This window comes from Somniosus microcephalus, chromosome 33, assembly GCF_052327205.1.
Source record: "Somniosus microcephalus isolate GS21.2 chromosome 33, FLI_Smic_1.0, whole genome shotgun sequence".
NCBI classification, from domain to species: Eukaryota; Metazoa; Chordata; class Chondrichthyes; order Squaliformes; family Somniosidae; genus Somniosus; species Somniosus microcephalus.
This window is the reverse complement of record NC_141019.1, coordinates 31,965,697-32,030,540: the sequence shown is the minus strand read 5'-3', so window position 1 is coordinate 32,030,540 and position 64,844 is coordinate 31,965,697. Positions and strand designations below refer to the sequence as shown.

The 64,844-nt window shown below is 51.0% G+C and overlaps 2 protein-coding genes across 3 annotated transcripts in view; both read right to left on the bottom strand.

Moving 5' to 3' along the window:
* Positions 1–15,951: 15,951 nt before the first annotated feature.
* Positions 15,952–48,945, bottom strand: cyp27b1 (cytochrome P450, family 27, subfamily B, polypeptide 1). The gene is made up of 9 exons (XM_085972947.1): positions 48,718–48,945; positions 43,581–43,771; positions 37,823–38,019; positions 31,983–32,183; positions 27,074–27,237; positions 26,495–26,661; positions 25,224–25,305; positions 18,266–18,463; positions 15,952–17,186 (listed from the first exon to the last, which is right to left on the bottom strand). Exons 1-9 carry the CDS (start codon positions 48,925–48,927, stop codon positions 17,073–17,075), a joined length of 1,524 nt encoding a protein of 507 aa, XP_085829073.1. The 5' UTR covers positions 48,928–48,945; the 3' UTR covers positions 15,952–17,072.
* A 12,003-nt stretch (positions 48,946–60,948) lies between these two features.
* mettl1 (methyltransferase 1, tRNA methylguanosine) overlaps positions 60,949–64,844 on the bottom strand; it is an 11,912-nt gene continuing 8,016 nt past the window's right edge. For both annotated transcript variants that reach the window (XM_085972941.1, XM_085972940.1), the window contains exons 5-6: positions 64,366–64,467; positions 60,949–63,418 (exon numbers count right to left, since the gene is read on the bottom strand). In XM_085972941.1, coding sequence (XP_085829067.1) covers positions 63,272–63,418; positions 64,366–64,467 — 249 coding nt within the window. In that variant the 3' untranslated portion in view covers positions 60,949–63,271. The remainder of the gene's footprint in view (positions 63,419–64,365; positions 64,468–64,844) is intronic.

Sequence of the window (64,844 nt, the reverse complement as noted above, 5' to 3'; positions counted from 1 at the left end):
ACACTGATATACCCCACACCCCTCACTGTAACACTGATATACCCCACACCCCTCACTGTAACATCCTGATATACCCCACACCCCTCACTGTAACACTCTGATATACCCCACACCCCTCACTGTAACACTGATATACCCCACACCCCTCACTGTAACACTGATATACCCCACACCCCTCACTGTAACATCCTGATATACCCCACACCCCTCACTGTAACACTCTGATATACCCCACACCCCTCACTGTAACATCCTGATATACGCCACACCCCTCACTGTAACACTCTGATATACCCCACAACCCTCACTGTAACACTCTGATATACCCCACACCCCTCACTGACACTGTTATACCCCACACCCCTCACTGTAACACTCTGATATACCCCACACCCCTCACTGTAACATCCTGATATACCCCACACCCCTCACTGTAACACTGATATACCCCACACCCCTCACTGCAACACTCTGATATACCCCACACCCCTCACTGTAACATCCTGATATACCCCACACCCCTCACTGCAACACTCTGATATACCCCACACCCCTCAGTGTAACACTGATATACCCCACACCCCTCACTGTAACTCTGATATACCCCACACCCCTCACTGTAACACTCTGATATACCCCACACCCCTCACTGTAACACTGATATACCCCACACCCCTCACTGTAACACTCTGATATACCCCACACCCTGCTCTGTAACACTCTGATATACCCCACACCCCTCACTGCAACACTCTGATATACCCCACACATCCCTCACTGTAACACTCTGATATACCCCACACCCCTCACTGTAACACTGATATACCCCACACCCCTCACTGTAACATCCTGATATACCCCACACCCCTCACTGTAACACTCTGATATACCCCACACCCCTCACTGTAACACTGATATACCCCACACCCCTCACTGTAACACTGATATACCCCACACCCCTCACTGTAACACTGATATACCCCACACCCCTCACTGTAACACTGATATACCCCACACCCCTCACTGTAACATCCTGATATACCCCACACCCCTCACTGTAACACTCTGATATACCCCACACCCCTCACTGTAACACTCTGATATACCCCACACCCCTTACTGTAACACTCTGATATACCCCACACCCCTCACTGTAACACACTCTGATATACCCCACACCATAACACTCTGATATACCACACACCCCTCACTGTAACACTGATATACCTCAAACCCCTCACTGTAACCCTCTGATATACCCCACACCCCTCACTGTAACACTCTGATATACCCCACACCCCTCACTGACACTGTTATACCCCACACCCCTCACTGTAACACTCTGATATACCCCACACCCCTCACTGTAACATCCTGATATACCCCACACCCCTCACTGTAACACTGATATACCCCACACCCCTCACTGCAACACTCTGATATACCCCACACCCCTCACTGTAACATCCTGATATACCCCACACCCCTCACTGCAACACTCTGATATACCCCACACCCCTCACTGTAACACTGATATACCCCACACCCCTCACTGTAACTCTGATATACCCCACACCCCTCACTGTAACACCCTGATATACCCCACACCCCTCACTGTAACACTGATATACCCCACACCCTTCACTGTAACACTCTGAAATACCCCACACCTCTCACTGTAACACTCTGATATACCCCACACCCCTCACTGTAACATCCTGATATACCCCACACCCCTCACTGTAACACTGATATACCCCACACCCCTCACTGTAACACTCTGATATAGCCCACACCCCTTACTGTAACACTCTGATATACCCCACACCCCTCACTGTAACACACTCTGATATACCCCACACCATTACACTCTGATATACCACACACCCCTCACTGTAACACTGATATACCTCACACCCCTCACTGTAACCCTCTGATATACCTCACACCCCTCACTGTAACCCTCTGATATACCCCACACCCCTCACTGTAACACTCTGATATACCCCACACCCCTCACTGTAACCCTCTGATATACCCCACACCCCTCACTGTAACACTCTGATATACCCACACCCCTCACTGTAACACTGATATACCCCACACCCCAACACTCTGATATACCCCACACCCTGCACTGTAACACTCTGATATACCTCACACCCCTCATTGTAACACTCTGATATACCCCACATTCCTCACTGTAACACTCTGATATACCCCACACCCCTCACTGTAACACTCTGATATACCCCACACTCCTCACTGTAACACTGCTATACCCCACACCCCTCACTGTAACACTCTGATATACCCCACACCCTCACTGTAACACTGATATACCCCACACCCCTCACTGTAACACTGATATACCCCACACCCCTCACTGTAACACTCTGATATACCCCACACCCCTCACTGTAACACTCCGATATACCCCACACCCCTCACTGTAACACTCTGATATACCCCACACCCCTCACTGTAACACTCTGATATACCCCACACCCCTCACTGTAACACTCTGATATACCCCACACCCCTCACTGTAACCCTCTGATATACCCCACACCCCTCACTGTAACACTCTGATATACCCCACACCCCTCACTGTAACATCCTGATATACCCCACACCCCTCACTGTAACACTCTGATATACCCCACACCCCTCACTGTAACACTCTGATATACCCCACACCCCTCACTGTAACATCCTGATATACGCCACACCCCTCACTGTAACACTCTGATATACCCCACAACCCTCACTGTAACACTCTGATATACCCCACACCCCTCACTGACACTGTTATACCCCACACCCCTCACTGTAACACTCTGATATACCCCACACCCCTCACTGTAACATCCTGATATACCCCACACCCCTCACTGTAATACTGATATACCCCACACCCCACACTGCAACACTCTGATATACCCCACACCCCTCACTGTAACATCCTGATATACCCCACACCCCTCACTGCAACACTCTAATATACCCCACACCCCTCACTGTAACACTGATATACCCCACACCCCTCACTGTAACTCTGATATACCCCACACCCCTCACTGTAACACTCTGATATACCCCACACCCCTCACTGTAACACTGATATACCCCACACCCCTCACTGTAACACTCTGATATACCCCACACCCCTCACTGTAACACTGATATACCCCACACCCCTCACTGTAACACTCTGATATACCCCACACCCTGCACTGTAACACTCTGATATACCCCACACCCCTCACTGCAACACTCTGATATACCCCACACCCCTCACTGTAACACTGATATCCCCCACACCCCTCACTGTCACACTCTGATATACCCCACACCCCTCACTGTAACATCCTGATATACCCCACACCCCTCACTGTAACACTCTGATATACCCCACACACCTCACTGTAACACTGATATACCCCACACCCCTCACTGTAACACTGATATACCCCACACCCCTCACTGTAACACTCTGATATACCCCACACCCCTCACTGTAACACTCTGATATACCCCACACCCCTCACTGTAACACTCTGATATACCCCACACCCCTCACTGTAACACTCTGATATACCCCACACCCCTCACTGTAACACTGATATACCCCACACCCCTCACTGTAACACTCTGATATACCCCACACCATAACACTCTGATATACCACACACCCCTCACTGTAACACTGATATACCTCACACCCCTCACTGTAACCCTCTGATATACCCCACACCCCTCACTGCAACACTCTGATATACCCCACACCCCTCACTGTAACACTCTGATATACCCCACACCCCTCACTGCAACACTCTGATATACCCCACACCCCTCACTGTAACATCCTGATATACCCCACACCCCTCACTGTAACATCCTGATATACCCCACACCCCTCACTGTAACATCCTGATGTACCCCACACCCCTCACTGCAACACTCTGATATACCCCACACCCCTCACTGTAACACTCTGATATACCCCACACCCCTCACTGTAACACTCTGATATACCCCACACCCCTCACTGTAACACTCTGATATACCCCACACCCCTCACTGTAACACTCTGATATACCCACACCCTGCACTGTAACACTGATATACCCCACACCCCTCACTGTAACACTCTGATATACCCCGCACCCTCACTGTAACACTGATATACCCCACACCCCTCACTGTAACACTGATATACCCCACACCCCTCACTGTAACACTCTGATATACCCCACACCCCTCACTGTAACACTCCAATATACCCCACACCCCTCACTGTAACACTCTGATATACCCCACACCCCTCACTGTAAGACCCTGATATACCCCACACCCCTCACTGTAACACTGATACACCCCACACCCCTCACTGTAAGACCCTGATATACCCCACACCCCTCACTGTAACACTGATATACCCCACACCCCTCACTGTAACACTGATATACCCCACACCCCTCACTGTAACACTCTGATATACCCCGCACCCTCACTGTAACACTGATATACCCCACACCCCTCACTGTAACACTGATATACCCCACACCCCTCACTGTAACACTCTGATATACCCCACACCCCTCACTGTAACACTCCGATATACCCCACACCCCTCACTGTAACACTCTGATATACCCCACACCCCTCACTGTAAGACCCTGATATACCCCACACCCCTCACTGTAACACTGATACACCCCACACCCCTCACTGTAAGACCCTGATATCCCCCTCAGTGTAACACTCTGATATACCCACATTTTTGTGGTTGAGTCACTGGCGTGGGATTGAACCCACAACTCTCTGACTCAAAGGCAAGAGTGCGACCCACAGATCACAGCTGACAGATGGGGAAAGGCTCGAGCAGACTCCGCGGGGCACTGTTAATCACTGCAGATCACTCCTTCCTTTCTTGCAGGTAGCATTTGGGGATGAAGGGGCCAGTCACATGTCACTGTCAGAAACGAAACATTTGATTTTAAAATTCTCATTCTTGTTTTCAAATCCCTGCAACCCTCCGAGATCTCTGCGCTCCTCCAATTCTGGCCTCTTGAGCATCCCCCCAACTTCCTTCACTCCACCATTGGCGGCCGTGCCTTCAGCTGCCAAGGCCCTGAGCTCTGGAATTCCCTCCCTAAACCTCTCTGCCTCTCTCTCCTCCTTTAAGACGCTCCTTAAAACCGACTTCTTTGACCAAGCTTTTGGTCACCTGCCCTAATATCCCCTCATGTGGCTCGGTGTCAAATTCTGTTCGATAACGCTGCTGTAAAGCACCTTGGGACGTTTTACTGCATTGAAGGCGCTATATAAATGCAAGTTGTTGTTGTTGGTTATATCGAAGGTCTTTATAGACAACACTTGGTCCGTGTGATCTCCTGGACTGGTTTCGATCGCCTGAGGGAGTCGGAGAGGAATTTTCCCGAGTATTTTTTCCCTTATTGGCCCTGTTTTTTTTGGGCCTCTCCCAGGAGATTACACGCTGGGGTGGTGGTGGGTGGGTGGGCGGGCGGGGGGTGGTGGACCAGCTGGTCTCTTCCTGCCCGTCAGTTTTGTATGTTTGTATAATTCCAGCTGTGGCACTGCATTAGCTGCAGAGGAGGTGATTGGCTCAAAAAGCAGCTGTGGGCTGCAGGAGGTTTCGGTGCAGTTCAAACCCTTGGCCACTGGGAGGCTGAGTCGATCCTGCTGACACACAACATAATGCAGTCATGGAGTGATTAATCTGTTCACCAGCGCACTACCAAGTAAATGAAACCCCCAGACTGCTCAGTTAATTATTATAAATATGCTTTGCTTTCTTTTTGTCAATTCCATACGCATTAAGATGAAGGAAATCATTGCTGGGGAATGGAACGCTTTCTACTCAGTGCGAGCCTCACGTGCTCCCAGGCCAGGTACAGTACGGACCAAATACAGGTTAAAGCTCTGGATCCCAGTTCTGACGAAGGGTCATCGACCTGAAACGTTAACTCCGTTTCTCTCTCCACGGATGCTGCCCTGGCCTGCTGAGTTTTCCCAGCGTTTTCTGTTGTGACTACAGGTTAAAGCTCCCTCTACTGGGCCTCGACCACACACTTTCATCGCAATCTCAATAAAGCCTGGCTGTGACGTTTGCGGTTCTCACCCTGACCTTCCTTATGGCACCTCAGAATGAGACCGGCAGTTTAATGCCAAATTAGGGGCAGTTTGGCACCCGGCACCCAATCGCTCCAGGGCGACCGTTGAGACTGCCCGAAGCTTGTTTCATGTACGATCAGAGAGAGCGGACTTTGATCCTGTCGATGTGGGTGGGATTCAAGCCCGGATCCCAGAGCCGAAAGACCTCTGTGCTAATCTCCTGTATGACCCCATTACACCCCTTTTATCCCCCTGCTTTTGCTCGGGGTTTGACTGCAATGTTTTAAAAGTTTGTTTTGTTTTATAAACCATTAACAGTTCCCTTATATTTAATCTTGGGATGTGGGTGACATTCGCTGCGCCACATGTTGTTGCCCACCTCCATTCGCCCCCAGAATGTGGCGGGTCTTCTTGTTCAACAGCAACAGTTCTTGTAGCAATTGACTTGACAACTGAGTGGCTTGCTAGGCTGCTTCAGAGGGCATTAAGAGTCAGCCACATAGTGTGATAGGCTCAATCAGCTCCGATGGACGGGTCACATCGTCCGCATGCCCGATACGAGACTCCCAAAACAAGCGCTCTACTCGGAGCTCCGGCGCGGCAAGAGAGCCCCAGGTGGGCTGAGGAAACGCTTCAAGGACACCCTCAAAGCCTCCTTGGAAAAGTGTAACATCCCCATCGACACCTGGGAATCCCTGGCCCAAGACCGCACAAAGTGGAGGAGAAGCATCCGGGAAGGCGCCGAACACCTCGAGTCTCTTCGCCAGGAGCAAGCGGAAGCCAAGCGGAAGGAGCGCACGTCAACCCAAGCACCCCACCCACCCGCCCCTTCAACCACCGTCTGCCCCACCTGTGACAGAGACTGTAGGTCCCGCATTGGACTCATCAGTCACCTGAGAACTCATCTTTAGTGCGGAAGCAAGTCATCCTCGGTTCCGAGGCACTGCCTAAGAGAGAAGAGAGAGTGGGACTGGAGTCTGGTGTCGGCCCAGAACAGGCAGGGGTGGCAGGTTCCCTTCCCTCAAGGACATTAGTGAACCAGTTGTTTTTTTTTACCACAATCCGGCAGCTTCCACGGTCATTCTTCTGTTGCCAGCCCACAAATGACCTGATTGCTTGAATTCAATTCCCACAATTTGCCGTAGTGAGACTTGAGCTCACAGCCTGTGGCACTAGTCCAGTATCAGAACCCCGAGGAAAGTATAACAAGAATTCAGGCAGCTCTCCAATGGTTTAGTGGGTAGATGCACCTTGTGGTGCGGTACTGAGGCACATGGAGCAGGAAGATCCCAGGTTCGATTTCCCCGGCTTGTGCTGAGTTAGCTGGGAAGCAGTTGGGTTGCTACAATTTGACTCAGCACCCTTGAGCCAGGGAGGGGTGGGGGAAATCAGCCAGGGTTCCTGCTCCTGAGTGCTTTCCAGTGATCTCTGCTGTCAAACAGGCATGTGGGCGTAGTTTTTTTTAAATTCATTGTCGGGACGTGGGCACAGCCGACATTTGTTGCCCATCCCCTAGTTGCCCCTTAAGAAGGAGGTGGTGGTCGTGCTTCTTGAACCGCTGCAGTCCGTGCGGTCAAGAGTTCCAGGATTTTGACCCAGCGACGATGAAGGAACGGCCGATATATGTCCAAGTCAGGATGGTGTGTGTGACTTGGAGGGGAACTTGGAGGTGGTGGTGTTCCTGTGCGCCTGCTGCCCTTGTCCTTCTAGGTGGTGGAGGTCACGGGTGAGTGTGTGTGTGGACATCACATTAGGGCTTGGCTGTGATGGCCCTGTGGTTAAATAGCCAGCCAACACTCACCGTCGGGGTTCGCACATGAAGCATGGCTGCGTGAGTGAGGTACAGGAGGATAGAATGCAACTGTAGGCCAGCACAAGGCAATGTCTTCAGAACATAAGAACATATGAGCATAAGAAATAGGAGCAGGAGTCGGCCATTTGGCCCCTCAAGCCTGCTCCGCCATTCAATAAGATCATGGGCTGATCATCGACCTCAATTCCACTTTCCCGCCCGATCTCCATATCCCTCGATTCCCCTAGAGTCCAAAAATCTATCGATCTCAGCCTTGAATATACTCAACGACTGAGCCTCCACAGCCCTCTGGGGCAGAGAATTCCAAAGATTCACAACCCTCTGAGTGAAGAAATTCCTCCTCATCTCAGTCCTAAATGGCCGACCCCTTATCCTGAGACTGTGACCCCTGGTTCTAGACTCCCCAGCCAGGGGGAAACAGCCTCTCAGCATCTACCCTGTCAATCCCCCTCAGAATCTTATATGTTTCAATGAGATCGCCGCTCATTCTTCTAAACTCCAGAGAGTAGAGGCCCATTCTACACAATCTCTCCTCATAGGACAGCTCTCTCATCGCAGGAATCAATCTAGTGAACCTTCATTGCACCGCCTCCAAGGCAAGTATATCCTTCCTTCGATAAGGAGACCAGAACTGTGCACAGTACTCCAGGTGTGGTCTCACCAAGGCCCTGTACAATTGGAGCAAGACTTCCTCACTCTTATACTCCAACCCCCTTGCAATAAAGGCCAACATGGGAGGGAATTGGGAAAAAAGGCAGTGACCACATCCAGGGCAAATGCACAGATTTTTTGGTGCGACCATCATCCTTTTCTGCCCCTGCTGATTTTCCTGGTATTTCTGATGCTGTCGTACAGCAACATGCAAACGGGGGAAAGAAGATGTTTGTTTGGTTGAGAGGAAACCTTTGACTCCGCTGTACTCCAGCACAGCCGGCTGGCCCCACACCTCACTCTGGGCCCGGGCTCCGTGGCTTGGCTCAGGCTTTGGTTGTGTTTACCCGCCAAAGAGAACAGGCAAAACCAACAAAGAAAAGCTCAGTCCACGTGGCAAATGGAAAACAAACAGCAAGAACTGGCACGGGTCTTCTGGCTACCTGCTCCTGCACAGAACACAGCACATTGCTGCAGGGATACATCATCTCTATCAACATTACACTCCGTTACATCTGCATGTAAACACGAGCCTTACAAATGCTCTAACCTACATGCACTTTGTCCAGTCTAGACCTGGCCCTGACTCAATATTGTGGCTCAATAGACCCATAAAAGTTCTGTAAGCAATAAAACGTGCATGTTATGAGTTGGAGGTAATACCATCTGCAGGCAGCAGTCTAGTTTACCTCTGTACTTCTGTTGAGGGAAGGCTCCGCAGTTTTTGCTCTGCCACTGGCAAACAACACATCCATTAGTCACCACTGATTGCCGCACTAATTCCATTTGTTTTCCCCTCCTCTCGAATCTTCTCCCTTTCTGCACTGAAGACAGTGATCACTTTTCATAGAATCGCTAATTGCTAGAGTAGATGTCCTGTGGCTCAGTGGGTAGCACGTTTGCCTCTGAGTCAGAAGGTTGTGGGTTCAAGTCTCACGAGGCTGGAGCACAAAATCCAGGCTGACATTGCCTGTGCCGTACTGAGGGAGCACCGCATTGTCGGAGGGGCAGTACTGAGGGAGCGCCGCACTGTCGGAGGGGCAGTACTGAGGGAGCGCCGCACTGTCGGAAGGGCAGTACTGAGGGAGGGCCGCACTGTCGGAGGGGCAGTACTGAGGGAGCGCCGCACTGTCGGAGGGGCAGTACTGAGGGAGCGCCGCACTGTCGGAAGGGCAGTACTGAGGGAGGGCCGCACTGTCGGAGGGGCAGTACTGAGGGAGCGCCGCACTGTCGGAAGGGCAGTACTGAGGGAGGGCCGCACTGTCGGAGGGGCAGTACTGAGGGAGCGCCGCACTGTCGGAGGGGCAGTACTGAGGGAGTGCCGCACTGTTGGAGGGGCAGTACTGAGGGAGTGCCGCACTGTCGGAGGGGCAGTACTGAGGGAGTGCTGCACTGTTGGAGGGTCAGTACTGAGGGAGTGCCGCACTGTCGGAGGGGCAGTACTGAGGGAGCGCCGCACTGTCGGAGGGGCAGTACTGAGGGAGTGCCGCACTGAGGGAGCGCCGCACTTTCGGAGGGGCAGTACTGAGGGAGCGCTGCACTGTCGGAGGGGCAGTACTGAGGGAGCGCCGCACTGTCGGTGGGGCAGTACTGAGGGAGCGCCGCACTGTCGGAGGGGCAGTACTGAGGGAGCGCCGCAGTGTCGGAGGGGCAGTACTAAGGGAGCACCGCACTGTCGGAGGGGCCGTACTGAGGGAGCGCCGCACTGTCGGAGGGGCAGTAGTGAGGGACTGCTGCACTGTCGGAGGAGCAGTACTAAGGGAGCACCGCACTGTCGGAGGGGCAGTACTGAGGGAGCACCGCACTGTCGGAGGGGCGGTACTGAGGGAGCGCCGCACTGTCGGAGGGGCAGTACTGAGGGAGCGCCGCACTGTCGGAGGGGCAGTACTGAGGGAGTGCCGCACTGTCGGAGGGGCAGTACTGAGGGAGCACCGCACTGTTGGAGGGGCAGTACTGAGGGAGCGCCGCACTGTCGGAGGGGCAGTACTGAGGGAGCGCCGCAGTGTCGTGAATGAAATGAAGGGAGCAGAACTTGTAACATTCTGTAGAATTTACAGCACAGAAACAGGCCCTTCGGCCCAACTGCTCCGTGCTGGTGTTGATGCTCCACACCAGCCTCCTCCCTCCTTACTTCATCTCACCCTATCAGCATATCCTTCTATTCCTTTCTCCCTCATGTACTTACCTAGCCACATGGTAGTGTGTTCCACAGTCTGGCCACTGGCTGAGTAAAGAAGTTTCCCTGAATTCTCTATTCGATTAGGATTTCCATTTGTTACCATATAGATCATGTTCGATGGGATTAATGCTTCTGGAAGAAAACAACTCCCGATACTGGACTTTCTTTATTACTGTAATGTTAGTGTTCATTTTAGAATCAGAGTGTGTAAGGTGAAAACCTGTAAAACCGTCCAGCCCAGGGAGACGCTATTTCTCTGGATCTGTTACCAATCCAAAGGTTAATGTGATAAATAAGGCAACTTGTTCCACTTAAAATGTTCAGGGTTCTTGCAGTATGTAAACTGATGAGTGATGCATAAGTCCACCTCCCTCGTCCAATAGCTCCCATAGAAATGAATAACCAAGATTATAGTCTCGAAATCACTGTTTTGCTTAATGCTTTCATGTGAAACTTTGCTCTGTTTGATGTTTTAAGAGAGCCACTAATCCCTTCAAAATAAAAGTTAGCGCAAAGAGATAGAAAACGGCCAAGGTCAATAGTTCACTTTCAGAAGTGACGGGCAAAAGTGCTGAGGTAAGCTGTTAGCCAGCAGCAATAGCAGTCTTGCTGATGTCGCGTGCGCAGGGTAATCTTCCCAAAACTAGCTAAGGAGCCACCAAAACAAGTTACCTTTTTTATTTCTCTTTACGGACTGAACGCAAGAAACCTTTTGCCCGTTTAAGACACTCAGCAGGCAAGTTATTGCCGGTCTCTGCTGAGGTGATGGTAAAGGGTGCTACAATCGGCCTCCGCATGCCCGCTAATTGCTGTTCAGTGTGTGTGTGGGGATGTGAAGTAAGGAGAGGATCTGTCCCGCTCCCCAGTGATGAATAGCCTGCCAACACTCACTGTGGCATCGTTTGGATGGCAGCTTCAGCCTGTGAAAGAAAGAAAGACTCGCATTTCTCCAGTGCCTTTCACAACTTCAGGACATCCCAAAGCACTTTACAGCCAATGAAATACTTTGTGAAGTGCAGTCACTGTTATAATGTAGGAAACGTGGCAGCCAATTTGCGCACAGCAAGCTCCCACAATCAGCAATGTGATAATCACCAGACAATCTGTTTTTAGTGATGTTGATTGAGGGATAAATATTGGCCGAAACACTGGGGAGAACTCCCCCCTGCTCATCTTCAAAATAGTGGCCGTGGGATCTTTTACGTCCACCTGAGAGAGCAGACGGGGCCTTGGTTTAATGTCTCATCCGAAACACGGCACCTCTGACAGTGCGGCGCTCCCTCAGCACTGCCCCTACGACAGTGTGGCGCTCCCTCAGCACTGCCCCTCCAACAGTGCGGCGCTCCCTCAGTACTGCCCCTCCGACAGTGCGGCGCTCCCTCAGTACTGCCCCTCCGACAGTGCGGCGCTCCCTCAGCACTGCCCCTCCGACAGTGCGGCGCTCCCTCAGCACTGCCCCTCCGACAGTGCGGCGCTCCCTCAGCACTGCCCCTCCGACAGTGCGGCGCTCCCTCAGCACTGCCCCTCCGACAGTGCGGCGCTCCCTCAGCACTGCCCCTCCGACAGTGCGGCGCTCCCTCAGCACTGCCCCTCCGACAGTGCGGCGCTCCCTCAGTACTGCCCCTCCGACAGTGCGGCGCTCCCTCAGTACTGCCCCTCCGACAGTGCGGCGCTCCCTCAGTACTGCCTCTCCGACAGTGCGGCGCTCCCTCAGTACTGCCTTTCCGACAGTGCAGCGCTCCCTCAGCAACGCACTGGGAGTGTCGGCCTGGATTATGTGTTCAAGCCCTAGAGTTGGATTTGAACCCACAAACCTCTGACTCAGAGGCAAGTGTGTTACCCACTGAGCCACAGCTGACAAGTGTATCAATCCCAAATTAGAGATCCACATACCCTCGTCTGTCCGCAAGATCAGGTGTACGTCTGTCTGAAGGAAAATGTATAAAGAGCACAGGCTTGAGTAATCCATATTCCAGGGAGTGTGCAGGCAGTGTGTCAGTATTTACAGGGAGTGTGTCAGTATTTACAGGGGGTCCCCGGGAGTGTGTCAGTATTTACAGGGGGTCCCCGGGAGTGTGTCAGTATTTACAGGGGGTCCCCGAGAGTGTGTCAGTATTTACAGGGGGTCCCCGAGAGTGCGTCAGTATTTACAGGGGGTCCCCGGGAGTGTGTCAGTATTTACAGGGAGTCCCCGGGAGTGTGTCAGTATTTACAGGGGGTCCCCGGGAGTGTGTCAGTATTTACAGGGGGTCCCCGGGAGTGTGTCAGTATTTACAGGTGGTCCCCGGGAGTGTGTCAGTATTTACAGGGGGTCCCCGGGAGTGTGTCAGTATTTACAGGGGAATCCCCGGGAGTGTGTCAGTATTTACAGGGGGTCCCCGGGAGTGTGTCAGTATTTACAGGGGGTCCCCGGGAGTGTGTCAGTATTTACAGGGGGTCCCCGAGAGTGTGTCAGTATTTACAGGGGGTCCCCAGGAGTGCGTCAGTACTGACAGGGGGTCCCCGGGAGTGCGTCAGTATTTACAGGGGGTCCCCGGGAGTGAGTCAATATTTACAGGGGGTCCCCGGGAGTGTGTCAGTATTTACAGAGGAATCCCCGGGAGTGTGTCAGTATTTACAGGGGGTCCCCGGGAGTGTGTCAGTATTTACAGGGGGTCCCCGGGAGTGTGTTAGTAATTACAGGGGGGTCCCCAGGAGTGTGTCAGTATTTACAAGGGGTCCCCGGGAGTGTGTCAGTATTTACAGGGGTCCCTGGGAGTGTGTCAGTATTTACAGGGGGTCCCCGGGAGTGTGTCAGTATTTACAGGGGGTCCCCGGGAGTGTGTCAGTAATTACAGGGTGGTTCCCGGGAGTGTGTCAGTATTTACAGGGGTCCCCGGGAGTGTGTCAGTATTTACAGGGGTCCCTGGGAGTGTGTCAGTATTTACAGGGGGTCCCCGGGAGTGTGTCAGTATTTACAGGGGGGCCCCAGGAATGTGTCAGTATTTACAGGGGGTCCCCGGGAGTGTGTCAGTATTTACAGGGGGTCCCCGGGAGTGTGTCAGTATTTACAAGGGGTCCCTGGGAGTGTGTCAGTATTTACAGGGGTCCCTGGGAGTGTGTCAGTATTTACAGGGGGTCCCCAGGAATGTGTCAGTATTTACAGGGGGTGTCCCCGGGAGTGTGTCAGTATTTACAGGGGGTCCCCGGGAGTGTGTCAGTATTTACAGGGGGTCCCCGGGAGTGTGTCAGTATTTACAGGGGGGCCCCAGGAATGTGTCAGTATTTACAGGGGGTCCCCGGGAGTGTGTCAGTATTTACAAGGGGTCCCTGGGAGTGTGTCAGTATTTACAGGAGGTCCCCAGGGAGAAGTACTGAGGGTGGTGGCTATGAATGTATATATTGTGGAGGGATTGTGGGGTGGTGAGTAGAGACTGATGTTAACCTGTCTCCCAGTCAGGGCTGCAGCAGATAATGGAAGGGGATACATTTGGTGTATAACTGGATAATCGCACTCCAAACAGACAGAGATTGAAATCAAAATTCAAATCCATTTTTATTCACATTGTCAATGCAATATGCATGTACCAAAAAAACATAATTTCAAAATAATATACATAATGACACTGAAAGTAAAAAAAGCACACACCATACATCACAGGATGTACTGATACTAGTATCTTAGATACAAAATGAGTTGCTCAGAGGAGAAATCCCCAAAATTCACTTTCAGAAAATAAATTAAGATTTTAAAGAAAGATGATGCACAAATTTGAATGAAATCGGGCACTGATCAGGACACCTATACCGTCATAAAATGGGCAATGGCAGCATATTTTGGGGTTTGTCTGTTGGGTTAAGTTTTAGCCATTGGTTGACTGCTGTAACAAATCACTTCTGGAACTTAAACAAAAAACTATTTGTACCAACAGATTCAGTGGTGTTATTCACCTTCCTGTTTTCAAATGAAGTTTCTGGCAAAGCACTGTAGTACCATTATTCAAGAAGGGTAGCAGGGATAAACCAGGGAATTACAGGCCAGTGAGCCTAACATCTGTGGTAGGGAAATTATTGGAAAAAATTCTGAGGGACAAAATTAGTCTCCACTTGGAGAGGCAAGGATTAATCGGGGATAGTCAGCATGGCTTTGTCAAGGGTAAATCATGTCTGACAAATCTGATTGAATTTTTCGAGGGGGTGACTAGGGGGGTGGATGAGGGAAATGCTGTGGATGTGGTTTACATGGACTTCAGTAAAGCTTTTGACAAAGTCCCGCATAGGAGACTGGTCAAGAAGGTAAGAGCCCATGGGATCCAGGGTGCCTTGGCGCGTTGGATCATAAACTGGCTGAGTGGCAGGAGGCAGAGGGTGATGGTCGAAGGTTGCTTTTGTGACTGGAAGCCTGTGTCCAGTGGGGTACCTCAGGGATCGGTGCTGGGTCCCTTGTTGTTTGTGATCTACATAAATGATTTGGATGAGAATGTAAAAGGTATGATCAGTAAGTTCGCAGATGACACGAAAATTGGTGGGGTGGTAAATTGTGAGGAGGAAAGCCTCAGGCTACAGGATGATATAAACGGGTTGGTCAGATGGGCGGAAAAGTGGCAAATGGAATTTAACCCTGAAAAGTGCGAGGTGATGCATTTTGGATGGACAAATAAGGCAAGGGAATACACAATGAGTGGTAGGACCCTAGGAAGTACAGAGGGTCAGAGGGACCTTGGTGTACATGTACATAGATCCCTGAAGGCAGCGGAACAGGTAGATAAGGTGGTTAAAAAGGCATATGGGATACTTGCCTTCATTAGCCGAGGCATAGAATATAAGAGCAGGGAGGTTATGATGGAGCTGTACAAAACGCTGGTGAGGCCACAGCTGGAGTACTGTGTGCAGTTCTGGTCGCCTCACTATAGGAAGGATGTGATTGCTTTGGAGAGGGTGCAGAGAAGATTCACCAGGATGTTACCTGGGATGGAGCGCCTCAGCTATGAAGAGAGGCTGGACAGGCTGGGGTTGTTTTCCTTGGAGCAAAGAAGGCTGAGGGGGGACCTGATTGAGGTGTACAAAATGATGAGGGGCATAGATAGGGTAGACAAAGAGGAACTTTTCCCCTTAGTAGGGGGGTCAATAACAAGGGGGCATAGATTCAGGGTAAGGGGCAGGAGATTTAGAGGGGATTTGAGGAGGAACTTTTTCACCCAGAGGGTGGTTGGAATGTGGAACTCAATGCCTGAAAGGGTGGTAGAGGCAGGAACCCTCACAACATTCAAGAAGCATTTGGATGAGCACTTGAAATGCCATTGCATACAAGGCTATGGACCAAATGCTGGAAAATGGGATTAGACTGGACAGGGATGGATGGGCGGCGCAGACACGATGGGCCGAAGGGCCTCTTTCTGTGCTGTAAAACTCTATGACTCTATGACTATGACTGTACCAGGAATTGCCCTTTCAAGGTCACCACCTCAGCCATTAGTAAATCCCTGAATTCAAGTTCTTCTGGTTACCAGGAACAGGGTGGGGGGTGTTTAAAATTAAATTGCTTTTGTTATCTTAATTAACTCATTTGCAACAAATTGTATAATACGCTCAACTGCAAGTTAAACTACCTGTACAACCACACTAAAGGCGAGGCCCGCAAGGCCGAGCCAGAGGGGCTTATTAAGAATCAGCTGAGTGTATCTCGTTGACAATGCATCATGGGAAATCTATGCCCTCAGCACCGTAATCCAATACTAAAACTAGACTTCTCTCAAGGTAAACTAGAATCTTTTTCACCTGGCCTGCCCTTCGCATTTCAGATAATAAATATTGTCCCTGTCTCTTTGCTGTATGTGAGATCTTTCACTGCACAAAATAGCTTCCTGGTTTCCAGACAAAATGGTCACTGCACTTCAAATTAATTGATTGTGAAACACTGTGAGATTTTTCTGAGAGGTGATCAGGCGCTGTGTAAATGCAACTCTTGCTCTTTTCTCCATTTACCATTAGCTTATAGGCCTAGTGGACCTCAAAAACGCCTAGCTGCTGGGCTGCACCAGTCATATTCATAGGTTTAGCATTGAGACTTGAACGAGCAGCCATGGCTTCTACAGTACTGGAAGAACACTGGTCTGTCAGTGGCCCAATCAAAGTTCCCCCATAGCTCTTCGAGAATAACAAAAGTTCTGGATAAAATACATATTCTGATCTGGCAAGTTCTGATCTGAGGTTTAACTACTAAAGCAGTCCTGTGGTGCTTCAGAGGTTAGGGATCAAAGGGCTTGCATTCTTTCATCATGTTGCAAAAAGTGTTCACAGTAGACATAGTCATCTGTCAATAAACTGAAGATTAAGCTCCTGCTCCGGCACCAGGAGAGTTCTCGTCATTGGTTTTACGATGCTGTCCTTGAACTCTGGTCTCACCTCAAAGTGGGTCAGAATCTGAAAAAAAAGGCACACGTAAACTGCACCACCACAGTAAACTTTTCTACATACACACTCCACCAGAGGACATCACATTCATCAGAATGATACCCTTAAAGGGTTAAATTAGGAGGACCAGGTGCATGAATTTTGTCTCGTTTTCCCTTGAGTTTAGAAGGTTGATGGGGGATCTGATCAAATGTTTAAAATGTTAAAAGGATTTGATAGGGTAGATACAGAGAAACGGTTTCCTCTGGTGGGGGGAGTCCAGAACAAGGGGGCAGAACCTTAAAATTAGAGCCAGGCCGTTCAGGGGTGTGTCAGGAAGCACTTCTTCACACAAAGGGTGGTGGAAATCTGGAACTCTCTCCCCCCAAAAGCTGTGGATGCTGGGGGTCAATTGTAGCTGTCAAGACGGAGATGGATAGATTTTTATTAGGTAAGGGGATCGAGGGATAAGGAACAAAGGCGGGAAAATGGAGTTGAGGTAGGTGCAGATCAGCCGTGATCTGACTGAATGGCAGACCAGGCTCGAGGGCCTGAATGACCTCCTCCTGTTCCTAGTTATTGATAAAACCACCATCTGGAAATGGTTAACAAGTCAGCAGCCAATACAGATCTTGTACTTGCTCTACTGAGTCAGCTAGTGCTACAACTATTCCATTTATTTGTTTATAAAATTATGAGGGGCCTAGATCGAGTGGATAGGAAGGACCTATTTCCCTTAGCAGAGAGGTCAATAACCAGGGGGCATAGATTTAAAGTAATTGGTAGAAGGATTAGAGGGGAGTTGAGGAGAACTTTCGTGGTGGGGGTCTGGAACTCACTGCCTGAAAGGGTGGTAGAGAGGCAGAGACTGTCATGACATTTAAAAAGTACTTGGATATGCACTTGAAGTGCCGTAACCTGCAGGGCTACCCCCCAAGAGCTGGAAAGTGGGATTAGGCTGGGATAGTTCTTTATCGATGGGCCGAATGGCCTCCTTCTGTGCCGTAAATTCCTATGATTCTAGGACTTGCATCTACTAAGTACCGTGGCCATGAAACAGTAACCCCATTTCCTATTGTGCCTAGCAGAGCCCAAATTCCCCAACTTACTCTAGCCAGGGCCAGGTGGACCTCTAACTCTGCGATTCTTCTTCCAATGCAGCTCCGCTTCCCAAATCCAAATGGGATGGACGCGTAGGGATGAAAACTCTCATCCTTGTGAAGCCATCGCATCGGCTGAAAGCAGTCAGGGTTGGGGAAGATCTCCTCATCTCGTGAGGTTGCATAGTGACACAGAGTAATCAGGGTCTGGATAGAAGAATGAAGACCATTCAGAATCATCAAAGCACCATCGGAACAATGGTCAGCTATCAAAACACAAGGCTACCAGGAGGGTGCAGCAGTATTCCCCGTGCACTCTACCTCAAGCACACACAGCCAGGTAGGTCACACCTTCCAGATTAATATAAAAATCAAATCTCTATTTGTTGGATGCCCATGGAAGCTTTTTATTAAATGACCTGCATGCCTCAGGGTGCAGATTATGACTGATTTTGCTGCTCAATGTAAGAATCACTTGTGTGATCTTTTTTCATTCATTATTTTATATATTATTTCACATACCTAATAGAGATCTTGAGAAGGGATTTGATATGGTAAAAGCTACATTTAAGATTATGAAAGGTGTTACGTCCGTGTATAATGGTGTGGAGATGCCGGAGTTGGACTGGGGTGGACAAATGAAGAAGGAGCAGCGCTCCGAAAGCTTGTGATTTCAAATAAAGCTGTTGGACTATAACCTGGTGTTGTGTGACTTCTTACATTTGTCCGTGTATAAGACACAGACTGCGGAGAACGGTATAATAGGTGTTTACTCAACGTGGCTCAGACTGCAACTGATCTGTACAGATTACCACTCAGCGTTATATACAGGTGTGGTCACTGCAGGTACTACAGTATACATGAGCTGTAAAAAGTAGTTCCCCCCTTAAAGGTACATACATTACAATTCCTCCCCTTTTAGATTAACAGTACCATAACACTCATTTAACAATTAAATATCAAACTAATTACAATTAACACTTTTAACATGCAACATTAGCTGAAAATAGTCTATTTATAAATTCAGCCTTTGGGGAGCCTTCCTGATCCTTTCTGGATAGTGCCTTTCCCGAGTGTCTTGCTCTTGGTGCGGAGGCAATTCTGGCCCCCTGTCGTCGGTTGGTTCATCAGCTTCCGATCCTACTGTTTCTGGGGTAGATGCTACCTGTACGTCGGGTTCATCACCAGGTACGTATGGGCGAGGCATGGGGTTGACTTGTTCCTGTGACTCTAGGATCTGGTCAGCATGGCGTCTCACGATGCTCTCCCCAACGTCCACTGTGTACATTAGTGGGCCCTGCCGTGTGCATATCGTTCCTGGCTGCCATTTTTCTGTTCGGTAGTCGCGGGCCAAGACTGGTTGCCCTACATTGAAGCTCCTTGTTGGCTTCTCATGGATGTGCTGGAATTGCTTACTCTCAACATCTCTTCGTATGTTTGGTCTGAGCAAATCCAGGCGAGATCTTAACCTTCGGTTAAAGAACATCATGGCTGGGGCCTGGTTGGTGACTGCATGTGTCGCATTCCGGTAGGCGAACAGGAAATTGTCCACCTTGTGCTGCAGCGGAATGTTGTCATTGTACATAGCCTTTATTGCCTTCTTAAAGGTTTGTACGAACCTCTCAGCCAATCCATTTGTGGCTGGATGATACGGGGCAGATGTGTAATGTCTTACCCCATTCTTTTTCAAGAACCTCCGGAACTCTTCGGACACAAACTGTGGTCCGTTGTCAGAGCAAATCTGTTCTGGCAAGCCATTCCTGGCAAAAATGGTCCGTAGGACTGCAATAGTTTTCTCCGTGGTGGTGGAGGACATTTTGATGACCTCAGGCCATTTCGAGTGCGCATCCATGGCTATTAAAAACATTGAGTCCATGAATGGACCAGCAAAATCAATATGCACCCGTTGCCATGGAGATGAGGGCCACTCCCATGGGTGTAGAGGGGCCTGTGGTGGTGCATTTTGGACTTTCTGGCATCCTGAGCAGCTCTTGGTCAGGTCCTCGATTTGTTTATCGATTCCCGGCCACCACACATAAGCCCTGGCTAGGCTTTTCATTTTTACCCCTCCCAGATGACCCTCATGAAGCTCATTGAGCACTCTATCCCTTAACTTGGGTGGAATTACCACTCGGGATCCACACATCAAGGTCCCCCGGCACACTGACAGCTGTTCTCTCCTTGTTGAGAATGCTGGCAACAGTGAGTCGCCATGTGCTGGCCATCCCTTCACCGTCAAATCATATACCCGAGACAGTGTCGGGTCATTTCGGGTTTCCTTTTCGATATAAGCGTTAGTTACTGGTAGGTATTCAACTATAGTCGAATAGAATATTTCGACAGGATCCACTGCTGGTGCTTCCTCCGCAGTAGGCAGTGGCAGGCGTGATAGCCCATCAGCATTTCCATGCTGTTTCGTGCCCTTATATTCAATCTCATAGTGGTGTGCCCCTAGAAAAAGTGACCATCTTTGTAGTCATTGCGCAGTCATCACCGGAACGCCCTTCTTCGGATTAAAAATGGAGACAAGAGGCTGGTGATCAGTCAGCAAGGTGAATTTCTGCCCGTGCAGATAGTGATTGAACTTTTTCACTCCCCACACTAGGCTGAGGGCCTCCCTGTCAATCTGGGCGTAGTTACGCTCGGCTGAGGTTAGTGATTGTGACGCAAAGGCTATTGGCCTCTCTGAGCCGTCCGAGAATTTGTGCGACAGCACTGCTCCAATGCCGTAGGGTGACGCATCACATGCCAACCGAATTGGTAATGCTGGGTTGTAATGGGCCAATACCTCTTTCGATGTGATTAGTGTTTTGCTCTTCTGGAAAGCTCGTCTACATTCGTCACTCCACTTCCATGGCACCCCAGTTTGCAGTAGGGTGTTCAGTGGGTGTAGTATTGTAGACAAATTTGGCAAGAACTTATGGTAGTAGTTTACCAGCCCGAGGAACGACCTCAGTTGTGACACATTTTCCGGTGCTGGAGCCTTGACTACTGCCTCAATCTTCTCTGGGGACTTATGTAACCCCTCTTTATCGATAACGTGGCCACAATACGAGATTTGTTTTCTAAAAAACTCGCATTTGGGGCGGTTAGCTCAGAGCCCATATTCCTGCAATCTAGTGAGCACCTGCTCCAGGTTGGCAAGGTGATCACTGTCATTTTCGCCCGTGACCAGGGTGTCGTCCAAATAACACTGGGTCCCTGGGATCCCTTGCAGGACTTGTTCCATTGCCCTCTGCCAAATAGCTGATGCTACCCCGAATATCAGCCGGTTGTATTGGTCGAGACCTTTATGGGTGTTGATTGTGAGGTATTTTTTTGATGCTTCTTCTACCTCCATTTGCAGATACGCCTGGGCCAGATCAATCTTAGTGAAGCGTTTCCCTCCAGATAGCAAGGCAAAAATATCTTCAATCCGCGGAAATGGATATTGTACGGTGTGAAGGACCGGGTTCACTGTTACCTTAAAGTCCCCACAGATGCGAACCTTCTTTGGTTCCCCAGGTGTGCTGCTCAACGACTTTTTCATCACAGGGACGATGGGTGTAGCCCACTCGCTCCAGTCTACCTTGGACAGTACACCTGAACGTTCCAGACTCTCCAGCTCTGCTTCGATGGCTGGGCGGATCGCATAAGGTACCAGTCTGGCCTTAAAAAATTTTGGGCTTGCGTTTTCTTCAATTTTAATCGTCGCTGTCATGCCTTTTAGTGTTCCGAGTCCTTGCTGGAACACTTCTTTCGCGTCAGTTAGGATCTTTGACAGTCGCCCAGGTGTGACGTCGTCATCCTTTTTGTCAGCCACAGTCAGTGCCTGTATGGAATGCCAATCCAGTTGTATTTTCCGGATCCATTCACGTCCCAGTAATGGTGGTCCTCCATCTTGCAATACATACAGGTCTAGTTTTGGTGTTTCCTTACCGTTATATATAACGGTCACCCTTATTTTTCCTTTGGGGTAGACTTTTTGCCCCGTGTACGTCTTCAAAATAATTTTTGTGTCTCTCAAGGGTATGTGTGAGAATAGCCGCTCGTAGTCCCGTCGGTTTATGACTGTTAGGGCTGATCCTGTGTCCAATTCCATCTTTACCTGGACTCCTGCTATCTTGAGAGTGACCCAAATGGTTCGGTGATCCTCCGTTGTGATCACATTATGTAGTTTCAGACAACTCAGTTCCCTGCTTTCGAAGTCGTTATCACTCTTTTGTTCGTTTGAACTATTCTCCGTCATCTTATGTACCTTCTGGTACTTTCCTTTGGTAGGTTTCTTATTGCTGGTTTTCTTTCCCGACCTGCAGACTTGTGCTATGTGTCCTACTTTTCCACACTGTCTGCACACTTTGTCTTTGAACCAGCAATCATTCTGGTCGTGTGTTGTTCTGCCGCAGCGATAGCACTTCTCTGTTCCATATGACATTTCGTTTGTGCCATATTCTTGCGGTCTCTGTTGTATCTCTGCAGCGCCCCGTGCTGCTGCTTCATATGATACCGCAATGCTGAAAGCCTTTTCTAGCGTAACGTCCTTTTCAGATAAAAGCCGTTTCTGGGTTCCTTCACTTTGAAGCCCACACACAAACTTGTCCCTTAAGGCATCTGTCAGTCCCGCTCCAAACTGGCAGTGATTCGATAGTTTGCGCAGTTCTGTTAAATAATCAGCATTGCTTTCATCCTTATGCTGGTTCCGTTTGTGAAACTTGAATCTTTCTGCTATCAGCAGCGGTGTGGGGTTTAAATGTTCCTTTAGTATCGTTACTATGTCTTCAAAACTCTTTTCCATTGGCTTCGTTGGGGTTACTAGATTTCGTAATAAACCATACGTCTTTGCACCCATTAAATTTAACAATACCGACGCTTTCTTGTCATCTGACACCTCATTTGCCTCGCAGTACACCTCTATTCGTTCGACATATGTAGTCCAATCTTCGACTTCATTGTCAAATGCGGTGATACTGCCACTCTTCGGCATTTTGGGTGTGGTTTAAAATGGCGTCTCCCAATGGCTTAAAATGGCATCTCCCGCGCTTTCCTTCCTCCCCCGCTGCTGCCGACGCCGCTCCTGGCGGTTCTCGTGGCAATGGCGGCGCCCTGTAGGTTTCGCGCGCTTCTCTCTCTCCCTCTCTCCGACGCTGCTCGGCCCCTGAACACCGGCTGCACCCTGTGCGCTCTGCCCTCTCTCTCTCTCCCCCGTCGACGCTGCTCGGCCCTTTGCTGTGCCGCTCGGTCGGGCTCTAGCCCGCCGCTGTCCGGGAAGGGTCTGCGCACTACCTGTTGCCAGCCTGTTTCGCTGGACCACCTCGACTGGAAAGCCAAGCTTGGCTCTCGACAGCCTCCCCCGCAATTCTCGAGTCTCTGCTGGATGACTGGGCGGTTGCCCGTGGTCGACGCCCGAGTCTCTGGCCTTGACCTCCAATCCACTGATCTCCAGGAACGAATCCCCGGGAGGTGATGCAGAGTTGCAGGTAGGTTCGAACCTGCCTCGTTGCCAATGTTACGTCCGTGTATAAGAAGACACAGACTGCGGAGAACGGTATAATAGGTGTTTACTCAACGTGGCTCAGACTGCAACTGATCTGTACAGATTACTACTCAGCGTTATATACAGGTGTGGTCACTGCCGGTACTACAGTATACATGAGCTGTAAAAAGTAGTTCCCCCCTTAAAGGTACATACATTACAAAAGGGTTCGATCGGGTAGACGTAGAGAAGATGTTTCCACTTATGGGGGAGACCAGAACCCGGGGCCATCAATATAAGATAGTCACTAATAAATCCAATAGGGAATTCAGGAGAAACTTCTTTACCCAGAGAGTGGGGAGAATGTGGAACTCGCTACCACAGGGAGTGGTTGAGGCGAATAGTATAGATGCATTTAAGGGAAAGCTAGATAAGTGCATGAGGGAGAAAGGAATAGAAGGTTATGGTGACAGGGTGAGATGAAGAGGGGTGGGAGGAGGCTTGTGTGGAGCATAAACACCGGCACGGACCAGTTGGGCCAAATGGCCTGTTTCTGTGATGTTAATACAGTACATATATCTACAGTATATATTACATATAGTATGTGTATATGTGTGTGTGTGTGAGTGTATGTATGTGTTTATACGTGTATGTGCGTATGTGTGTGTATATAAGTGTGTGTGTGTGTGTGTGTGATTAGTACGGAAAAACAGTTCATGCAGATGCATTTCCTGTTCATTATGTCACACTACTCCGTCACACTTCGTTATACACAGATTTATTTAAGGAAAACCTCTTCCAGCTGACTGGCTCAAATTGTTAATTGTAATAAAACACAAAGACATCAGAAATAGTAAACATGCAGGTAAACTAAACACTTATAACATAACAACCCCTTTTATGATGTTATTATAGGGATATAAGCAATGTTCTTGTTAAGCTGTGCGACCGCGTGGCCATCTGGAGGTCCCGCGCAGGCCGCTCACCGGCTTTACAGGGGTAATAACCGCGCATGCGCAAAAAATTGAATGGGCCGCGCAGCCAATCAAGGGCCCGCGCACCCAAAAAAAATTACAGGGAACATTGGATACAAGCCCCAATTGTTCAATAATGGGGTTAAGATGGTCTGTGGCTCACCTACACCTCCAGCAGAGGGTGGGGCTGGCCCAGTTTTTCCAATGGGAGCCATTCCCCTTAATTTGAATAGGCTACAGTCAGGAAAAGTTCACTGCCAAGTGTTTGGATTGTAGCACATTGGTCTGAAAATCTGGCAAGACAGCAGCACTTAAAGGGCTGCCGCTAGTCACTAAAGGGAAAATAAGGAGATATTAGGACAAGTGACCTAAAGCTTGATCAAAGAGGTAGGTTTTAAGGAGCGTCTTAAAGGAGGAGAGAGAGGTAGAGAGGTGGAGAGGTTTAGGAAGGGATTTCCAGAACTTAAGGGCTAGGCAGTTGGGAACTCCCACACCCTCTGGATTTAAAAAAAAAAATCTTACAATTCTCTACACTCCTTACTTTTTGGGGAATGATGTATTCTCCGATTTGGATATCTTTATCTGGAATCACACGAGCGTTACCCGGGATTACAGGATAAAGCCTGGAAAGTGGAAAAATGGTACATTATACGTATGTTTCAGTCAGAATTCCCTCGTGTATTCCTGATGTTCCCGGTCATTTCTCTCACCGCTGTTTTGTGTTTCTGATGACGGATGTCCGTGCTTGGGAGTTGACTACTTTTTCTGCTTTCGACGCCCAGTGTCAGCATCGGGCACTCCCCGGTCGAGTAACAACACATCCAGCTCCCTTTATTCTGTGCCACCAGCGTGCCTCTGCTCCAACCTCAGAACAGCGCCCCCGACTGTCATTTGTCCACTTCCCACACCAGTCCTCCCAAAAAGAAGTGACATTTCTCTCGCGCTCCCAACACATAGGAGGTCTGAGAGCTCATTACAGGCCAAGGGAAAGGAGGGAGAAACCTCTCAGAGTAAGACTGCCAATTTTGTGAAAGTTAATGCCGAATTCCATAGAATTTACAGCACAGACACAGGCCATTCGGCCCAACTGGTCCATGCTGACGTTTATGCTCCACACCAGCCTCCTCCCATCCCTCACTATGAGCTGACCCAATTTTTCCAATGGGAGCCCTTTCCCTTCATTTGAATAGGCTTCAGTCAGGAAATGTTTACTGCCGAGAGCTTGGACTGTAGCTCGCTCGTCTGAAAATCTGGCGAGACCGCAGCTCGTCAAAGGGACATTTTTGGGTGGTGGGCTCACATCTGCTGGGGCTGGAGTCGAGGCGACCCAAACTCATTTCACGGTACACCTTTAAGACCAGCAGAGAGGGGAGGCTGCCATCCTGTCAGTCCAGGCTAGATTCAAGCTCATTCCCGACGGGTGAAAGGTCCGTTAGCTTTCAGTCCCTCCACCATTGCATGACCACCTCCACTGAGTTTTTGATAAGTTGCCCACTCCGTTAACAAACAAATCCAACACAATTTTGCACTCATTTTCAGGTCGGAATTGGTGGCTGCAGTCCCCCAAACACAAATCCCTGGATGCTGCGACTGGGAGGTGCTGAGCAGAGGATAGACCATATAGAAGGGACACCCACACTTGCAGGCAATGTTCCCTCTAAGCTGCGCATGTGAAGGTACCGCGCAGCTGCTGACAAGCGGCAGCCGCACAAAAGATTTAAAGGTGCCATTGAAAAAACTGGCCGTGCACAACAACGACATTTTAGAGGGAACATCGCTTGCAGGGTAGCAACACTCACTCTTTAACCTCACCTCAGTGCTTCCTTCACAACAGCTTTCATGAGGGGCATCTTTGCTACGTCAGCGGCTGAGGGAATGGGCTGGTCTCCAACCGTCTGTTTTATTTCGCGGTGCAGGGCTGCCTGAATGTCCGGGTGCCTGGACAACTCATATAGTGTCCACGACATTGTGCTGGAAATCTACAGGAACAAGAGCGGGAACACGGATCAGTTTAATACTGGCACTGAAAGGGAAGGGGAACCACCTAGTGTAGCATTGAGCAATACAGATAAGAAGGTCCCAGGTCAACTCTCAGTCTCTGCTGTTACAAGTGCCTGAAATAGCCCTAGGCTACATGGGAAGCCATTTACCAATGACCCTTGTTGGACAGTGGGCATGTGCGCCAACATCAGCAGAGGACAGGACTGGACTTGGATGTGATGGCCTCTGTGATGGGATAGCCTGCCAACATTGAAGTCAATGAGAGGTATATTGAGTAGGGTGTTCCACCCAATCCTGTGGGATTCCCGCTCAGCGAATTAGGTTAAAATAACCCCCGCTGAATATTACAGAATCTGAAAAAAAACACAATAAATGGTGACAAGCACTTACTGTGTCCACACCAGCGAGTAGCAACTCTGTGATGTTGCCATAAATGGTTCTCATTGGGAGATTCTGGGACGACAGGAAGTAGGTCAGGTACTTCCCCTCGATTGGTTCCCTTCTCGCTAACTTCTGTTGAATTTCCGCCATCTTTCTGTCTATGTGTCCTTTAGCTGCCATTTAAAAAAAAAAAATTGCAAAATAACTTCAAGGATAAGGTCAGACGTAGCATCACTTTCCCTGACCAGCACTAACTGCAGTTGAACCCCTGTTGGGAAGAGCAACACATCTCTGCTCCTGACACAGTCTACTGTTCCAAGCGGGATTGTACGCACAGTTCCTTGCACAGCGAGTGCCTGATCTCAGTAGCAGGGCGGTGTCAGTTACAGGCCTGGTCCCTCCTCACATGGACACAGAGTTTAAAGAAAAAGGAGCTTACAAGTCTCATTCTGAGGGAATAACAGGAGCAGGAAACTCAACACCAGAGTACTCAAAACCAGACTTTGCTTGTGTATTTTTGTTGCTACTAACAGCTGCTTAACCATCTGCCATTGTGCCTTCCACTGTGGAACGGCCATCTCCCCCCATTGCACTCCCAATTGCAAAGAGGTCATCGTAGGTTTCATATCAGGGGGCCCCCTGTATCTTTGTTTACTGGAAGAGTAACCAAGAGAGGGTAGGCTGGTCAGACAGCACTGGGAGGCTCATAACACCCACCCACCCTCTGGGACCGGCAACCCACAACATGCAGGCTGAGGCCCTCCTACTTCCAGTTGCCCCGGAGGCGGTGCTTGCGGAGGTTTTGGTTTACAAAGGAAGCGGTCAGCGAGTTATGCCGCAGGCTGCGGGTCACTTCCACCGCAGGCACCGCTCTACCAGAGGCTGTAAAGGTCACCGTCGGCCTGAACTGTGGGGCCATGCCAGGCTGCCACTGGAGACAGTAACCTTCGCCATTTAGCATAAAGTAAGACACAGACACACTGGGGTAGGTTTTCACTTTTGGGCAGGCAGTGGGCGGCAAGCAGTGGGCAGTGGACGGCGGGCAGTGGGCAGTGGATGGCGGGCAGTGGACGGCAGGCAGTGGGCGGCGGGCCGTGGGCAGTGGACGGCGGGCAGTGAGCGGCGGGCAGTGGGCGGCGGGCAGTGGGCGGCAGGCAGTGGACGGCGGGCAGTGGACGGCGGGCAGTGGGCAGTGGGTGGCAGGCAGTGGTCAGTGGACGGCAGGCAGTGGATGGCGGGCAGTGGACGGCGGGCAGTGGACGGCGGGCAGTGGGCAGTGGACGGCGGGCAGTGGATGGTGTGCAGTGGGCGGCGGGCAGTGGAGGGAGGGCGGGCAGTGGGCGGCAGGCAGTGGGCAGTGGGCGGCGGGCAGTGGATGGCAGGCAGTGTGCAGTGGACGGCGGGCAGTGGACGGCGGGCAGCGGACGGCGGGCAGTGGACAGCGGGCAGCAGACGGCGGGCAGTGGATGGCGGGCAGTGGGCGGCGGGCAGTGGATGGTGGGCAGTGGGCAGTGGATGGCGGGCAGTGGATGGCAGACAGTGGGCAGTGAACAGTGGACAGCGGGCAGTGAACAGTGGATGGCGGGCAGTGGATGGCGGGCAGTGGATGGCGGGCAGTGGCTGGCAGGCAGTGGGCAGTGAACGGCGGGCAGTGGATGGCGGGCAGTGGATGGCAGGCATGTGGGCAGCGGGCGGCGGGCAGTGGGCAGTGGATGGCGGACAGTGGGCAGTGAACAGTGGACGGCGGGCAGTGGATGGTGGATGCCGGGCAGTGAACAGTGAACGGCGGGCAGTGGACGGCGGGCAGTGGACGGTGGGCAGTGGATGGCGGGCAGTGGTCAGTGGGCAGTGGATGGCGGGCAGTGGGCAGTGGATGGCGGGCAGTGGATGGCGGGCAGTGGACGGCGGGCAGTGGGCAGTGAGCAGTGGATGGCGGGCAGTGGATGGCGGGCAGTGGACAGTGGACGGCGGGCAGTGGACGGCGGGCAGTGGACGGCGGGCAGTGGACGGTGTGCAGTGGACGGCGGGCAGTGGAGGACGGGCAGTGGGCGGCGGGCAGTGGAGGGCGGGCAGTGGGCAGTGGGCGGCAGGCAGTGGGCGGTGAGCAGTGGATGGCGGGCAGTGTGCAGTGGACGGCGGGCAGTGGACAGTGGGCAGCGGATGGCGGGCAGCGGACGGCGGGCAGTGGCTGGTGGGCAGTGGGCGGTGGGCAGCAGGCAGTGGACGGCGGGCAGCAGGCAGTGGAGGGCGGGCAGCGGACGGCGGGCGGTGGATGGTGAGCAGTGGACGGCGGGCAGTGGATGGTGTGCAGTGGGCAGTGGATGGCGGGCAGTGGATGACGGGCAGTGGATGACGGGCAGTGGGCAGTGGATGGCGGGCAGTGGGCAGCGGGCAGTGGGCGGCGGGCAGTGGGCGGCAGACACTGGGTAGTGAACAGTGGACGGCGGACAGTGGACGGTGGACGCCGGGCAGTGAACAGTGGACAGCGGGCAATGGGCAGTGGATGGCGGGCAGTGGGCAGTGGATGGCGGGCAGTGGATGGCGGGCAGTGTGCAGTGGACGGCGGGCAGTGGACAGTGGGCAGCGGATGGCGGGCAGCGGACGGCGGGGCAGTGGCTGGTGGGCGGTGGGCAGCAGGCAGTGGACGGCGGGCAGCAGGCAGTGGACGGCGGGCAGTAGAGGGCGGGCAGCGGACGGCGGGCGGTGGATGGTGAGCAGTGGACGGCGGGCAGTGGATGGTGTGCAGTGGGCAGTGGATGGCGGGCAGTGGGCAGTGGATGGCGGGCAGTGGGCAGCGGGCAGCGGGCAGTGGGCGGCGGGCAGTGGGCGGCGGACACTGGGTAGTGAACAGTGGACGGCGGACAGTGGACGGTGGACGCCGGGCAGTGAACAGTGGACGGCGGGCAGTGGGCAGTGGATGGCGGGCAGTGGGCAGTGGATGGCGGGCAGTGGCTGGCGGGCAGTGGGCAGTGAACAGCAGGCAGTGGGCAGTGGATGGTGGGCAGTGGATGGCGGGCAGTGGACGGTGGGCAGTGGGCGGTGGATGGCGGGCAGTGGAGGGCGGGCAGTGGGCAGTGGATGGCAGGCAGTGGACGGCGGGCAGAGGATGGCGGGCAGTGGGTGGTGGGCAGTGGATGGCGGGCAGTGGGCAGTGGGCGGTGGGCAGTGGATGGCGGGCAGTGGGCAGTGGACGGCGGGCAGTGGGCAGTGGATGGCGGGCAGTGGGCAGTGGACGGCGGGCAGTGGACGGCGGGCAGCGGGCAGTGGGCGGTGGGCAGTGGATGGCGGGCAGTGGGCAGTGGACGGTGGGCAGTGAACGGTGGGCAGTGGGCAGCGAGCAGTGGATGGTAGGCAGTGGATGGCGGGCAGTGGGCAGTGGACGGCGGGCAGTGGGCAGTGGATGGTGGGCAGTGGACGGCGGGCAGTGGACGGCGGACGGCGGGCAGTGGACGGCGGGCAGTGGGCAGTGGATGGCGGGCAGTGGGCAGTGGACGGTGGGTAGTGGACGGCGGGCAGTGGACGGCGGACGGCGGGCAGTGGACGGCGGGCAGTGGACGGCGGGCAGTGGACGGCAGACGGCGGGCAGTGGACGGCGGGCAGTGGACGGTGGCAGTGGATGGCGGGCAGTGGACGGCGGGCAGTGGACGGCGGGCAGTGGGCAGTGGACGGCGGGCAGTGGACGGTGGGCAGTGGATGGCGGGCAGTGGAGGGCGGGCAGTGGGCAGTGGATGGCAGGCAGTGATAGGCGGGCAGTGGACGGCGGGCAGTGGACAGCGGGCAGTGGGCGGTGGGCAGTGGATGGCGGGCAGTGGGCAGTGGACGGTGGGCAGTGAACGGTGGGCAGTGGGCAGCGAGCAGTGGATGGTAGGCAGTGGATGGCGGGCAGTGGGCAGTGGACGGCGGGCAGTGGGCAGTGGACGGCGGGCAGTGGGCAGTGGATGGCGGGCAGTGGGCGGTGGACGGCGGGCAGTGGGCGGCGGACGGCGGGCAGTGGACGGCGGGCAGTGGACGGCGGGCAGTGGATGGCGGGCAGTGGGCAGTGAATGGTGGGCAGCGGACGGCGGGCAGTGGACGGCAGACGGCGGGCAGTGGACGGCGGACGGCGGGCAGTGGACGGCGGGCAGTGGACGGCAGACAGCGGGCAGTGGACGGCGGGCAGTGGACGGTGGCAGTGGATGGCGGGCAGTGGATGGCGGGCAGTGGACGGCGGGCAGTGGACAGCGGGCAGTGGACAGCGGGCAGTGGGCAGTGGACGGCGGGCAGTGGACAGTGGACAGCAGGCAGTGGATAGCGGGCAGCGGGCCGTGGACGGCGGGCAGTGGGCAGTGGACGGCGGGCAGTGGACAGCGGGCAGTGGGCAGTGGACAGCAGGCAGTGGATGGCAGACAGTGGGCAGTGGATGGCAGGCAGTGGGCAGTGGACGGCGGGCAGTGGGCAGTGGACGGCAGGCAGTGGGCAGTGGACGGCGGGCAGTGGGCAGTGGACGGCGGACAGTGGGCAGTGGACGGCGGACAGTGGACGGCAGGCAGTGGGCAGTGGACGGCGGGCAGTGGACAGCAGGCAGTGGACAGCGGGCAGTGGGCAGTGGACGGCGGGCAGTGGGCAGTGGACGGCGGGCAGTGGGCAGTGGACGGCGGGCAGTGGATGGCGGGCAACGGGCAGTGGATGGCGGGCAACGGGCAGTGGACGCCGGGCAGTGGATGGCGGGCAGTGGACGGCGGGCAGTGGGCAGTGGGCAGTGGACGGCAGGCAGTGGGCAGTGGACGGTGGGCAGTGGACGGCGGGCAGTGGACGGCGGGCAGTGGACGGCGGGCAGTGGGCAGTGCCCGCCGTCCACTGCCCGCCATCCCTCCCCACTTCCTCAGCCTCGACACATTGTACAGGACACCACTCCACATTAACGAGGCATCTCACTTACCGAAAGCAAACATGTAATCCCAGCAGGCAACGAAATTCCGCCAGGGTCCCGGGTAGATTTTGTGCAGAAACTTCGGCATCACCATGGTGATGAGCGTCATTTGAAACATGGTGTTAATCGACTGGATAAAATCTTCCGTTTCTTTGGGAACATCAGCCTTGAGGCAGCCAATCCGTGTCTCAAAGAGCACTGAAGAGATACCTGGAAGAATTAGCAGAGGTGGACAGAGATCACTACTTATGGAAATTAAAAACTACCTCAGTAATCACACAATATTACTTGGGGCTGAGTGGTTTAGCATACTATTCTGTTATTTCTGGGACCTGAATTTAGTCTCAACTGACAGAAGGCCCTTTGATTTTGTTCCCATTTCAGGAGTGCGGCCTCCATGAGATGCTCTCTCCCGCTTAGGTCCATTGCAGGCCTACTTTACAATACAGAGACCTGACTGTAGGCCACAGATGCCTGTGGGCCACCAACTGCCCACAATCAGCGAGGAAGACCAAAGCACTGGATCCAGTGCCAGCTTTGTAAGCCTGGCCGCCCCTTCCCTGTGGGCCAGCCGTTCACCCCCTAGCAGTGGAGCCAATGGTGGAAGAAGCGCACTCCTCGAATGTGAAAGTCCCTGTCTGTTGGGCAGTAAGAGTCGTGAACAAAATGAGTTTGTCATTGGTCCCAGCCCAGGTCTTGGCCGCAACAGCTTCACACCAACAAGCTGGCATTCAGCCATGAGTTCTGTACACAGTCCCGCAGTCGGAGAGATAAAAAGAATCCACAGCAAATCTGAACTTAAACAGAAGACGCTGGAGACACCAGTTGTAATATTAACTTACCTTTCTAAACATTAATGCATCTCCCTCTTTCAGCTGCCGAGTGATCTCCTTGTGGCGACACGCCACCACTGGACATAATCCGCTCACGGCGGCACGGACAGTTTAAGCAGACGCCCCCAGCCGGGGGCCCTTTCCGCCAGCAACTTGTTTCCCGCAGGGACAGGCTGCCGGGAGCACTTCCTGTCTGGGGAGTATTTAAGTGGATGCGCGGGCTTTTCCAGTTCCTCTTTGTCATGAGGTAGAATAAAAGCAGTTGTGTTTTACTAGCTCTGGTCTCGACTCCCACGTTTGCCGCGGTAGCTCAACACCGGTGACCCCGACGCTCAGGACGAATCCTAAGCTAGCATGGCGGATACAAACGCAGTCACGGTTAAATTACCGGACTTTTGGGAGAACCTAGCCAAAGCCTGGTTTGTTCAAGCTGAGTCCAGATTCCGGCTGAAACACATTACAGTCGACGCCACAAAGTACGACTACCTCGTCTCCGCTCTCACCTACGCCACAGTCCCCAAGGTTTGGGCAGCGCTGCAGAATCCACCACCGGACGGCAAGTACGAACATCTGAAGGCTGCGCTCCTTAAAAAAATTTCAAACGTCCTCTTACCAGCGCCACTGCCAACTCCTTGACCTCCCCGGCCTTGGTGACGCTTCACCATCAGACCTGCTTTCCCACATGCTGTCCCTCTCGGACGACAAAAACCCTGGCGCCCTCTTTCGCACGCTTTTCATTCGGCAGCTCCCCGCCAGCATCCGCCCGCTCATTGTGGAGTCTGGCTCCACGGACCTGAATGACATAGCCGAAAAGGCCGACCGGCTGCTCTCTGCACAGTCCGCTCGCGACGTCGCGCCCGACCTCACGGCAACGACCACGCGGTCTTCCCGGCCCACTAGGCCCGACCGCCCTACCACTCCGGGTCACTGCTACTACCACACCCGTTTTGGCGCTAGGGCCCAACGCTGCACGCCACCGTGTACTTTCAAACCCCCCCCCGCACTGGCCCCCGCGATGGCCGCGGGGCAAAAGGGGCCCCTACTGTACGTCACCGACGACAGAACCAACCGCCGATTTCTGTGCGACACAGGGGCCCAGCACAGCATCACCCCCGCCTCCGCCCTCGAAATCCAACGCGGCACACGGGGTATCAAGCTGGCCGCAGCCAATGGCTCTGACATCCGCACATATGGCACCCGCATGGTCACGCTCGACCTCGCGAGCCGCCGCTACCGCTGGGAGTTCCTCACAGCCAAGGTCCTCTGCCCACTCCTCGGCGCAGACTTCCTACGCGCCCACGGCCTCCTTGTCGACATTCCGAGGCACCGCCTCGTCGGCATCAACACTATGGCCCCCATCCCCGGCGCATTTACCCCGGCCCGTTCGGCCGGCCTGACGACCTACTGCCTCGCCAGAGCCACGGACGACTACTCGGCACTCCTAGCCGAGTTTCCCGCCCTCACTAACCCGACCTTTTCGGCAAAAGCCGCCAAACACGGTGTGGAGCACTATATCCCCACCACCGGCCCCCCAGTTTCTGCCCACGCCCGCAGACTCAACCCAGCCAAGCTGGAAATCGCGTGGGCCGAGTTCACCACCATGGAACAACTCGGCATCATCCGCCGCTCCAGCAGCCCTTGGGCCTCGCCCCTCCACATCGCCCCCAAGCCCGGCGGAGGCTGGCGCCCTTGCGGGGACTACCGCCGCCTTAACAACGCCACCACCCCCGACCGATACCCGGTGCCACACATCCAGGACTTCTCTGCCCGACTGGCCGGACGAACCGTCTTTTCCAAAGTCGACCTGGTGCGCGGTTACCACCAAGTTCCCGTACACCCCGCGGACATCCCCAAAACGGCCGTCATCACCCCATTCGGCCTGTTCGAGTTCCTGAGGATGCCCTTCGGCCTCAAGAATGCAGCCCAGGCTTTCCAGCACCTGATGGACTCAGTCCTCCGGGACCTAAACTTCCTATTCGTCTATCTAGACGACATTCTCGTGGCCAGCTCCTCCAAACAGGAACACCTCGAACACCTTCGCATCTTGTTCGGGCGCCTAGCCCAACACGGGCTCATCCTCAGCCCGGCGAAGTGCCAATTCGGCCTAACCGAGATCGATTTTCTCGTTCACCACATCACCCCTGCTGGGGCCGTCCCCCTGCCCAACAAGGTGCAGGCCGTCCAGCAATTCCCCCGCCCCACAACCATCAAGGGCCTCCAGGAGTTCCTCGGGATGGTGAACTTCTACAACAGGTTCATCCCCAGAGCGGCAGCCCTCATGAAGCCCCTATACGACTCCCTCCGAGGTAAATCTGGCAAGATGGACGTAACCTGGACCACTGACACGTCAGCCGCCTTCGACGCCACCAAAAACGCGCTCGCCGACGCCACCCTGCTCGCGCACCCGAGGGCCGATGCCCGGGTCGCGCTCACCACCGACGCCTCCGACCACGCGGTCGGCGCCGTGTTCGAGCAGTGGGTCAATGGCGCGTGGCAGCCACTTGCCTTCTACAGCCGGCAACTGCGCCCCCCGGAGGTCAAATACGCCACTTTCGACCGCGAGCTTCTCGCGCTCCACCTGTCGGTCCGCCATTTCAGGTTCCTCCTGGAAGGCCGCCCCTTCACCGCGTACGTGGACCACAAGCCGCTCACATACGCGATGGCCAAGCACACCGAACCCTGGTCCGCTAGGCAGCAACGCCAGCTCGCAGCCGTGTCCGAGTTTACTACGGACATCCAGCACGTCTCCGGTAGAGACAACGTTGTCGCCGACTGCCTTTCCCGTCCTGCCATCTGCGCGAATCACCTCGCGGTCGACTACGCGCAACTAGCAGCGGCCCAGCTCACGGACCAAGACCTCCTCTCGGCGGCTACCAGCCTGCCAGGGCTACGCCTAGTCAAGGTCGCGCACGGGCCCGAAGCCACGGCAGTCACTTGTGACGTCTCACTCGGCCAACCCAGGCCGGTCGTCCCTGCAACCTGGCGCCGCCGCATCTTCGACGCGCTCCACGGGCTCTCCCACCCGGGTTCCCGCGCATCCGTCAAACTCCTCTCCCAGCGTTTCGTCTGGCGCGGCCTCAGCAGAGATGTTCGGACTTGGGCCACCTCCTGCCAACGGGCTAAGGTACAGCTGCACACAAAAGCACCCCTGGGAGACTTCGAGGTACCCAGCCGCCGCTTCGACCACGTACACGTCGACATCGTCGGTCCCCTGCCGCCATCGCAAGGCCAAACTTATCTCCTCACGATGGTCGACCGCTACACACGCTGGCCTGAGGCAGTGCCGCTGACCTCCACCACCACAGCCGACATCGCCAGGGCGTTCGTTAACACCTGGGTTGCGAGGTTCGGCGTACCGGCCGATATAACCTCCGACAGAGGCGCCCAGTTCACCTCCGAACTCTGGACGGCCACAGCACGCAACCTCGGGGTGACGCTCCACCGAACCACGGCGTACCACCCGCAGGCCAACGGGCTTTGTGAACGCTTCCACAGGTCACTCAAGGCCTCACTCCGCGCCGGCCTGCAGGACAGTACCTGGACTGACCGCCTACTGTGGGTGCTACTAGGCCTACGCACCGCGGTCAAGGAAGACCTCCAGTCCTCGGCAGCGGAGTTAGTCTACGGACAACCGCTGCGCGTCCCAGGCGAATTCCTTCCGGAGGCTACCACGCCTTGGTCGGCCGAACAGCAGCGGCTCAACTCTTTCTCTTCCGCTCAGCAGTTCGCCCCACTTCCGGTCAACCGACACGGCGAACTCGCACCTCACGTCCCGCCAAATTTACAGCAGGCGCGCTTCGTCTTCGTGCGACACGACGCGCACCGCGGGCCCCTGCGACCCCCGTACGACGGACCGTACGAGGTGCTACAAACCGGGGACAAGGCTTCAAGCTGCGACTCGGCGACAGGGTCGACACAGTCTCCATCGACCGGCTCAAACCAGCACACACAGAACCAGGGGAACAGGTCCCCGTGGCACGGCCTCCAACTAGAGGCCGTCCCGCCAGCAAGCCAGCACAGCCGGCGGCGAACCGCCCGGCCCCACCAACTAGACCGGCGACCACTCAGAGCCGCTGCGGCAGAACCATCAGACCACCGTCACGACTCGTCCACTCCTCCTAAGCGGATTCTGGGGGGAGCTCTGTGGCGACATGCCACCACTGGACATAATCCGCTCACGGCGGCACGGACAGTTTAAGCAGACGCCCCCAGCCGGGGGCCCTTTCCTCCAGCAACTTGGTTTCCCGCAGGGACAGGCTGCCGGGAGCACTTCCTGTCTGGGAAGTATTTAAGTGGCTGCGCGGGCTTTTCCAGTTCCTCTTTGTCATGAGGTAGAATAAAAGCAGTTGTGTTTTACTAGCTCTGGTCTCGACTCCCACGTTTGCCGCGGTATCTCAACATCCTATACTTTTCCAAAGACCCACAAAGTTGATTGTGTCGGCGCCTTTATTCTTGAAGCCACACACAGTCCACCACTGACAACGCAAAAAGTTGGGTTTCGCGCTTTAAAAAGTTGGAATGATCCAATCATTTGAATTAAGCAACTTTGAATTAAGAGGAGTGGTTGCTATGGGAACGAGAAAGGTCCTCCTCGAGCAGTAGGGCCACCTGCCTTCCTTCACTGCTCTGAGGAGGACATTACTGCCGCAGAGTAATAAAGTACTTTTTGAAGTGTAGTCACTGTTGTAATGTAGGAAACGTGGCAGCCAATCTGCGCACAGCAAGCTCCCACAAACAGCAAATGTGATAATGACCAGATAATCTGTTTTCGTGATGCTGGTTGTGGGATAAATGAGTTCAGACAAGGGAGGTGTAATTGGACAGCACTCATCGATTTTAATTTCTAAGCTCAAGTCTTTTTACAATTTATAAGAAGTGGGCCATTGACTAGGACACCTGTTTAATAGGATGAGCAAGATTAGAGTCAGGTTGGATAGGAAATCAACTCAAGGAAATAAGGATCTGCCGGGAGATGTCCTTCCTTCCTTTGCCCCTCTTCCCATTTGCAGCCCTCACCTTCTAATCCAAACTTGTAGAACTCTCCTGCCAGGTCCTTCACCAGGCCATGGTCATTCTTGGTCCGTTGGTGCCGGAGCCTGTGGATCAGGTCGGTGACTACCTCGTTGAGGACACCGCTGTACGCCGCCACTTCCTTTGGCTTCAGCATGTGTCTGCTGAGGGTGCTGCGGAGCTTCTGCCACTCCTCCCCCTCCCTGCAAGAACGGAATACGCTTAGCACAGCTGAAGTAACAGCAATGGCCAACAGCTCGCTGGTCACAAGGTCACAGGGCCACAAGGTGCCTTTATATACATTAACCATCATTATCTTTTGCAGGGTAAGGGGCCACTGACAGTTCCAATACAGTCGGGTCAACAAGAAAGAGGCCATTCGACTCTGCTCCTGCGCTGGTGCTAGCTCGTCAAGTGGGCCCATCTACTCTAATTCCATTTTCCTGCTCTTTCACTGTATTCTTCCTCTTCAAATACCTCTCTAATTCTCTTTAAAGTGATGTTATGAGGGGAAAGAGAGAAAGAAAGAACTTGCATTTCTATAGCGCCTTTCACGACCTCAGGACGTCCCAAAGCGCTTTACAGCCAATGAAGTACTTTTTGAAATGTAGTCACTGTTGTAATGCAGGAAACGCGGCAGCCAATTTGCGCGCAGCAAGATCTCACAAACAGCAAAGTGGTAATGACCAGATAATCTGTTATAGTGCTGTTGGTTCAGGGATAAATATTGGCCAGGACACCGGTGAGAACTCCCCTGCTATCTCTTCCCCTTTTGAGCACAACTCCCTGTTGGGAGCGTGAGATTGGACAATATACCCAGCAGCCCCTCCTGGTAAAGCATTCCACGTTCTAATAACATCCTCTCTGTGGAAAAGATGTCTTCAATCTTCACCCTTCAGGCGATAAGATCGGTGAAGCATTTGGTCAATTTCAATTCAAGATCCCGATGTGAAACTGAGATTTTTTTTGAATGGTTTATTTCAAATGGTTTTAGAGAAAAGCTATTACATAGAATTTACTGCACAGAAACAGGCCATTCGGCCCAACGTATCCGTGCCGGGGTTTATGCTCCACACCAACCTCCTCCCACCCCCTCTTCATCTCACCCCATCACCATCTCCTTCTATTCCTTTCTCCCTCATGTGTTTATCCAGCTTCCCCCTTAAATGCATCTATACTATTCGCCTCAACCACTCCCTGTGGTAGCGAGTTCCACATTCTCACCACTCTCTGGGTGAAGAAGTTTCTCCTGAATTACCCATTGGATTTATTAGTGGCCATCTTGTACTTATGGCCCCTGGTTTTGTTCTCCCCCACCAGTGGTGGCTTTTTTTCTTAAACTGTCCGGCAGATAATTTTTTTCTGAAGTAAATCGGTTGCTCGTTTCCTTTTGGGGGCTGAGCTTGCACCTTGGAGCTATCCTTTAAGTGTGAGGCTTGCTTCGGAAGCCTTTTTTACTCAGCCCTTTAAGCGACTGATGGAGGGACAGACACAGCAGGCTTGCTTAGTCGTTCCTTTTGTTGCCTACAGCTGCTGAATGAGGGACTTGGGACAAATCCCCTAAGTTTTACAGTCAAAACCAAAACGCTTGGCAAAGGACTGAAAGAAACGTACGAGCCAGTCATGATGACTAAAAAGGAAAATCAACAGCTGCCTCTGGGTCATGCGGCTGGCAACAGATCTATGGAAATTTTGAGTGAATTACAGATCTGAGACAGTCCAACGTTAAATGAGCCTGTACAGCAATGGTCAGGAATCAGAAGCAGGAGTAGCGATCCTGACGTAAGAAAACTACTAGGCACTTGGTCTAAGCGTTAAATAAAGCTTTAAATCAACTGTTTTACAACATGGAGGTCTAGTTGTGTCCTTCACTAGTTCCTGTTAAGAATGTCCTGCGCAAGCTGGGCCCGTGCCCGAGTATTTATACTCTCCCTGGACAGTGCCACCCGCAGGCCGCTCAGTATTATTTCATAAGTCTTTCTTTCATGAATGATTGATTCATGTCAATCACTATCACGCACTTATGGCAGTGTTATTCACAAGCTTGTCAATACCGAGAACAGTAGCATAGTGGTTACGCTGCTGGACTAGTAATCCCGAAGCTTAGACTAATGATCTGGAGACAGGAGTTCATAATCCCACCACAGCAGCTGGGAATTTAAAGTTAAAAAGGTAGTAACCATGAAACTACTGGATTCTCAAAATAAACCCATCTAGTTCAAAAAAAGTCCTTTAGGGAATGTCTTTACCCAGTCTGGCCTATAATTGAATCCAGACCCACAGCAGTGTGGTTGACTCTTAATTGCCCTCTGAAATGGTGTATCAAACTGCATGGAGGAAAATGTTCACCTCGTGGACTGCGGTGGTGCAAGGAAGCGGCTCACCACAGGCAATTAGGGATGGGCGACACCCAAATCCAATGAATAAAAAAATATATAAGTGTTCCTTTCCCAGGTAGGCAAGTGTGGGGGCTGGTGTGCCCTTGCTTCAATGCATCAAAGAGGTCACAATGTTTTACAGTCGATCAGCTTTGATTGCTTGTGAGCGATATCTGCCCAGAGGTCAAAGCAAAGAGTGGGGAATTTCAGCTTCGCCAAGCGGTTGAGGAGCTGGGGTTGGTGGAGCACCTCATGGACGTCTGATGTCACACACAAGCTCCCAGGCGTGAGAGACACACAGAGGTTTGGAGGCGTTTATTATTTTGAATCGGTTTTAAAGGACAAATAAAAAATCAAGAATTAAAAAAAAAAATTGTACTCTAGTCAAATCTGCTGTGCTTGCTCTTCCTTCTATTTAGTTTTACTTGATAAACCTGTGCAGCCCAAGGTGTACAGCCAGTGTTAGTTATCTGGCATAGAGATCAGGGGGTAGAATTGGGTGGTAGCGCGAAATGGGCGATATCAAGTCAGCCCGTTATACTCCCGTTGACTTATCATAGAATCACAGAATAGTACAGCACAGGAGGAGGCCATTTGGCCCATCGAGTCTGCGCCGGCTCTTTCGAAGAGCAATCCAGTTAGTCCCACTCCCCTGCTCTTTCCCCAGATCCCTGAAATGTTTTTTCCTTTAAAGTATTTATCCAATTCCCTTTTGAAGGCTGCCTCCACCACCCTATCGGGCAGTGCATTCCAGATCCTGACCACTCGCTGCGTAAAAAAGTTTTCCTCATGTCGCCTCTGGCTCTTTTACCAATCACCTTAAATCTGTGTCCTCTGGTTCTCAACACTTCAGCCACTGGAAACAGTTTCTCTTTATTTAATCTGTCTAGACCTCTCATGATTTTGAACACCTCTATCAAATCTCCTCTCAACCTTCTCTGCTCTAAGGAGAACAACCCCAGCTTCTCCAGTCTATCCACATAACCGAAGTCCCTCATCCCTGGAATCATTCTTGTAAATCTCTTCTGCACCCTCTCCAAAGCCTTCACGTAGAATTCAATAGAACTGAACCTGAAGCGGGGCGTATAACAGGCAGCCAAAGTGATACTGCCTGTTTTGCGCTGTTGCCAAAGTTGCATTTCTACCCCCAGGGGCTCTATGGTGGCGATCTGCAGTATTTCCCGAAGGTTCATTGTTCACCCTGCTGCCCACTATTAGAAGGTCTCGTCTCATCGGCACTCACAGGATGCGAGGGAGTGTCTGTGGAAGTGTATAAGAAAGTAAAGATAACTTGCCATTTCTCTTTCAGACACTGACTGACCTGCAGTTGCATTTCCAGCATTTCCTGTGGTTTTAGTTTACTTTAATAGCCCGGCAAAGTTCAGCACTAACCAAGTGATGGCCACGGAGGGGGAGGTGGGGGGGGGGGGAGTGGAGAGGGTGGGGGGGGGAGTGGAGAGGGTGGGGGGGGAGTGGAGAGGGTGGGGGGGGGAGTGGAGAGGGTGGGGGGGAGTGGAGAGGGTGGGGGGGGAGTGGAGAGGGTGGGGGGGGAGTGGAGAGGGTGGGGGGGGGGGAGTGGAGAGGGTGGGGGGGGGGGAGTGGAGAGGGTGGGGGGGGGGGAGTGGAGAGGGTGGGGGGGGAGTGGAGAGGGTGGGGGGGGGAGTGGAGAGGGTGGGGGGGGGAGTGGAGAGGGTGGGGGGGGGGAGTGGAGAGGGTGTGGGGGGAGTGGAGAGGGTGGGGGGGGGAGTGGAGAGGGTGGAGGGGGGGAGTGGAGAGGGTGGGGGGGGAGTGGAGAGGGGTGGGGGGGAGTGGAGAGGGTGGGGGGGGAGTGGAGAGGGTGGGGGGGGGAGTGTGAGAGGGTGGGGGGGAGTGGAGAGGGTGGGGGGGGAGTGGAGAGGGTGGGGGGGGAGTGGAGAGGGTGGGGGGGAGTGGAAGAGGGTGGGGGGGGGAGTGGAGAGGGTGGGGGGGGGAGTGGAGAGGGTGGGGGGGGAGTGGAGAGGGTGGGGGGGTGTGGAGAGGTGGGGGGGGTGTGGAGAGGGTGGGGGGGAGTGGAGAGGGTGGGGGGGTGTGGAGAGGGTGGGGGGGGAGTGGAGAGGGTGGGGGGGGGAGTGGAGAGGGTGGGGGGGGAGTGGAGAGGGGGGGTGGAGAGGGTGGGGGGGGAGTGGAGAGGGTGGGGGGGGGAGAGGGTGGGGGGGGAGAGGGGGGGAGTGGAGAGGGGGGGAGTGGAGAGGGTGGGGGGAGTGGAGAGGGTGGGAGTGGAGAGGGTGGGGGCGCGGGGGGAGGTTGTGGGGCAACTTAGGGAAGGAAATCTGCTGCCCTTACCCGGTCTGGCCTATATGTGACTCCAGACCCACAGCAATGTGGTTAATTCTTAACTGCCCTCTGAAATGGCCTAGCCAGCCACTCAGTTGTAACTAACCGCTGCGAAACATAATAAACATAATAAGACCCAACAGCACTGTGGGAGTACCTTCACCACACGGACTGCAGCAGTTCATGAAGGCGGATAACATCAAGTGAAAATGAGGAGTTATTAGAGTGCCAATAGGACTGGTGTAGAACTGCTATTTACTTGTTTTGTTGAAGAAGTTTCGGGTTTCTGGTTAAAAGTAGTTTACTTGAAGTTTTAATTGATATCTGATATGGTTATGCGACTTTGTATATTGTGGTGTTATTTAGTGTTAAAGCCCCACCTCCCCTTCCACTCTCCCCACTCCCCCACACTCCCCATGCCCTCCACCCACACCCTCCCCCCACTCCACTCTCCCCCACCCCTCTCCACTCCCCCCCTCACCCCCCTCGCCCTCCTCTCCACTCTCCCCCACCCCTCTCCACTCCACCCCCCTTCTCTCTCCACTCCACTCTTCCCCCCTCCCTCTCCACTCCTTCTCCCAGGTCTCTCCAGGGCATTTGTGAGTGCTGCCCAGCAAAAAAACAACCAACCAGTGCAGCTGATATACGAGGTCACTGAAAGAAAGGCTTGTATTTATATAGCAGCTTGTTAAGCCCCTCAGAAATACCTCAAAAGGCTTCACATACAAGGAATTACTTTGAACTGTAGTGACCGTCATGTAGGCCAATGCGGCAGGCAGCCGCTTTGCGCACGGCAAGATCCCACAAACAGCAACGAGAGGGATTAGTGGTGGTGTCCATTCAACAAGGAATGTTGACTAGGATACCAGGAGAATCTCCAAATCGTGCCGGCCGGGGGATCTGAACCAATGGGACAGGCAGTCAGGGCTTCAGTTTAACACCTCACCCAAGCAGGTCAAGACCTACGTTCTCCGGCTATCAGTAGCACTCGGTGGCCATTTCACATAAAAACACACACACACAAGTTTCTTTTAAGTCAGCTGTAAGCTCCGAGTTGATTTGATTCTACTCACGCAGTGAGGAGCCCATAAGCGTGTCCTCTGTATTGCCTGTAATCTTTCCAAGATGATAAGTCAGAACGGATTGGATGCTTCCCTTCCTGTCGCAAGACTTGTTCAATTAATGTAGGATCTGCAATGTGTACGGTCAGGATAGGCCCGAAACGTGCCTTCCACACAGGGCCGTACTTTGCCTTTCCCTCTAGCTAGTAAACAAGAACAGAAGACAGGTGAGGACAGTGGCAGTACAATCTTTTAACCCTGTAGTTCCCAGTTCACCGGGAGTCGGAGAATCTTGAAGAAGGAAGGGGCGCAAAACAAACTGACTTCAACGGCACAGCGTGGTTCATTCAATTCGAAGCAGCTCCCAGCCCCACAGGGCAGTGGTCGTTTAGGACACAGTCCCAGAGTAAGCAGCTGACTTGGAGTCAACTGACGTCTTTAAAAAATAACAACAGAAAACGCTGGAAAAACTCAGCAGGCCAGGCAACATCCGTGGAGAGAGAAACAGAGTCAATGTTTCAGGTCGAGACCCTTCTTCAGAACCTGAAGGTTCTGATGAAGGGTGCCAGACCTGAAACGTTAACTCTGTTTCTCTCTCCACGGATGCTGCCTGGCCTGCTGAGTTTTTCCAGCGTTTTCTGTTGTTATTTCGGATTTCCAGCATCCGCAGTATTTTGCTATCTTTAAAAAAGGAACTGGGTGGACATCTGTTGAGAAGGTGGGGTAAAGGGATATTAACAGTGCTTGTCGATTTTTTTTACTAGGAAGATAGGGGAAGGAACTTCGTGTTGCTTAAAATAGCTTAAAATGCTTAAAATGTCTTAATCCAAATGTACACTCTCGGGAGCCGCAAGCCTACATTTCGTTGTACTGCACTTGTGCACTAACAATGACAATAAAAGTTGATTTGATTTGATTTTGATTTGATAGGAGATTGACGGGTAGTTTGGCCAGGAGTCCGTGACAGAATAATTAGAGGATTGATGGGCTGAAGGGCCTGTCCTCATTCTGCACCTTGTAGGGTACATTTTCCAACTGGCACTGTTCCCATACAAATGCTAACCGTGGCCATACTAGATTCTTCTGTGCACTTTATTAATGCAGGCATTTGAAGAGGAATTTAACACAGGCGGATTAAACATTCGTACAGGAACAACACCGGCTCGAAGATAGACCCCCTATGTTCTCATCGATTGCAGGGAATGCCAATTATCCATCCTGTAAAGACAAGCAATTATAAAGATTGCAAGACCTCAGTTACACTGCACAATGGCTCGGAGGATGACAGTTATAGAACGTGAAGCCCAGCCAGGCAACACTGGATTTATATTGCAGCTTCCACGCCTGCAGAGCTCTGTTCCCTCAGCAGAGGTGGCAGTGGCCATTTATCCACCGTGTTAAACAGACCAGGCATTCTTCAAACTTAGCCTCATTCTACTCCAGCGTCAAGCCCAAGCAGTGTGGTGGGTTTTAGTGATTCCCAGAGTCAGACTGGAACTTCAGGGTTATAACAACAAGAACTTGCATTTATACAGCACCTTTAACGTAGTAAAACGTCCCAAGGTGCTTCACAGGATGTTATCAGACAAAATTTGACACCGAGCCACATAAGGAGACATTAGGACCAAAAGCCTGGTCAAAGAAGTAGGTTTTAAGGAGCATCTTAAAAAGAGGAGAGAGAGGCGGAGAGGTTTAGGGAGAGAATTCCACAGCTTAGGCCCCAGGCAGCTGAAGGCACGACCGCCAATGGTGAGGTGAAGGGAGTGGGGGGATACACAAGAGGCCAGAATTGGAGGAGTGCAGAGATCTCGGAGGGTTGTGGGGGCTGGAGGAGGTTACAGAGATAGGGAGTGGGTGAGGCCATGAAGGGATTTGAACACAAGGATGAGAATTTTAAATTTGAGGCGTTGCTGGACCGGGAGCCAGTGTAGGTCAGAAACCACGGGGGGTGATGGGTGAGTGAGACTCGGTGCGAGTTAGGACACGGGGGCAGCCGAGCTTTGGATGAACTCAAATTTATGGTGGGTGGAAGATGAAAGCCGGCCAGGAGAGCGTTGGAATAGTCGAGTATGGAGGCAAGACTTGCATTGATGAGGGTTTCAGCAGCAGATGAGCTGAGGCAGGGGCGGAGACGGGCGATGATACGGAGGTGGAAGGAGGCAGGGGCGGAGACGGGCGATGATACGGAGGTGGAAGGAGGCAGGGGCGGAGACGGGCGATGATACGGAGGTGGAAGGAGGCAGGGGCAGAGACGGGCGATGATACGGAGGTGGAAGGAGGCAGGGGCGGAGACGGGCGATGATACGGAGGTGGAAGGAGGCAGGGGCGGAGACGGGCGATGATACAGAGGTGGAAGGAGGCAGGGGCGGAGACGGGCGATGATACGGAGGTGGAAGGAGGCAGGGGCGGAGACGGGCGATGATACGGAGATGGAAGGAGGCAGGGGCGGAGACGGGCGATGATACGGAGGTGGAAGGAGGCAGGGGCGGAGACGGGCGATGATACGGAGGTGGAAGGAGGCAGGGGCGGAGACGGGCGATGATAAGGAGGTGGAAGGAGGCAGGGGCGGAGACGGGCGATGATACGGAGGTGGAAGGAGGCAGGGGCGGAGACGGGCGATGATACGGAGGTGGAAGGAGGCAGGGGCGGAGACGGGCGATGATACGGAGGTGGAAGGAGGCAGGGGCGGAGACGGGCGATGATACGGAGGTGGAAGGAGGCAGGGGCGGAGACGGGCGATGATACGGAGGTGGAAGGAGGCAGGGGCGGAGACGGGCGATGATACGGAGGTGGAAGGAGGCAGGGGCGGAGACGGGCGATGATACGGAGGTGGAAGGAGGCAGGGGCGGAGACGGGTGATGATACGGAGGTGGAAGGAGGCAGGGGCGGAGACGGGCGATGATATGGAGGTGGAAGGAGGCGGGGCGGAGACGGGCGATGATATGGAGGTGGAAGGAGGCAGGGGCGTAGACGGGTGATGATACGGAGGTGGAAGGAGGCAGGGGCGGAGACGGGCGATGATATGGAGGTGGAAGGAGGCAGGGGCGGAGACGGGCGATGATATGGAGGTGGAAGGAGGCAGGGGCGGAGACGGGCGATGATATGGAGGTGGAAGGAGGCAGGGGCGGAGACGGGCGATGATATGGAGGTGGAAGGAGGCAGGGGCGGAGACGGGCGATGATATGGAGGTGGAAGGAGGCAGGGGCGGAGACGGGCGATGATACGGAGGTGGAAGTAGGCGGTCTTGGTGATGGAGAGGGTATGGGGTCGGAAGCTCAGCTCAGAGTCCTACAGAAAAGAAAGAAAAATTTGCATTTCTCCAGCGTCTTTCACCACCTCAGGACGTCCGAGAACACTACAGCCAATGAAGTACTTTTTGAAGTGTAATCACTGTTGTAATGTGAGAAACGCAGCAGCCAATTTGCACACAGCAAGCTCCCACAAACAGCAATGTGATAATGACCAGATCATCTGTTTTAGTGATATTGATTGAGGGATAGTGCGGCGCTCCCTCAGTACTGCCCCTCCGACAGTGCGGCGCTCCCTCAGTACTGCCCCTCCGACAGTGTGGCGCTCCCTCAGTACCGCCCCTCCGACAGTGCGGCGCTCCCTCAGTACTGCCCCTCCAACAGTGCAGCACTCCCTCAGTACCGCCCCTCCGACAGTGCAGCACTCCCTCAGTACCGCCCCTCCGACAGTGCAGCACTCCCTCAGTACCGCCCCTCCGACAGTGCAGCACTCCCTCAGTACTGCCCCTCCGACAGTGCGGTGCTCCCTCAGTACTGCCCCTCCGACAGTGCAGCGCTCCCTCAGTACTGCCCCTCCGACAGTGCGGCGCTCCCTCAGTACTGCCCCTCCGACAGTGCGGTGCTCCCTCAGTACTGCCCCTCCGACAGTGCAGCACTTCCTCAGCACTGCCCCTCCGACAGTGCGGCGCTCCCTCAGTACTGCCCCTCCGACAGTGCGGCGCTCCCTCAGTACTGCCTCTCCGACAGTGCGGTGCTCCCTCAGTACTGCCCCTCCGACAGTGCAGCGCTCCCTCAGTATTGCCCCTCCGACAGTGCAGCACTCCCTCAGTACTGCCCCTCTGACAGTGCAGCGCTCCCTCAGTACTGCCCCTCCGACAGTGCAGCACTCCCTCAGTACTGCACTGAAGAGTCAGCCTAGTTTTATGTGCTCAGTCCCTGGAGTGGGACTTGAACCCACAATCTTCCGACTCAGAGGCAAGAGTGCTACCAACTGAGACATGGCTGACACTGCACACAATGAATTACTTGCATAATTTCAAAATGATGAGGGGTTTTGATAGAGTAGAGAGGGAGAAACTGTTTCCAGTGGCAGGAGGGTCGGTAACCAGAGGACACAGATTGAAGATAATCGGCAAAAGAACCAGAGGGGGAGATGAGGAAATATTTTTAACGCAGCGAGTTGTTGTGATCTGGAATGCGCTGCCTGAAAGGGCGGTGGGAGCACATTCAATAGTAACTTTCAAAGGAGAATTGGAGAAATACTTGAAAGGGGGAAACATTTGCAGGGCAATGAGGAAAGCGCAGGGCAGTGGGACTAATTGGAGAGCTCTTTCAAATCGCCGGCACAGGCTCGATGGGCTGAATGGCCTCCTTCTGTGCTGTATCATTCTCTGAGTACAGCGACTGTCATGTAGGCTTAGATGACTACCATTAGGGAATAGACTATTATTCCCTTGCATTATGTAGCACTATGACCTGGCATCTCAGTCAAGACTGTGATGTTATGTAGGAAGACAGTGGAATTATACACAGAAAGGCACTTAAAGTCAGTCACTTAGGAACACTTTAAAAAAAGTCAATAACAGTAAACTATAATGATAGATATTCAAATACATTTTCCTTCAAAGGTTTTACCATTATTAAAATAAGTAGACATTAATGAAGAAAAACATCAAGTTTTAAAATGCACCATAAATTTTCAAAGAAACGAAGATTGCTGCTATTGATTGACTCAAATTTCTGCCTCTATTCAAGTTTTAAAAAGAGGGACTGGAGTCATGTACAGAAAGTTTCATCCTTTGTATCTCTCTATCCAAATTGCAATATTCACAGTACTACAGTCAAATCCTGGATCTACCATCAGATTCCAGATTTTACAATGTCTCACACGTTGTCCTTACCTGCAGCTCATGTAACCTGGTCAGCCCTTTATTAAAGAACAGATCGTACACAAACCGTACAGCGCTAGGACCCGGCATCTCGGCCACAGTTCTCAAGCCCTGTTTCTTCTGTTTTTTGGACAGGACAGATTTCACCACCATCTCTGCAACGTACCTGCAGTACACAGGGAATCGGTTGGCTAGCTTTAGGACGAAAGACATTGCAACCATCCTGTAAACAAAGCAATACAATCATCCTCACCTTCATTCTGCTGGTTTTTATATTGATACAACACTGGCTGCTCAACCAAGCAGAGCGGCGGGGAAAAGGCCCCTTGACTGACAGCGCGCTCGGCCAATCGGGAGCTGAGTATGAATATTAATGACCCGTCGAGCCAATCAGGAGTGTCAAACAGGTTTGGTTGATGCGAACAACTTGACAGATATTTAAAGGAACACTAACGACAAGAAGCAGGGTTCAAGTGGTGAGCTCTGTGAGAGGAATGGGGTCAAAGAAATGTACATTGGAAATAACATCACAGAGAAAAGAAAATCTGAAATGGCTGCATTTTTTTAAATTTAAGGATAAAAGATTGGCCAACCTGTAAAACAAATAGGATCCCAAAAGAAAGTGTTTTTGGGGGGTAGGGGGGAGAAAAGACTTTCAGGCCAAAATAAAAGTGGTTTGTGAACTGCAAATATTCTTATTTTCCAGAGATAACACAAAGCAACAGGCAGAACCCCCAAAGTATAAGAAAATATTGGGTCGCTCAACCCCTTCGACAGAGCAAGACACCTTGGCTCCCGCAGTAAAGGTTGGCAGGTCTGTGTTGAACTTCTGGTAGATTTAAGAAATATGTTTAAACGGATGGCACATTAACCTCAATCATAGTTACTTGTTTCCCAGTTCACCCAGACTTGGTCATTATTCGTGTTTTAGATGCAATGTTCTCACTTTTAAAAGTTGAGAAACTGTTGATCATTACCCCCAGTAACCAGATTGGGAAGTGGCAGCATTAAACGGGGAACCCCCCCCCGCTGTTTAACACAGCGGGAATGCAGATATTTGGCTCATTGGTCATTAGTTTGTGATACTGCTGGCTGTCTTAAAGGTAAAGGCAGAAACATTGGGCTGGTCGGATTTAGGAAATTGTAAAGTGGAATTACAGCTTTAATTCGGAAATCGATCAGAAGGACAGGGGCAGTAAAACGATAACTGGAAAGATGTCAACTGGATCAACAGGGAAAGATCGTGGTCCAAAGGATGTTTAGAAACCTCGACATAAAGCTCTTAATAACGAGTGTATATCCTACTAGCCATCTGATCAATCAGTGATTCGGCCTTTCTCGCCCTGCAGTGATTTGCTTCTCCTGACGGTCGTGTTCAGCTGGACAAGGTGCACAGGAGCAATAACAGCGATGGGGCAACGCCACAAATGGAAAACTACAAGGAGAAAGCATTCGATTGCACAGTGTCTTGCAACACGCAGTGGGATAATGTCCCATGCGAGTAGTACACATATTACAACAGAATCCTCTTTAGTGACACCCTGTACCTGATTTCTAAATCAGCAAGTGAAGACATTTATGTTTTTTAAATGATCCCACATGCATCTTGAAAGGGTCCAATCCAGTTCAAATTTCACCACGGTGGGAGGGGGGAAGAGCAAGGGCACACTTCTGTGGTCTTCCACAGTAAGGATGGACCAGGTGTAGAGAAAAAAGTGGCTATATGGGACAAAGGTGGGAAAATGGAGTAGAGATGCAGATCAGCCATGATCTAATTGAATGGCGGAGCAGGCCTGAGGGGCTGAATGGCCTCCTCTTGTTCCTAGCAAAGCTAGGGCTTCAAGAGGGGATGCGTTCTGCTGAATACTATCTGTAACAACGCTCGATTTATCTACACTTTCCCACTCCAGGGTATTTAACAAAACTAGAGGAATGTACAGGATAGCGGGACAGCTACAGGACTGAAAATGCAATATATCTAAAATAAAGAAAGACTTGCATTTATATAGCGCCTTTCACCACCTCCGGACGTCCCAAAGCGCCACAGACAATCAAGTACCTTTTGAAGTGTAGTCACTGTTGTAATGTAGGAAACGCGGCAGCCAATTTGTGCACAGCAAGCTCCCACAAACAGCAACGTGATAATGGCAAGATAATCTGTTTTTAGTGATGTTGATTGAGGGATAAATATTGGCCAGGACACCGGGGATAACTCCCCTGCTCCTCTTCAATGGTGCCATGGGATCTTTTACGTTCACCTGAGAGAGCAGACAGGGCCTCCGTTTAACATCTCGTCCAAAAGACGGCACCTCCAACAGTGCAGCACTCCCTCAGCACTGCCCTTCTGACAGTGCGGCGCTCCCTCAGTACAGCCCCTCCGAGAGTGTGGCACTCCCTCAGTACTGCCCTTCTGACAGTGCGGCGCTCCCTCAGTACAGCCCCTCCGAGAGTGTGGCACGCCCTCAGTACTGGCCCTCTGACAGTGCGGCGCTCCCTCAGTACTGGCCCTCCGACAGTGTGGCACTCCCTCAGTACTGGCCCTCCAACAGAGCGGCGCTCCCTCAGTACAGCCCCTCCGAGAGTGTGGCACTCCCTCAGTACTGCCTCTCCGACAGAGCGGCGCTCCCTCAGTACTGCCTCTCCGACAGAGCGGCGCTCCCTCAGTACTGCCTCTCCGACAGAGCGGCGCTCCCTCAGTACTGCCTCTCCGACAGAGCGGCGCTCCCTCAGTACTGGCCCTCCGACATTGCGGCGCTCCCTCAGTACTGCCCCTCCGACAGTGCGGCGCTCCCTCAGCACTGCCCCTCCGACAGTGCGGCGCTCCCTCAGTACTGCCCCTCCGAGAGTGTGGCACTCCCTCAGTACTGGCCCTCCGACAGTGCGGCGCTCCCTCAGTACAGCCCCTCCGAGAGTGTGGCACTCCCTCAGTACTGGCCCACCGACAGTGCGGCGCTCCCTCAGTACAGCCCCTCCGAGAGTGTGGCACTCCCTCAGTACTGTCCCTCCGACAGTGCGGCGCTCCCTCAGTACAGCCCCTCCGAGAGTGTGGCACTCCCTCAGTACTGGCCCACCGACAGTGCGGCGCTCCCTCAGTACAGCCCCTCCGAGAGTGTGGCACTCCCTCAGTACTGCCCCTCCGACAGTGCGGCGCTCCCTCAGTACTGCCCCTCCGACAGTGCGGCGCTCCCTCAGTACTGCCCCTCCGACAGTGTGGCACTCCCTCACTACTGGCCCTCCGACAGTGCGGCGCTCCCTCAGCACTGCACCAGGAGTGTCAGCTTGGATTGTGTTTTAAAATCTCTAGAGTGGGACTTGAACCCACGCCCTTCTGACTTGGAGACGCGAGTGATACCCACTGAGCCATGGCTGCGTTTCTAGCCTTATGTCACCTCCCACAACTCCCATATTAAAGATGCTGTAACATATGTTTTTCAAAGAACTTTAGCTGAAGGAATAGATTAAAAATACAGTCCCAGCTTTCCCTAACATTAATACTGTGTTGTGTCGCACTATGCCTTTGGTAAGAAAAGATGTAATTATTATTTGTAATATAATGTGTGACAAAATATACTGGAAATTCAATTATAATTACGTGCCTGTCACGTGACCGTGTTTATTTCAATAATAATATGATAGTCTTTATTTTTTTTGAGTTCTGTGGAGACACTTACCCACTCAGCACACTCTGGTTTCTGGGACCACAAAACACTTCCAGGTATCAAATGTGATTCTTGCATGTGTGATGTGCCCATAATAGTCTTTAGAATCTAGACTAATTTGACGTAGAGAAGATGTTTCCACTTGTGGGGGGAGTCCAAAACTAGGGGGCCATACATATAAGATGGTCACTAATAAATCCAATAGGGAATTCAGGAGAAACTTCTTTACCCAGAGAGTGGTGAGAATGTGGAACTCGCTACCACAGGGAGTGGTTGAAGCGAATAGTTTCGATGTATTTAAGGGGAAGCTAGATAGGTACATGAGGGAGAAAGGAATAGAAGGATATGCTGATAGAGTGAGATGAAGTAGAGTGGGAGGAAGCTCGTGTACAGCATTGACCCATTGGGCCGAATGGCCTGTTTCTGTGCTGTACATTCTGTGTAATTCTATGTAATAGATGTGCGGCTAATTTATAAATCTTTGGTGATGTTCTGAGCTGTAAGTTTAGCTACATTTCTGTGTTTGAAGCTGTTACCCTTTAACCTTGTTAAGTCAACTGTTGCTAAATAGAATGTGCAGTTGAATAATATTAATGACAACACATTGGAATGGTGTTTTTCATCCATTCTCAATCAGAAAGCCAGGCTGTGTACATTTTTTTTTACCCATTCCCTACCCCAGTTATTTGCCCGAAACACACGCAAGTAAACTAAAAGAAAGCTTGCGTTTAGTGATGAGAATTTTTTCCGCAGCTTATTTTAAAGTCAGGAATGTATCTTTGTACAGATTTACAGTCCTTCTGCCATTAGAAATGGTCAGCCAGATCAAGCCGCATGACCCAGGGGTCTTTGATTTATTACTTTGTACTTTTTCCGTATCTCGATACGTTTAATTGTTCCGACCTGGGCAGATAGCCAGGGCAAAGCTTTCCATCTGTGTTTTGTTTTATATACAAACACAACCCATCAAAATCAATAGATGTCAATCCTACACTGTAATCATGGTGACCAAACAGGTCAAACCACTGAATATGCAAAAATCCCAAAAAAGGATTCTCTTTTCCCATTATTTCAATAATCTATAGAAATATTTCCAAATATTCTTGACTCCAGCCCTACAACCCTCCAAGATATTAATCGCTCCACCATTGGCGGCTGTGCCTAAGCTCTGGAATTCCCTTCCTAAACCTCTCCGCCTCTCTCTCCACCTTTTAAGACACTCCTTAAAACCTATCTCTTCCTGTCTTAGTACCTCGATGTGGCTCGTGTCAAATATTTGTCTGATAATCGCTCCTGTGAAGCGCCTTGGGACGTTTTACTACGTTAAAGGTGCTATATAAATGCAAGTTGTTGTAACAGCCTGCATGAGGGTTTATATAATCTGATTTATCATTAAAACTAAAAGAAAAACAGTAAAAATTGGAAAGAAAGACTTGCATTTATATAGCGTCTTTCATGACCTCAGGATGTCCCAAAGCGCTTTATGGCCAATGACGTATTGTCACTATTTTTCTATTGCACACAGCAAGCTCCCACAAACAGCAATGTGATAATGACCAGATCATCTGTTTTTAGTGATGTTGATTGAGGGATAGATATTGGCCCGGACACCGGGGAGAACTCCCCTGCTCTTCTTTGAAATAGTGCCATGGGAACATTTACATCCACCGGAGAGAGCAGACGGGGCCTCGGTTTAACATCTCATCCGAAAGACGGCACCTCCGACAGTGCAGCACGTCCTCAGTACCGCACTGGAGTGTCAGCCTAGATTGCTCAAGTCTCTGGAGTGGGATTTGAACCCACAACCTTCTGACTCAGAGGCGAGAGTGCTACTCACTGAGCCACTGGCTGACAGAGAATATGAGCCCCACACAAGTACAGTCTACAACATTAACAGGGAGTTGGATTGGGCAGCTTCAATTCTGTTTGAGTGAGTAGTTGACTTGGAACAGCTCAATTCTAATACTGGGTTCCATAAGTGCGAGTGATCATTCTCCAACACTAACAGCCCGACATTGATAAGCACAATATTCACTGAAAATGTCTATCTATACAATGCAGTGTATGTTACACTTATTCCTGATTAACTCTGAGATGATCGTTCTGAGCCGAACATGATGATTCACTCAAATATACGTCTATCACTCACGCACCACCAACCCAAACAAAACCAATCACAATCAATCACTCACTTCAAAACTACCAATAAAGAATCGGCAATTGTAGCAAGATGAACCAATTGAATTGCTCAATTTCATCCCAATTTTGTTTACAGCTGTTTCTTCAGCCAGCTACCTATATATTATTGACAAAATATTGCAAAGGGGGCACACTTCCTGTCACAAACCGCACTTCTTGTTGTCACTATATTTGGTTGTGCTTTTGCGGCAACATTTCCCATTGTAAGTGACTGTCAACATTTCCCCTCGAACTTTGCCATGTTAACTGTCACAATATAGTTGCATGCTCTGGCCACGAAATGGCTCTGTGGAGTAAGTTTCTGAAGTCTTCCAACTCCCATCATATCTTGTGTAATATATAAATTATATGTCAACTCGCCATGGGCAGTTTACTAACATATGGGTTTAGAAATTGTAATTTTGCAAAAAATATTTAAACTTGCCCAAATCCTGTCAGCCATCTATTCAATACATTTGGTCCCCAGCAACTTGCCCTCCGAGACTTGGGGCTTGAGTTTGGTTCCTTTCCTAGAGCCTGCACTCTGTAGCAGCTGCTTTCTGTACTCCTGTCTTCCTATTACATTCACTCTCTCAATGTGCCCGTTATTGGTGCTGTTGCTGGGACCACTTACTGTTGTCTTGGTGCAGCCGTGTCTTGTTCTCATGCCCCAGAGCCACGACAGCATACCACCCTGCCATGGACTACTCCCTAACCCAATGCTGCTTAATCCTAGACTCCCTCCCCCAGTGCTCCCACATCTCGAGTGCTCCTAATCGTCAGGTACCCAACTGTGCTCCCAGACCTCCCCCCAAGTGGTGTATTGCCAGACCCCACAGCATAGCCTCTTCCACCCTACCTGTCAAATGGTCCTTCCCCACCATATCACTCCCTCCCCTGTCAGTGCTTATAAAACCCAGTCCTATTAAATGCTCACAGACTCCATTTCCCATGAGTGCTCTTAGACCAATGCACCCAATGCCTCCCATGTACCAACCCCAGCGCACCCCCCCCCCCGCTTCCTTCTGGCTCCCCATTTAATCCCTCACTTGTGTGTGTTCCAGCACCTCCTGGACAGCCTCTGCCTGCCCGATCCCAGTAAATGTTATCTAGTGTGAGAGCGAAAAACCGAGTACATAGAACATGTGCGAGAGAGCCAGGGAGATTGAGAGAGAGAGATGCCGAACGAAGTAGAAGAGAGGAGACAGCAGAGAGTTACACAAAACAGTGAAAGAGTGAGCAAAACTCAGTCAGATCAACGCCACAATGAGAGAAGTGTCAGAGAGATAGGAAAGAAAAACCGATACAAAGAAATGGAGAATAGGAAAGAGACAGTTAGAGGAAGACACAATTTGCTTGTATTCCTCTCCAAGTAATGATCAACTGTACTATTTTAGAATACATTGTTCATTATATGCCATTGTGAAACACTGTACCTGTGACAGACTATCAAGAGGCCAAAGGCCTGGAGGGAGTTATCAGCTGTGATAAGCCTGTAGAGAAAACTATAGGTGCATGTTGTTATTCAGCACAGGCAAGTTTTTTGTCTGCTACATGCTTTATACCTTTTAACAAAAACCTCTTGCATTTATACAAACATCCCAAGGCGCTTCACAGAAGCGTAATCAGACATAAACTGACACCTTTTAACCAAACTAACTGAACATCAAGTTATTCTCTCATCTGGATATTGTATTCTAAATACTTTTGTTTAGCTTTAATACAGTTGAAATGACAAATATGCTGCATAAACAGAATGACTTCCAAAGGGCGGTGGAGGCAGAGACCCTCATCGCATTTAAAAAGTACTTGGTTATGCACTTGAAGTGTCGTAGCCTACAGGGCTGCAGACCAAGAGCTGGAAAGTGGGATGAGGCTGGAGAGCTCTTTCTCGGCCGGCACAGACATGATGGGCAAATAACATGAATGAGTTTGTGTTCTGGTAAATATACTGTTACAATTAAAAATAGACAAGAATTTGTCTACCAGAAAAGTTTCATATTTAAAATGCTACTTACCTGGAATTAGTAAAAATGCTCAACAGGAACTGACAAACTAGATGGCGAGGAGAAATGTTGAAATCTTTGCTATACACCTGTTAAAGTCAATTATTTCAGATCTAGGCTCCTACATTTCAAATAGAGCAGAGTTCAGGCCTTAAACAAGACAAGTTGAGTGTAATTGAGTGGAAATAACTTCACTGGCTAAATGTGGATACCTGGGAGCAATGTTCCCTCTAAGCTGTGCGTGCAAGGCCGCTCAGTAATCTGCAAGGTCTCGCGCAGGCCACTCACCAGCTTTTACATTGGAAATACCGCACAGGCGCAGAAATTTAATCAACAACTTGTATTTATATAGCGCCTTTAACGTTGTAAAACGTCCCAAGGCGCTGCACAGGAGCACTTTAAGACAACAAATTTGACACCGAGCCACATAAGGATAAATTAGGGCAGGTGACCAAAAGCTTGGTCAAAGAGGTAGGTTTTAAGGAGCGTCTTAAAGGAGGAAAGAGGTGGAGAGGTTTAGGGAGGGAATTCCAGAGCTTAGGGCCCAGGCAACAGAAGGCACGGCCACCAAAGGTTGAGCGATTATAATCAGGGATGCTCAAGAGGGCAGAATTAGAGGAGCGCAGATATCTTGGAGGGTTGTGGGGCTGGAGGAGGTTACAGAGATAGGGAGGGGCGAGGCCATGGAGGGATTTGAAAACAAGGGTGAGAATTTTGAAATCGAGGCGTTGCTTAACCGGGAGCCAATGTAAGTCAGCGAGCACAGGGGTGATGGGCGAACGGGACTTGGTGCGAGTTGGGACACGGGCAGCCGAGCTTCGGATGACCTCAAGTTTACGTAGGGTGGAATGTGGGAGGCCGGCCAGGAGTGTGTTGGAATGGTCAAGTCTAGAGGGAAGAAACAGGCCGCGCAGAACAGAGCGCAGTTTACAGGGAACATTGCCTGGGAGTGATTAGAAGACCGTTATCTCATCCAGAAGTTCAGATGATGCATTGCAAAAAGTGAGGCACAGTCTGTTTGTGACCATTATCTGAACCCCAAGATGAGATTACATTTTTGAAGTTAAGGTATCCATTATTTTTCACGCACTGTGGCTAGTGCGCTCCACATTACTGGCACATGGTGATATTCACACTGATGGATTAACAAGTGTGATGTGATAACAGGAAATATATTGAGTGATATTCCACATTTGATTACCTATACATGATACACCAATTAACGATCTCGATAATGGATGTGCTTGTTTAAAGGAAACACTTTCTGAGGTGCTAATTGCCAAGATATTCCACAGCATTTAGCTGGAATGATTGAAGAAAAATGGGAAAACTCTGCTCTGAACCCACCTCTTCCTTGTTCAGCCTGTAGGCAGCTCTCTCACCCCTGCCTATGAGCTATGCTAACCGTACAGAAGAACTAGGAGCAGGAGTCGGCCATTCGGCCCCTCGAGCCTGCTCCGCCATTCAATAAGATCATGGCTGATCTTCCACCTCAACTCCACTTTCCCGCCCGATCCCCGTATCTCATGATTCCCTTAACTTGTATATCATGATTTACCCGCATGTGCAAACTTTGCAGATAACATTTGAAAAGGGAGCCTTGCTCACACCAGTATTCCAAATGAAGAGGCTCCACTGCATATCGCCTTTTCTTTTGTACACCTAGTGGCATTCGAATAGCAAGACCCACGGAAACTCACATTTAGCAATGAGCATCAGTTCTTCAATAGCAGTCCTACACACAAGATGGGACTATTACATTGGTTGAACAAGTCTTCAAATCTCAGGTAGTCTAATCAAAACTTGATACAGACAAGTCAGCTCTTCTCTGATCCGCCTTGGTACATTCTTTACGTTAAAGGTGCTATATAAATACAAGTTGTTATTGAATGTGATTAATAAATGATTGGTACTGTCCCCTTTAAAACAAAACAGTGCAACATCAGAGCATCATATTGAAAAATACTGCTCATGCAATACATTGCCCTATGAAATACTGTTCCAAATTCTTCCTCCTCTTCCCATTCTGAAAGCAGTGACTCACTGGGGTGCGGTTCCACAGGTGTCAGCACGCAGTCTTCTGGGTACCTTGCTGAAGTGGCCTTTCTTCTTACGCAAGGCTGCGCAGAGTTAGAAAGCTTTCGAGCAGAAGGTTTGGCGGGGGGGGGGGCACAGCCAAGCTTGACCGTGTCCTCACCCAGCATCCATTATGTGCATTCCCCAGCAGGAGTTACTGGATAGTGAGAAAGAGCAGCAAACCCTGGCTGATTGTTCTCCCCGCCCTGGGCCAGAGGTACTGAGGCCAACTGTAGCACCTGCACCAGTGCGTCGACTGAGACTAGCAAACTCAGCACAGACCAGGGATCGAACCCATGATATCATCGTTTGTATTGCTCAACAGCAGCAGTGCCCTTAGTCACTGAACCATCTGCAGAATATCTGTACTGTCACTCGGTATTGTAGCAACAGGCTGAAGAGGTTAGTGATGTTACCTATTATTGCTTCCTCACCAACCCCCGTATTAATATTTGTATTTATCACATAAATGCCATTAATATGGCAAACATAATTGACTGCTAAAAGGTTTTATTGAGATAGAGGATCAGCCATGATCATATTGAATGGTGGAGCAGGCTCGTAGGGCCGAATGGCCGACTCCTGCTCCTATGTTTTTATGTTTCTATGTTTATTAGTGGCGCCCAAAACAGCTAACAAGGATGGTGTTTTTAATATCTACACTCAATTGTGCAACTGTTATTTCCACAAATAACTTGATTAAGTTTGTCAGGCATAACTTGCCTTTTACAAATCTATGCCGGCTGTCCTTAATTAATCTATGCCTTTTTAAGTGAGTATTAATTTTATCCCAATATTAAGGCCTCTAGAAGCTTACCCTTTACCGACTGGTCTATAGTAACCGGGTTTATTCCGTTCTTCCTTTTTGAATCGAAGTGTTACATTGTTAGCCCTCCAGTTCCCTGTACAACTTTCAAGGAGGTTTGAAAGCTTGTGATCAGAGCCTCTGCTATTTGCTCTCTGACTGCTTTCAGCATTTGAGGATGCAGCCATCAGAGTCCAGCAACTGAAGTGTAGGTGTATGTCCCTTTACGGCAAACTGATTGAAGTGCCGTAACCTGCAGGGCTACGGACCAAGAGCTGGAAAGTGGAATTAGGCTGGATAGCTCTTTGTCGGCCAGCAGACACGATGGGCCGAATGGCCTCCTTCTGTACCATAAATTTCTATGATGTTAAGTAAATACTGGGCGTGTTCATTCATAGCTTAATTGCTATTCAGGCTGGAGATTCAAACCCTGTGTGTGTGGCAAGGTGAATTGAGGGCCTGCAGACAGTGTGGTTCTGGCACTGTGTGTTCCTGAAGAGCTGTTCTATACATTGAAAATGGCTGCCTTTATTTATGCTATTTAAAAAAAAAAGTGACCAGACAGGAAGTGTACACGCTCAAAGTTTCCACAATGTACTAGCAGACCTCCCGTGACATTGCTCACATGGAGGCAGATTAAACGCTGTTTCAGAAAGATAGGAGTGTTATACCATGTAATGCAGAATGTATTATTCTGCTGGGAAGGTGCTGCTGTGCCCCTTGATTGTAAAGAGCGCCTCAGTTGTTTGGTGGAAGGACTCTGCTAGTTGGAACGTGGGCTGTTTCAGCCTCCAGGCCAGCAGGACACAGCATTTTAAGATTGTGCATTGTGACAGCTGCACACAAGGACCGGCCATTTGTTATCTATTATAGAAAGGTTCTACACTTATTCATAGCAGATGGGAAAGTAAGGTTTTAAGAGCAGGTTGCAAATTTGAATCAATTTTAAATGTACAACTTTGAAATATTACAGTGAAGGCTACTTCAGCTTATGTGGGCAGAGAAGCAGGTCTGTTAAAACATCATCTTGTATTTATATAGCGCCTTTAACATAGTAAAACGTCCCAAGGCGCTTCACAGGAGCGGTTATAAAACAAAATTTGACACCAGGCCTCGTAAGGAGAAATTAGGGCAGGTGACCAAAAGCTTGGTCAAAGAGGGAGGTTTTAAGGAGAGTCTTAAAGGAGGAAAGAGAGGTAACAAGGCGGAGAGGTTTAGGGAGGGAATTCCAGAGCTTAGGGCCTCGGCAACAGAAGGCACGGCCACCAATGGTTGAGCGATTATAATCAGGGATGCTCAAGAGGGCAGAATTAGAGGAGCGCCGATATCTCGGAGGGTTGTGGGGCTGGAGGAGATTACAGAGATAGGGAGGGGCGAGGCCATGGAGGGATTTGAAAACAAGGATGAGAATTTTGAAATCGAGACGTTGCTTAACCAGGAGCCAGTGTAGATCAGCGAGCACAGGGGTGATGGGCGAACAGGAACATCCACTACAATACCCAGTAAAACACAAGCATGGTTCTCAATGGCCTCATACACAAGGCATCATTTTATTGTGTCAAAAGCGGCTGTATTTTCAGAGTGGTAACAATGAAAATCATTTACAGAATACACACTGAACCCCTGAGGAACATAAACCTGCAGTTTTTAATTTTGAATGGAAGAAATAAGGAAATTTTTGCAAAGTGGCAGCAGTTTCCCAACTCAAGAATATGTAGACAAGAATGAACACAAATGGGGCTGACAGAGTTTCTGCTAAACCAGGGCAGAGTCCAGGGGATTCACTTTTAAACAGTCCTTATAATTTGTAAGGAAGCATATGACTAGCCTGCAAAATGATCCCCCCCCCCCCCGACCCAGAAAAAACCCTATCTGATCGATTCCAACATGTTCTGGGTCAAAAGTTTTAAATGCTTTACGTATTTGGCTCTTTACAGCTCTAACTCACATGATGACCCTTTCAGTTAATAATTGGCCTTTTACAAGCCCTGTGCTGTAATTACTGACCTTCTCACCTGAAAACACAGCAGCTTTGATGCAAATAGCCAAAGACTCTGTGTCTAAGACAGAATGGTACACTTAACTTGGTCTGTAACCAGTGTCAAAGTATACGTGAGCTGGTACAATCCAACCCATTATCAAAGTCCACTGGAAACTATGTGGTATTGTAAACCTTCTGATCAAGTTAGCAGTGGAGTTACATTGAACCTGGGACCTGTTGTGGGACAGCTCCAATACCCGTATAGGCAATGAACCAGTCTGGTATTAGTGCCCACTGGCACCCGGTTTACTGAAAACCTGGCAATATTGGATAAAGTTCCAACTGTGGAAAATATGAACGTAGATTTTTGCTCATTTTCATTAAAAAAAATAATTTATCATTTCTTGGGAATGGGAGAATTAAAAATATTTGTGAGAATTGTGAAATGGAAATGTGTGCGTTTCGGAATGTTTACAATGCTGTGTTGCACGGATCATTCCAGCAGCTCAGCTTTTAAAAAATAATTGTCTTCTCATAAGACAGTTCGATAGGAATACTAAATACATACCTCTTAAAGCACAGGATCAATATAGTCTGTTTTCATTACGACTTGGATTAAGACCCATGGTTACATCTGTCATATATGAAACGAGGATAATTTTTATTTAGTAATTAGTTGCCCCAAGTGACCACAGTCACACAGCCAATTTTAACATCATTTTTGGCTATGGGATAAAACTAAAAAGGAAAAATAACAAATGAACAAACTGGAATTTATTTTATAGCACCTCATTATATCCTCAGGATGTCCCAAAGTGCTACACATTCAAAGAATTCCTTTTGAAATGCAGTTACTGTTATGTTCCGCAGCCAATTTATGCACAGTAACAGTCAACAAAAAGCAAAGAAATGATTGGCCAGTTAATCCATATTTGGTGGCGATGTCACGGGACGAATGGTGGCCAGGACACAGAGAATTCTTCTTTAATAGGGAAATATTTAAACAAAGACAGGGGGGTGATCGTCTCATCTGCAAGGCGGCCCCTCTGACAGTGCAGCACTCCCTCAGTACGGCACTAAAGTCTAGATTATGAGCTCAAGTCCTGGAGTGGGATTTGAACCCATAGCTTTCTGACTAAGCAAAAGTTATTAGGTTAGTAACGTAGCGTTGAGCCTGCTTGATAAATCCTCAGACAGACTCGCATTTCCATAGCGCCTTTCACAACCTCAGGACGCCCCAAAGCCAATGAAGTACTTTTTGACGTGTAGTCACCAACATTCCCATTAAGCTGCGAGACTGCACAGCTGTCTGGATGGTCCCGCGCAGCCTGGAATTGGCGTTTCAAATGGGAGATTTTGAATGGGCTGTGCAGCCCGTTGTACTGTAGGCAGCAGTTTTAGAAGTGTCTCAAAACTGAAACGTGGTATCACACAATTCTCAATCACAGCAAGAATATCAACTTCCGAGAATAAACAGCAGTCAGTGAAGAACTGTTCTGTGGGATTTCCTATATTGGCTCGTATTTCACAATGCTTATTTCTTGCTTTAGGTAATCTTAAGTAGACACATCTGTAAAATGCCACAAGGAAACAGATTTTCAAACCCTCTATTTATATTGTTGACACACCAAAATACCTACCCACCATGTAAGAATATACAGTTATCAACTCTTGCCATGTGTTTGAAGGCTGCAGTTGGGGTTATTTTCTGGTTATATATATTTTAAAAGATGTGGGGCACTCCTTAATGCAGTCTCTCCGGTTGCTGCAGCCATACGAGTGTGTCCAGTACGTTCCAACTGAGCCACGTGCCTTCCTATAGTCACTTTCCTCTGTAAAGTCAAAGCAAGAAGTGCTCCTCTCAGGATTTTTCCTCTTCGATTTTCAGCTTCTGTTTCTTATCCTCAACTCGTCGGAACACTGCAGTAAAATTCTGTCCTCCATTCCGTAAAACTTTTTTACCTTCTTCTGTGCATACACCTAGACGGTCGATGATGACGTCATCCTTCTGGTTTAAATAAAGAAAATAGGCATCAGAAAAGTATCCTCCATTTCTTTTCAAAGAAGTCTCCCACGGTCATTCTCCAGCTATGGCCAAGGGGGGAATGGGCGACTAGCTCACAGACCTACTCTGAACGGGGAACCAGAAGGTGCATTAACAGTAGTACGGGGACAACTCTTATTTTCCTTCCCTGTGGCCTCCAGAGTGAAGGATCACAAACTAACAGAATATCTTGCAACAAATAAAAGATATAATTTGACAGGGAAAAGGAAGAGGATCCTCGCAAAGCCCCATAAGCATGAGATGAGGCAGAGTCAGAAAGCACAGAACTGACTGACTTCAAACTGAAGCCAAATGGCCAATCTGGCATTTATATACCTTCTTAGTACAAGATTTCTAGCTCATCACACTCAGAATGAATCCTCATTCCAGGATCTTTTCACTTAAAAAAAAAATTCAATTTAGTACAAGACATGAGCGGTTCAAAATTTTCATGCAAATTTTCTCCCCACCCAAATACATCGACTCCTTTGCTGGGATAGGTTTCTATGGGCGTCGATTGCCAGCGGTCATCTTGCCCAAGTATCTCAGTGGCCCTGGGCTAGGGAGGGAAAATAAAACACAGCTGGGTTTTCAGATTCCTGCTGAAAAGTGCACTTACGTGAACATCAGGCCAGGACAGGACCGGGGGCTGGCTCTGATGCGGTGCAAGGTTAAATAGGCTGTGGAAATTCGCCATTTACTTTCAAACAGGAAGAATAGCAAGTTGGGCAAGAAACCAAAGGGCCACCTGTGCCCCTGGAACTGTACCCTGGCAACATTAGCACGAAAAGAGGAGAATGCTGGTCAAACAACTGATGCACAAAGGATTCGGGATGCATTTTATGCTTTAGAAGTACAATTCTAAAAAAAAAGCACATTCCCGTGTTGTAACTTCTATGTATAATTCTCACCAGTTCCTCTAGTTGGACATGTTCAAACAATGGGTGTTCTGTGAAGTGTTTGACCATCCATTCATGTACTTCCTGCACGTCAGTAATAGTATAGACCAAACCCTAAATGAGAAAAAAAATCCACAAATATATAGTTAAAGCATCTCAGAAACAGGTTACATGCTGCCCTTATTACCCCAAAAGCAGTGTTACTTCATAAAACTAAATGTGGGGATAGGTTTTTAAAAAAAAAAGACAGACATGAACTCTTTAGTGTAAGATTTCTAGCTTCTGTATATATGCCGTGAACAGGGTAGCCCTGAATCTACGAGCACGTGAACAGGTAAAGTGAGTGAGAATGATGGATGAGACATCAGAACTGAGAGGTTATAACTACCAGAGGCTTCCCCCCCCCGCACCCCCTCAAGAAAAGAGAAGGCCGAGGAGTGACCTAATAGAGGTCTTTAAAATTATGAAGGGGCTCGATAAGGGTAGATGTA

Bases quoted from the DNA above. Each gene is read 5' to 3' on its own strand.
- cyp27b1 (XM_085972947.1), bottom strand. From the start codon at position 48,927: ATGGTTGCAATGTCTTTCGTCCTAAAGCTAGCCAACCGATTCCCTGTG. The intron at 26,662-27,073 runs GTAAGTGCTTGT...TTGTTCCTGTAG, and splicing joins TACTCGCTGGTGTGGACACA to ATTTCCAGCACAATGTCGTG. The intron at 25,306-26,494 runs GTGAGGTTAAAG...TCCACTTTCCAG, and splicing joins GTTGTGAAGGAAGCACTGAG to GCTTTATCCTGTAATCCCGG.